The sequence below is a fragment of the Medicago truncatula genome, chromosome 4, assembly GCF_003473485.1.
Source record: "Medicago truncatula cultivar Jemalong A17 chromosome 4, MtrunA17r5.0-ANR, whole genome shotgun sequence".
NCBI classification, from domain to species: Eukaryota; Viridiplantae; Streptophyta; class Magnoliopsida; order Fabales; family Fabaceae; genus Medicago; species Medicago truncatula.
In genome coordinates, this window is record NC_053045.1 from 46,889,480 (window position 1) to 46,960,891 (window position 71,412).

Here is a 71,412-nt window from a genome sequence, read left to right on the forward strand (position 1 = left end):
CGCTTATATAAAAATCTGCGGAGTAGAAAGAAACCTTCAAACTTTGACTTAAAAAAAAAACTCTATTAATATCATTTTCACTATAGTTTAGTGATTAATGTCATCTTATGGAGATATAATCTTTGATTACGAAACTGAGCAAATCGTCTGTTTTCATCATCGAATCACTGATAAAGTTAAACAAAGGATTATTCCATTGCCGGCAACACTATAGTAATCTACGTTGTACTTTTGCATTTGCCTTCTATGATCATTTCGTCATCTGAATAATATAAAATATACTCACATTAAGCATGGTTTTGGGTTGTGGATGTAAGAATTAGAATTTTATTTAAGGTGGTCGTTTGGCTCTCCAACAGAAATTATGAGTTGAACTGTAGATATTCGTACTAATATCATATCATATGATTAATAAAAGAAAAACATAAACGAGTTAGAAATTTTATAATTAAAAAAATTACATTTTTATAATTAACATAATTTTAAACTATTCAAAACTTATAAATTTTAGTATTGTGATTTTCTTCAACAAAAACACCATGTTATGTCATAAAATTGCAAGTGTATGGCAATCTAGAGACCCCAAATTTACAAAAAATATCAAATTTCTTCCCCTAAATTACCTAACATCAGTCAAAGTACTCTCTTTAGATGATCGACACCACCTCCAATAAGAAGTTAGAATGAAACACATGAACCCTTGTTGACGATCACCTGACCTTTCCATCCATCCGTTATATGGAAATGGAACTCTTAATGGAGATGGTGTTGATCCTCTCAAGGAAGCATTTTAAGCAAGCAATTTGAAAGAGCAATTTGATATTTAGTAAATTTGAGACCTCAAATAGGGAGATATGTACAATTTCAGAACATAATGGTAGTGTTTGGCCCGACTTAATTTTAACTTCTCTTCTACTTTAAGGAAAAAGTTAGGCCAAACACATTTGATAAGAAGCTTTTCATAAAAAAAGTGACTTAATATTAAGACTATTATTTTTCCCATCTTATGTCTTTCCGAGGCACCCTATTTTTTTTCCAATTTTATCCCTAGTTCGGATTTCATTTTCTGGATTGCATTGTTAGAATTTTGCAGATGTTTCTGGATTTTCAAATCCGGAATAATGTTTTACCAGAACTTTTGCAATTTTAATCTTCAAAATTCGTAAAATAAAATGCAAATAAAATAAAAAGCAGAAATAAAAAGAGACAAACATAAAAACAGCTGATTTTATTAATATATGAACAATACATTACAATAATTTTCAAGTTTTTTAAGCTTATTACATAAGATCCTAAATCTATTTCTACTCTTAACTTATTACATAAACGATACCGATGGCTCTAGCCACCGGTGGAGAGGAAAGAGGGGGGAGGAAAGAAGATGGAGGGGAAGAAGAAACCAATGTTGTCTGATAGGACATATCAGTAGCTTTGGTGTTGGTGGGGAGACAGAGGGGGCACAGGGGCCTCTAGGGAACAAGAGACCATGATTGTCAACATGACACCCAGGCAAACCAACCTCACACCCAGACTGACCCCTTCCCTATTGACCGACCATATAACCCCTGATGGATTTCCAAAGAGACCTCTTTGTATGAAAGGCCAACGATGGAAACACATAGTTGTAGAGAAGAAGATGAGAAAGAAGAAGGTGTGCAAATGTTCGAGGAAATGAACCATATTTATAGGGGAGGGGGATTAAAAAAACGTGGGGAAGCCATCAATGCTGGTCAAAAAACGTGTAGAAACACGTTTTTCAACTTGACCACCGTCCAAAACGTTTGAAAAACGTTTTCATTGTGGTGCAAACCACCGGCCAAAAGTTTCTTGTGTAATCCAGAATATATAATCCGGAATACATATATTCTGGATTTCATATTCCAGAAACATACGATACTGGGGTGAGCAAAGGGAAACTTGAAACTTTGAGTATGGTGAGGGTTGGTTCGGATTTTAAAATTTGGACTTATTCAGCATTCGATTCATTTGTGTGTCCCACATTTCACCGACAATTTTTGTGGTCCACAACGCCCACATACCTCTATAAATAGGGGTCCCTATTTTCATTGCAAGTAAACTACATCAGACAAAAAAACATGGAATTCCCTGGCTTTGATCCGAACACCAAGCTAGCGGCAGTCTACTACAACGGTGGAACACCACCCCATCTATCTAGGATTAACGACGATGTAACCCTCTCCGGGCTGAAGGATGAGCTGGATCAAATCAACCGTCAACTCAACCACAAAGACACGAGGAGGGTGGTCGGAGTTGAATATCGATGTCCATTGTCTGACTCATCCGGATCTCTTCGCTTCAGCCGGATGAAACTCAAGAACGACGATGACGTGCGAACCATGTTCTCTGTCTTTGGTCAGCACAGTACAATAGGACCGATCGAGTTGGACGCTTCGTTGGTTAGATCTGCTGAACAAATTCTGAAAAGTTTGCACCGGACTAGGAACTACGAAGAGATCCGGGCTCTGCTGGAGGGACCAGAGGAGGAAGAAGTTAGTTTAGATGATCCATGATAATGTGCTATGTTTTACTTAATTGCGTGTTTTATGTTGTTTTAATTGCATGTTAGTTATGTGTTTTTGAATTAATTTGTTTCATTATGTTTTTATTTACGTCAAATATGTTCATTTATTCGATAAAATAACCAAAGATATGATTTTCGGATTACGAAATCCAGATTTTCCTAGGGCGTATGTGTGTTCCGGAAAACAAAATCCGGAATACCTCAGCATAGGATTCTTTTGTATGGACCACATTGCACCAGGAGTTTATGTGGTCCACAATATCCAAGGACCTCTATAAATACATCATCTCCGGTTTTCAGGTTCAACACCATCGAAACACACAAACACAACAAAGAATACCATGCAAATTTTTGTCATTAAGCTGAGCATCTTCCTCACGTTGTCGTAAATAAATGAGTTAGCTCTCTATTTGACGGCGTGATGAAGATCTTCTGCATGCTGTCAAAAATACAAACAAGCACACCAAAGAGACCATGCAAATTTTTGTCATTGTGTTAAGGATCTTGCTCATGCTGTTTTAAATATATAGATCTCTATATAACAGCATGATGAAGATCCTCAGCATGCTGTCAAAAATATATAGATACTCCTTGATGCCTCCTTGATACATAGATAACTCAAAAATATCAAGAGGTTGTTATGAGTTTGATCTTGCTGCCTGCCAGATGAATATGTCATTTGGCAAGGCAGTAGGATCTAACTCAAAGAAATCCTCTTGAAAACACCTTTTCAAAAGATTCATCATTTATGTTATTATGGTTTTTTTAACCGTTTATTTGTCTTATGTTGCTTCAATTTATGTTATGTACCTTTGTTCTATTTTTTTCTAAGGCATTAAAATCTGGAAACCCTCAGTAACGATCCGGAATAAAATCCAAACAAAAGGGTCTGATGCAGTTCGGACTTTAAAATCCGGAATAACTTCATGCATTCCGGATTATAAAATCTGGAAATCCTCAGTAACATTTTGGCCGGTGACATTTCACCAAAGGTTACGTTTTTTGGACGGTTTTGAATGAAAAACACGTTTTCCTTGACTTCTAAATTACCTATAACTTGTTTTAGGCTATAAAAAGGCTTGAATCTTCAATATTTTCCTTCACCCTCCTTTATTACATTTTCTTCAAAAAAAAATAGTTTTTTAGGTAGATTTTAGGAGTGTTAGTGGTGTCATGGTCATTGTTGACCGCTCATACGACCCTTGCAATTGCATTGCAGCTTATGCGGGGGTCGTATAACGGTCAACAGAGACCCTTGACATCAAAGAAAGACACAAAATATTCATATTGTATTTGTCCGAATTATATATTCCATAAATACTAACAATCTGGTCCGGATATCCGGACCAAGGAGTATTTATGAAATTTTGCAGGGCGCGCGAGAAGGCAACATGGTGGAAAAAGTAGAAGCCAATAAATTAAACTTTGCCAACCATTTTGCACGCTTATGTTTCGAATCCTGCCGGCCACATTTGTTTTTCTTTTTTATTTGTTAATTAAACAAGTAAAGCTTGCTAATTCTTTCGAACAAAAAGAAAGTAAAGCTTGCTAATTGTTACAACTTAGTTTTTTTACCTTTTAACACGTTGAAATTTTCTAACTTTAATTTGATAATGGAAGACAATATCATTGTAAAAAAAATTCTAACTGAAGACTTGTACTTCATGACAGACATCTCAAACGATAAATTTTTTCATTTAAAAATATAACTAGCAAGATGTTTTTTTTATAATAATAAAAAAAATTATACAATTTCAAAAGAAAAAAATAGTAAAAGTTTTTATTTTATTTATGATAATTTATAATAAAATTTCAATGCTCTTTTAAATATATTTTACCAATCAGATTTTAACTTAAAATACTAATTAAGTTGAAAAAAAAAACAACAAATACCAAACAACTTTAACTTCAACTTCAACTTCAACTTCAAAGTTTTAATTTTCATCTTTATTCTAAAAGTGACTTTTAGACCTAAAAAAAAGTAGGGCCAACTTGAAAGTAGGTGAAATTTTATACTTCCTCCGTTTTAAAATGAGTGTCGTTTTAGTCAATTGCACACAGATTAAGAAATGTAATAAAGTAGTTAAATGTCATAACAATTTTACCAAATTATCCTAATCAAATTGGTTTGTTTTTCATTCAAGAAAAAATAATACTTTGAAAGTAGTGTAACATAATATTAATTGAAGAATACAATTCAAAAGAAAAAGTTATTATTGCATTGGAAACCGATGAAATTGACATTCGTTTTAAAACAATTTTTTTGGCTATAACGACAATCATTTTGAAACGGATGGAGTATTTATTAAAAGATTTCTAACTTTTTTTTTGGACTAGGCTAGAGTGTATGTGAGCAGAGGGTTCAATTAAATCTCTCGTGGATGTGATCCAATAAAAATACCTTTAAATTTAGGGTTAAATATGTTTTTGGTCCCTATAAATATGTCAACTTTTCGTTTTAGTCCCTCTAAAATTTTCCTTCAACTTTTAGTCCCTATAAAGTTTTCAATCTTCACTTTTAGTCCCTCTTTTAAAGTAAACTCATATGTAGAATTCATATTATTTAATAAAATTTTCCAGAAAAATTCAAAATATTATAAGAATGACTCCAAAAAAAATTAAGAATTTTTTAACAAAACATGAATTTAATATGAATTTTTATATTTTTTATGGTTAAAAATTCATATTTAATTTGTGTTTTGTTAAAAAAATCTAATTTTTTTTAGGAATTGTTTTTAGAATATTTGACACATTTCTGCACAATTTCATTAAAAAATACAAAAATTAAATTAAAAATAGGGACCAAAAGTAGTGATTGAAAATTTTATAGGGACTAAAAGTTGAAGGAAAATTTTAGAGGGACTAAAACGAAAAGTTGACATATTTACAGGGACAAAAAACATATTTAACCCTTAAATTTAATATGTGATCTAGATTTGTTAAATATTTACACATTTCCACACGATCTTCTCCACCAACCAGTTGAAACCCAAAAACTTTTTCTATTCATCATCTTCAACCTTTAGAACTCATGACTGGTGCTGCAAAAACGCAGCAAGTGCAAACATTTTTTGTTGAGAAAAATCCAAACTTTTCAGAACCATAATCATTCTGTTTGTGCCCTTGCTTTTATGATGCCATCACCATTCACCGCAACAGTTGTGTCATAATTATGACTCACCGTGGTTAAATGGGTTATTGGTTCTACTGTGGCAGTTGTGGATCGACATCGCACACCACCATTCATGTTCCAAATGCCCACTGCACGAGGGACCACGGCTATGCCGGTTCCGGTGCTGCAATGATTCAGCACCGTCGCCTTGGGCCAACCTTTCCCTTCAGACCCCAATCACGTGCTCAACCCTCGTCATCTTTGCTCTTGCATGATCCTGCTTGCTTAGAATTTGCATCTATGTATGTTGGACGTTGAAGATGATGAACAAAATTAAGTTTCTGGTTTGAACCTTTTTTTTTTTTTTTTGGTTTGAACTATTGTGTAGGAATTTGTAAATACTATTTTTGTTTGCTAATAACTCTAAACCATAAATTAAATTTAACAGTATTTTTATTTTCTTGACTTCATTGGCACCATTGTTGATATATTTTTGGTGTAGAAATATGAAAGTTGGGAATACAACAACAAAAATGTTATACTTATCAAGCATCATGTGTAAAAATCAGACATCTGATAAGAACATGATCGTTTATACAGTCAGGTTCACCATGTATAGAAAATCAAAACTAATTCAGACCAAGGTAACAAATGATGCAAGTTAGAAAATCAAAACTAATTCAGGTTGTGTGAGGAACTGAGTATGTTGAAACCTTTAAAAGTTATATTTTATTGCAGGTCCCAATAAAATTATATTTTGATCTTCTCTATACTATATATTCAACAAAAATTAAACATACCTCTGGCAGATTCTTCAAGATTACATTGATAAAGGAACAAAACGCTGAGAAAGCTAAAACCATGCGAACTATAAACTAGTGATATCAAATTCCACATTCGAGAACATGGATTAGTACAGAAGTTATATATCCATGCTAACATTATGGAGTCCCTTAATATATCTAAAAACAGTAGTTAATAGAAATCCAAATACATAATGAAGATGGTTGAACGATCTTTGTGTTTTTAATCAAAAATTGAACAGTGGTCATGAATTGAACAGTCCCAGTACACAATGAAAATAGCACAAGAACTCTCAACTAGCCAAGACCCACCTACAATAGAAAGGTAACAAAGCAATAAGTCAAACAGTCAATACACAAATCACATAGATGCTGAGACAGAGATGTTGTGCAGTTTTAATGAGGTTCACGACAGAGCAGAAACACCCGTCATTAATAAACCAGAGTATGGTAAGAAGGATACTCTTTCAAAAAACGGAAATGTGAAAGATTTTACCATTTTCCCCTATATTCTCAATCCTCCAAAGCCCTAATTTCAAAAAAGTGATTTTCATTGTTGAGGTGTAACAACCGACAACCCAGTCAAATGTGCTGGCTGTATTTAGGAATTGGGAAAGACTGCTATTTCCAGAAAAATATATCCATTTAAGCTACAGATTACATGATACGCACTGTCAATGAGTACTAATGTTAAGTGAAAGGGATACTGAATGTTGTAAAGAACAATGTCTTAACATTCTTCTGCTAAGCAGTTCTAAAGTTTAATCGACAATAAAATGATGGAATAGATATTTAACTAGTTCAAGTAAAAGGCTTAGCACAGTATGTCAAGCTATATAGATTTTGGGAGCAATATGTCTTGGAAATTGCAACCGCCATTAACTTATTTATTCCACTACTTACAGTGCAATATTTTTCTTTCTTAAATCACATGGCCACATTAAAAATTTACAATATGAACAAGTAGAGATTCTCATATATAAAGGTGATGGTACATGAGTAAAGAAAACTAAGGCATGAAATATGCAATGGCAAGATAAAAAGTAAAAATGTGGCGGAAAATAGGAGATAATTAACATACCATTAGCACTCACTATTGGAATCATATGTGACGCTTTCTACTTGGCTTTGAATTACCATTGCGGCGGTTGCCTTTAGCCATCTTAAACTTCTTTTTCAATTTCTTCCCTATTCTACCAACAGGCTTCAAGGAAGTCTTAGTCTGATTTCCATCAGACATCTCCACATCTTGAAAATTCAAAAACAAATAAACACATGCTATTATATTTTCTTTCCAAGCAACCAAATGCCAATTTGTAATTAAAATAATATAAAATTGGGATTTTTCTTCAGCAAGACAGTTTTATCATAAAACACGCTGTCTTCATTGGTGTTGTCAATCATGGACAGAAAAAACTGATTTTCTGTCCGCACTGAATTTTTAACAGGAAAAACAAAGGTGTTTTCCCCAGAAAAAACAAAATCATTGCCAAAAAAACTCCAACTATGAAATTAAAGAAAAAAACTTGAAAACATAGAAAATAAAAGTACTCATAATAATTATAACAATAGCTTCAAAAGGCTTAGAAGAAAACAGAAATGGGTTTTTAGGGCTCATATCAAGTGTAAATTTTGAAAGATCTGTCACAGTGGGAAAAAACCCAATTCAATTTGAAGGGACTAAAAGAGAAAGAGAAAAAGAAGGAAGACGAAGATAGAATCTGAGATACCAAACCAAAGCCCTTTGATGAAAAGGTGTTGGCGGTACCTACAAGTTCCAAGCTTCTTGTTTGTGTTGTTTGTTTTGGAAGGGTGAAAAAAGTAATAATATATCTATCTATGGAATTGGGTATTCCCACTCGAGTCCCCTCTCTTTCTAATCACTGCCCTACTATTTCGGCTAGGCAAAACCACTAAAACACTAAAAGTGGAGAACAAAGGAAAAAACAAAAACTCGCTAATATTGCATCACTCATTTTCTATTTAAAATATTGGACCTGTTTGGATTGGCTTATTTTTGAGCTTTTTATTCATAAAATTGTCAAGGTAGTTTATGAACAAAAAGCTTACATATTTATTTGTATAAGCTATTTTTCATAAACTAAAAAAATAAGCCAATCGAAATGGGTCCATTGTAAATGTTGTTGATTTCTTGCAACTCTACTATGATATAATTGCAGAATGCAGAATCAATTTCAGTTTGTTAAAATTCCGGTAAACTAAAGAGATAATACCCATGGGGTTGTTGTTGATAGATGAAGTGGAAACTTCCATAGTAGTAGTTGATGGGACGGAAACCTGAAGTTTAGGAGCAGCAAGGGCAGCTTCTTGAGCAGCAAGCTTAGCAGCTTCTTTCTTGTCATAGTAAGGTTCAACAATCTCTCTTCTAATAGCCCTAAGCCTCTTCTCCCTCTTCGATCTCATTGACTTCGCCATTTTTTACTCTTTCAATTTCTACTTCCTGCTTCAATTTCAACAAACAAATCTTTAATATGAATTTGTATAAGATAAAGATGAATAAAATAGAAGAAAGGGGTTGTTAGATTTACCTGGTTAGGGTTTAGCGTCGAAGTGAATGCGAGAACGAAAGAGGCGGATAGCAGAAGGGTTTGTTTATATTGTATTAGTCGAAACCTAAGGGTGTAATTGTCTTTTGTGATCAAAGAATTTTCGTGGGCTTATTAATTTAGTAGATGTGTCAAATTGGGTCTGGATATGTTCACTACCAGTTTTTCTACTACACCCCTCTTTCTATTTACTCGTAAACAGTAATCTAAAGTGTACCCTAGGTGGAATAATGTTTGGTCATACTTTACTTTTCTTTCAATGAATCAGAAGATTAACTCCAAATTAAAAAATATAAAGTGTACTTTGAGGGTGAAAAAATCAACTATCCTAAAGTTTTGTAGAGTAAAGTATACAACATCAAGGGATGTTTTGTTTCAAGTTTAAGAATCATATTCATGTGAATAAATGGTTAGGGAATAATTAAATTCATGTTTGTTTACTACTACTAGATTGAGAAATATTTTTTATTTAAGTTTCAAATATATTTTACTTTTTAATGTTACTCCATTTTTAAGTATATGTTATATGTATCGATGTTATTTAGTTTGTAACATGTTATTTCACATAATATAAATATAAACATATAACTTTGAATCAATAAAAACCGCCTCGCAAAAAAATGAATTCATCCAATCCAAACTGCATTTTTTAAGCTCGTGGAAACAAAACTTTTTCCATGAAAAGTTGTAACGCTTGTGTGTATTTAGGGTAATGAAGAGGAAGAGAGAAGATGAATTATTTTAAATTTAGTTTTATACTTTAAAAATAAAATTAAAAACTACTTTTTTCTTTCAAAAAAGAAATAAAAATTGAAAAGTACATTAAAAAAATTGTTTGGATAATTTAGTTCCGCCAGAGGTAATGCTTGGGTCCCTTTGGGAAATGTGGCAACAAGATGTCATGGAACAATATGAACCACAATATTCATACTGATACTACTACTACCTTACTAAAAAAAAAAGGGACGCTTGGCCATATCCTGAATTCAGTGGAAATGAGCTCACTGGCACCATATTCTGTTGGGACTTGCCTCACCTCCTTGCAGCCCCAAAAACTTAACCATTTGAATTCACTAACAACAACATGTTCTGTCCAAGTCCAACAACAACCACCAGTTCTTGTACAAAAGGATAATCAATTGAAAAGAAGAGAAGCAATAGGCCTCTCCTTGAGTTTTGGTCTTCTACATTCTTTATTGCAACCAATAATACCCACTGCAACAGCTGCTGAAGCAGTTCCATGTCAATTAACTGTGGCTCCTTCAGGCCTTTCCTATTGTGATAAAGTTGTTGGCTATGGTCCTCAGGCTGTTAAGGGACAGCTCATTAAGGTAACCATGTCACAGTTTAATACTTTCTTTTTTTTTTTTTTTTTTATAGAAGGCACATATATATATTGTAAAAGTAGACTTTATATAACTAATTAAATGAACAACTAACTAACTTTGTAACTAACATTTATATCGAATATTGTTCCCTTTTTCCGGTGTTTAACTTGACCGTTATGTTAATGTTAGGCACACTATGTGGGGAGATTGGAGAATGGAAAAGTTTTCGACAGCAGCTACAATCGTGGCAAGCCACTTACATTTCGCGTTGGTGTTGGAGAGGTATCATGATTATATCCATAGTTTTAAATTGCTGTTAGCGAGAAAATGTGGCCTTGCACACAGCTCAAAATCCTTTATATTGCAGATGCATTAGGCATTAGCCATTTGTTACCGCAATTTAAAACCATGATTCTATCAATAATAAGCTCTGCAATTAAGAAAAAAAGTAAAGCTCTTATGAGATATTGATTGGTGAAATCAGAAAATTGTTGAATTTCTACCTTAAAGTATATTTTCTACCTTCTATAAGTTGTTACTTGTTACAAAGTTCACTGATATATATGCCATGCTCATTGTTAACAAATTATTCATGAATCATATAGGTTATCAAAGGATGGGATGTAGGCATTTTAGGAGATGATGGAATTCCTCCTATGCTTACAGGTACTTGTTTTTTCAGTCACTGTAAATTCTATTTTGTTTTATGGATCATGACATGTTGAAGTGACATTTTTTACCCTTTTCTTATGTTAGGAGGTAAACGTACATTGAAGCTTCCTCCAGAATTTGGATATGGCTCAAGAGGAGCTGGTTGTAAAGGAGGCAAGTACTCTTTTTCTTCTTCTAAACAATACCTTTTAATTTGCCATCATTATAAAATAATTGTCCATGTAAAGATCAAATTCCATAACTTTGGTTATTTTGCACTTTGTTGAAGTGGTTCTTATAAGGATCATGTTGGCCTTTTGTCTTCGGTTGGTGCTCATAGGCCACTCTAGGATGAAGTAACGGTTACTTGGTTTATGATTTGCTTATTCTTCAATATAAAAAACTTGATAGGGATGCTTGCAGAACTGATTAAATTTGTTGTTGCATAAGGATGAAGAGTAGGAAGTGGCAGAATAAGAAAGAAAATTGGAAGTTCATTATGAGGAAAATGAATAATTTTTAGGGAGAAAGACACTTGAACTATTGATTCTAATGATAACTTAGTCTAAACAGCTAGTAGCTACTTGACATGACATATCTCTTTAAACCTGGATGTACTTGTTAAGTATTACAGAAGATATTTCTTGATTATAATAGAGAAATTGGAATCCTTCAATTAAGTTCTTAAAGAAAGGATATATGTGCAAAAACTATGCCGTGGCATACATTGCACATCTTTTGATCATACAGAGCATGTGAGAGTGAGACTGTAAAACATGTTTATAACACAATAGCGAAACATGTGTAGAGCAAATTCTGTTGAAGAGCTTGTGAACCAAGGAAAGTGTGTTAATGGATCTCGATTAGTACTGTATTGACACCTACACATTTCAACATTAAAGTCGTGTCCCACATGACACCTACACATGATTATATTCAATTATGCGATTTTTTTTCAAATTATTGCCAGTTTTGACATATCCATATCAGTGTCCTGTGTTGTGTCAATAATTTATAGGATAGAAATAGTAGAGTAATCTGAAGAGTTATACATTGCCTTATTTCTGCATCAATTTTTCCTAGCCAAGGTGAATTTATACCTGGTTTTGATGCAGGTTCATGTGTCATTCCTCCTGATGCGGTACTCTTATTCGACGTAGAGTTTGTCAGCAAAGCATGATTTACAACTCCATGGCAGTCGAATTACCTTCCTTGAACTTCCTTGGAGATCAGAGCCGAGATTACTATTATTTTTCCCCTTTTAATTTACATGTTTGATGGCTGTGAAATTACAATCCAGCTGTGAATTTACATTTTTGCTCTAGATCACATTGATAAAGGAACAAAAAGCTGAGAAAATTATAACGTTGAGAAATAAAACTAGTATCATCAACTTCCACATTGGATGACATTGGTTATTTGTGCATAAATTAAAGAAATGTGCTAAATCATTGTTGTTAAATCAATTACAAGTTTAATAGATACACTGCCAGTTTAAAAAAGGATTAACATTTCCTATGTGTTTATAACTAATAAAATTATAACTAATAAAATCAATTACAAGTATAATATAGGCTCCTGATTCATATCCTCAGTTTTAGATTGTCCTAAGAAATACATACTTCAATGATCCAATAAGAACAAGCAAATTTCAAAACAAGCACACTATTTTTAATGCAGAATTATATTTTTCATCTTGAGTCAAAAAATAAACTAGATTTTTATCTCAGTGTCTCTCAAAAAAAAAAAAAAAAAAAAAACGTATGTCTCCATGAGAACTTAGTGACAATCGGTAATTTGTGTCACTGTTTAATTGATAATTAAGTTATTTTTTTATGGAAAAACAACCAATTTTTAAACATGCAAAGTTCATGATGTTTTGGTAAAAAAAGAAAGAAATGAATGTAACGAACTTTTGCTATTAAATTTTAGGTAGTTACAAAAAAATGGATTTTTTTTTACAAAAATTCATTTTTAAACAAATATTATCCATGTATTACCTCAAAATTCATGGATGTTTAACAGATACATGCACATATATGAGTTGGACATGAGTATCATCTATATTCAAAGAACCGAATACGAATATCTTGATACTTATTTACATCCCTACCTCCACTAAAGAAAATCTATGAAAAAAAAATCATAAAAACCATAATTTTGAAATAAATAAATAAATAGATATTCATATTCCATATTAATTAGATACCATAATTTTGTGCACCAAGAACGTTTGAACCACATGATTAGGATTTCTTTATACTTAACTAATGATTTCAAGTCTGATAATACAACGGCGGTAAAACTAAAGGAAAAAAAAAAATGGCATTCATGTGGTTATGTGTATATTTGGTTACGCGGTGATTAAAATTGATTTTGATTGAATTGATTTTGTAGAATTGAGTTTAGTTAAAAGTGAGCTTAATAAAAAATGATTTATGTTTGGATACCTTCACAACAAAATGATTTATATAAAATATTTAGTTTGGATAGTTTGAATCATAATTGCTTTTGGATGGACAAATTATTAAAATGGGTTTTCACATTTATTTATTCATTTGCCTAACATATAACAAATTGACATTTAAGAGTCTCTATTTTATGTTGCCCGCAATCACCTCCCTGTCACTCTACTTCAATGTACTCGTGCCTTACTCATATGCAGCCACCGTAACATTAATCACACACTCCTCCATCATCTCTTGATGTTTTATGCACACCACATACAATTACAACTCTGTTTCATCTATGCACAACACAATTGAATTGCAACCAATTTTAATAGCAAATAATCCAATTTTAATTCAAAGCTGGATCAGAAAAAAAGGTCCAGATAAATTTTAGTTGAGCACCAGCACCGATTTTCGATTATTCATCTTTCTTTCTTTCCATCGTATGTATCAATCATGCCACTGTTTCTGAATGAAGTTTAAACACCTTCAGAAGAAATTGAGATTAACAGTACACTATAATGTTCTCCCAGCAAATTGAAGTTTATCACCCACAATAAAGGAAACATGCATATATTCAAAAATAATTGATGTTGTGGAATCTATAATGACAATAATTTTTTTTTGACTATCAATATTACTTACATACTTACACATGAATAGGAGGCAAGCGGGCAACAAACTGCGCCGCTAGACCTTTTTGGATGACAAAACCAATCCTCGTAAACACAACATTCATGGACCTAGGAGACACAACATTGTTATGCATAATCCTTTGGACTCTATGTAGAAGGTCAACTGCCTCTGATCCTAGGAAGCCAAAAGTGTCAAAAGCCAATACCATGTTATGGTGAGGAGAATCGATTTTGTCCAAATTGAAAAGCTACAAATACTCGCTTCACTTGAAACGCGCTTTCAAAGACAAAAGCACTTCCACCAATTGCATCCCAAACATGCAAAACGTGCGGCATATATGGTGAAACGTGCGTTTTGGCTAGTTCACCGGAAAACCAAACAGGGATTATATGTGGTTTGATGAATTAACATCTACGATTGTACGTCAGAAAGGTTTATCTTACGATTGAACATGTAGATCCAATCATTCAATCATATTCTTTTTTTTATATTTAGTTATTTAAAATAAATGATAAATTTTAATTTAATTTTACCCAAGGATATGGTATCTAACAAAACTCACCAAAAGATTTTCCATTATTTTATTGTCTATCACTGAAGATCTTTTGAGTGTAGTAGACTGATATGATCAACCAAAGTATTCTTATTTGCTTCCTAAATGAAACCAAGCCATGCCAAACCCATCCACGTCCTTTTCTTGAAAAAAATGCTACGATGCATACTTGAAAATGACTTAATATATTTGATTTTCGCGAACTAAATTACCATATGACTTTGAAAGGATCAACCCGGATTCATCAAAGTGGTAAGAAAATTGAACTTTTTAAAATAAATGATTATAAGTTTGATTCTTGACTTTGACGTATAGCGAAAATTCGGTCCTATGTGTATTACATGTTATTTATTTCAACAGAAATTAGTCACTGATCAGGCATGGAAGCTTCGTACTTACGATGCTAACCAAAAAAATATGTTTTTAGAAGGGAGGAACCAACTACAAAATAAAAATTTAAAAAAGAAAAAAGGTTCAAATGCAATTTGCAGCTCGTTCAGAGAAGCTAGGCTTTGTTATACTATATACCTAAGTATTAGAAAATAAATATGAACAAAAAGCCATACATGCTACGAAACAAAAAATAAAAATATGAAAGCTCAAGGTGTATATGTTACCTCCTAAAAAGAAAAGATCATACTAATAATACCTGTAAAGGCTTAATCTCAAATATAGTTCAAATTTTAAACCCTTGCTCTAGAGCTTACACTTGTATAAGCAGATTATATATTCCAAAATAATTTTGACTTATCCATCCAAATAATATCTGCTTAGCTTTGGATTGGTTTGGAACTCTGGACATAAACAACCCCCAATAATAAGATAAGATTAATTAGCATTTTTAAACATTTATTAGGACAAAAGTACCATTATTGAGTAGTCAAAAAGACTCAAACCAGAAAAAGGTAAGGCTTATGGAGCAGGCAAAAGGGTGTCTTGCAACCATATAGTAAATATTATACGCAGCAAAAGGACATAAGGTTTGGTTACTCAAACCAAAAATAACGTCAAAAAGGATACTATTCAATTTTTTTTTTTTTTTTTGTCCTAGTAACACTCAAACAAATTTCCATATTAGCAGAAACAGGACGAGGATTAGTTGGAATTTAATTTAATTAACAGGCTTGCGTGGGAATATATATGATGATGCTACATTGACTTTGTACCATACAACACCAAATGAACTTGTTTTAAAAATGGTTATTGAACTGCTCTCTTTCTCATTCAGCTTCAGCTACGACACTGAATAAACCAAACCACTGCTACAACTATTCCTCAAACATTATACTATAATAATCTTTGTCATTCATAACATAACATATTTTCAATTCCATTTCATTTTTACTTTTTCTTTTTCAGTCTCAAACTTTGACTGCTGTTTCATTAACACACCCTTCTCTATTGTTTTCCTTATATTTCTCATGCTATTCTCCTTCCCTTGTTGACCTTCTCATGCATCAGATAACAACTTATCTCCAATGTATGTCACTCCTCGTGCATCCATCCATCTGCTCTGCCTACACATTCCAACTCCCACCTAAGAATCCATCCACTTTCATCGTTAAAAACAATTTTCTCGTCAACTTGAAGCAAATGAATCCTTTACTTGGTCAAGTTTGTGAACTGTGAGTGTTTGAAACTTGTAAATTTGAGTCTTAGGTTATAATGAAGATTTCAACACTTCATGTAGTAGTTTTGCTCCTTCTGTGTTTTATTTCAATGCCACTACTAGTCATTGGCCAAGAAAACTTGGACAAAGATACAACTTTGAGAGTGCTTTTGGAAGTGAAGACATTTTTTCTCCAAGACCCGCAAAATGTTTTGAGTGATTGGTCACAAGACAACACAGATTATTGTAGTTGGAAAGGTGTTTCATGTGGTTTGAACCCTTTGGTGGATGACTCTGAGCATGTGGTTGGACTCAACCTTTCCGACTCGTCACTCACCGGGTCAATTTCACCTTCACTCGGTCGTTTGAAAAACTTGCTCCACCTTGATCTCTCCTCCAATTGTCTCACAGGTCCCATTCCAACAAATCTCTCTAACCTTGTCTCATTGGAAACTTTGCTACTGTTTTCTAACCAACTCAGTGGTTCTGTTCCTGTTGAGTTTGGCTCGCTCACGAGTCTCCGAGTTATGCGGCTTGGAGACAATGCATTAACTGGTATGATTCCTGCATCTCTTGGGAAACTGGTTAACTTGGTCAGTCTTGGTTTAGCTTCATGTGAACTCACCGGGTCGATTCCACCAGAACTCAGTCAACTCGGTCTCTTGGAGAATCTTGTTCTGCAAGACAACGGGTTGATGGGTCCAATTCCATCCGAGTTAGGGAACTGCTCAAGCCTCACTGTCTTCACCGCTTCTAACAACAAGCTCAATGGCTCAATTCCAAGTGAACTAGGTCAGCTCCAGAATCTACAGCTTCTCAACCTTGGCAACAATAGTCTAGCAGGAGAGATTCCGAGTCAACTTGGTGATATGAGTGAACTCGTATACCTCAATTTCATGGGAAACCAGCTTGAAGGTGCAATTCCACCATCTCTAGCTCAACTAGGTAATCTTCAAAATCTTGACTTGTCTATGAACAAGCTAAGTGGAGGAATTCCAGAGGAGTTTGGTAACATGGGTCAGCTTGGTTTCATGGTTCTGTCTGGTAACAACCTTAATAGTGTCATACCAAGAACAATATGTTCCAATGCAACAAATTTGGAACATTTAATGCTATCAGAAAGTGGTCTTTTTGGTGAGATTCCAGCTGAATTGAGCCAGTGTCAGTCGTTGAAACAAATCGATTTGTCTAACAATTCACTCAATGGGTCTATACCTCTTGAGCTCTATGGATTGGTGGAGTTAACTGATCTATTGTTAAACAACAATAGTTTGGTTGGTTCCATCTCTCCTTTTATAGGGAACTTCAGCAGCTTGCAGACACTTTCTTTGTATCACAACAAATTGCAGGGTGATCTTCCAAGAGAGATTGGAATGCTTGAAAAGTTGGAAATTTTGTATCTTTATGATAATCAATTATCTGGGGATATACCTATGGAGATTGGTAACTGTTCAAGCTTGCAAATGATTGATTTCTTTGGAAACAGTTTCAAGGGGGAAATTCCCATCACTATTGGAAGGCTAAAAGAGTTGAATTTCCTTCACCTCAGGCAGAATGAGCTTGTGGGTGAGATTCCTGCAACCTTGGGGAACTGTCATAAACTGAATATCTTGGATTTGGCTGATAATCAGCTCTCTGGCGCAATTCCTGCAACCTTGGGATTCCTTGAGTCATTGCAGCAGCTCATGCTCTACAACAACTCTCTTGAAGGTAACCTTCCTCACCAATTGATAAATGTAGCAAACTTGACCAGGGTGAATCTTTCAAAGAATAGATTGAATGGCAGTATAGCTGCTTTGTGTAGCTCTAAATCGTTTCTTACTTTCGATGTTACCGATAATGAGTTTGATGGTGAAATTCCGCCTCAACTAGGAAACTCGCCCACTCTTTATAGGATAAAATTAGGCAACAACAAATTTTCTGGTGAAATTCCGAGGACATTGGGAAAAATCCATGACCTGTCGGTGTTAGTTCTATCAGGAAATTCACTCACCGGACCAATACCAGCCGAGCTGTCTTTGTGCAATAAACTTGCTTACATTGATTTAAACAGTAATCTTCTTTATGGACAAATACCATCATGGCTGGGAAAATTACCTCAGTTAGGAGAGCTTAAGCTCTCCTCCAACAATTTTTCCGGACCTCTTCCATTAGGCCTATTCAAATGTTCCAATTTACTAGTTCTCTCTCTGAATGAAAACTCACTCAATGGAAGCCTCCCAGCTGATATTGGTGATCTTACATATCTTAATGTCCTTCGACTTGACCGTAATAAGTTCTCTGAACCAATCCCTCCTGAGATAGGTAGGTTGAGCAAGCTTTATGAGCTGCAGCTCTCCAGGAATAGCTTTAATGGTGAGATCCCAAGTGAGATTGGAAAACTTCAAAATCTACAAATCATTGTAGACCTCAGTTACAATAATCTCTCAGGTGGCATACCATATTCTCTAGGGACTATGTCAAAATTGGAAACACTTGATCTTTCCCACAATCAACTTACTGGAAAAATCCCTCCACAAGTGGGTGATATGAGCAGCTTGGAAAAGCTTGATCTCTCTTACAACAATCTTCAAGGGAAATTGGACAAGAAGTTTTCCCGGTGGCCAGATGACGCATTTGAAGGAAACCTAAATCTTTGTGGAAGCCCTCTTGACCGCTGCGACAGTGATGATACTTCTGGCGGTAAGCAGTCACGCCTAAGTGAGTCAACAGTGGTGATAATATCTGTCATTTCAACTTCAGCTGCAATTGCACTATTGATACTTTCAGTAAGAATGTTCTGCAAAAACAAGCAAGAATTCTCAAGGGAAGACAGCAAAGTGACTTCTTATGTCTACTCTTCCTCTTCATCACAAGCACAGAGACGACCGTTGTTCCAGCTAAGAGCTGCTGGAAAAAGGGATTTCAATTGGGAAGATATCATGGATGCAACGAACAATCTAAATGATGACTTCATGATTGGTTCGGGAGGTTCAGGGAAAGTCTACAAAGCTGAATTGGCCAGTGGAGAGACAGTTGCTGTCAAGAAGATTTCATCAAAAGATGACTTTCTGTTAAACAAAAGTTTCTTAAGAGAAGTTAATACACTGGGGAGAATAAAGCATAGACATTTGGTGAAGCTAATAGGATTCTGTAGCAGTAGAAACAAAGGAGCAAGTTCGAATTTATTGATCTATGAGTACATGGAGAATGGAAGTTTATGGGACTGGCTTCACAGGAAACCAAACATCGCGAGCAAAGTAAAGAAGAACCTTGATTGGGAGACAAGATTCAAAATTGCTGTGGGTTTAGCTCAAGGAGTGGAGTACCTACATCACGATTGTGCACCAAAGATCATTCACAGAGACATCAAATCCAGCAACATATTGCTAGATTCCAAAATGGAGGCACACTTGGGAGATTTTGGACTGGCAAAAGCACTCATTGAAAGTTATGACTCAAATACTGAGTCAAATTCTTGTTTTGCAGGGTCTTATGGCTACATGGCTCCAGGTATTGATCAAAATGCTGAATTGAATTGATTTGAAATTACTTTTAGTTTAACTTTATCTAATGAAAAAACTTGTTTAACATTGGTTTTTTCTTGCAGAGCATGCATTCTCCCTGCGGTCAACAGAAAAAAGTGATGTTTTCAGCATGGGAATAGTTCTTATGGAACTTGTTAGTGGTAAAATGCCAACAAGTGACTTTTTTGGAGCTGACATGGATATGGTGAGATGGATGGAGATGCATATTAATATGCATGGCTCTACCCGTGAGAAACTGATAGATCCTGAACTGAAACCTCTTCTACCCAGTGAAGAGTTTGCTGCATTCCAAGTGCTTGAGATAGCCTTGCAATGCACCAAAGCGACACCACAGGAGAGGCCGTCTTCAAGGAAAATATGTGATCTTCTCCTCCATGTATTCAATAACAGAAGGATGGACTTAGAGAAGATGAAGTTGGATTATCACAAGTAAATTAATATACGAAGGGTTTAAACAAATCCTAATACTATCAGACTCGACGTGATACTTTTTTTTGCTCATTTATTGTTCTTTTTTCACATGTAGATCTGGTGTAAAGAAACAGTGACTTAATTGCTGTTGTTACGTAAATGTTACAATAGCCGAAATTGACAGCAGTTCACGTTACTTCCATTTTGGATTCTATACTACTTGCTCCATGTCTTTCAAACATAAGATAATGTGTCATGTTAGTATGTGCCCCTCCCTAGGAGCACATGTCAAGTCAAAGATTCCACAAATATTTATTGAGAAAAATTAATGTTTTAACTTTACGATAAATAAATTGACAAAATTTTCACATTAATTTTTAACATTTTGATAAATAAACATGTGCCCTTAATGCACAAGTTATCATTTCCCTAGGAATATGAAAAGAAGTTTCGTCCTACAACTATAGGTATTAACTGTTTTAGAGGATGGCAACTTAAATGTAAGATTTATTTTCTTCTAGAAAGCAATGCAGTTATATTTCAAAATGCACAAAAAACTCATTTTAAAGGGAAGGAAAAACCGTTCATTTTAGGGTAGTGGAAACAAACAGTATTCAACTTGAAAATTTTCAATCAATTCTATCACAATTTACCAAGACACATGAGTAAATTTAAGATAGATCATGGTGATAAGATTGATTTTTCTATTTAACAGTTATGAACTCATTTATACAAAAATTTAGCTAAAATATTTACATATCAAGAAACACCCCACATATCACATTGCATCCTTATGAAACTAATTTTAGGTTCTAATTAATATTTTACAAATGTTTGGTCAGCTGTTTCATTCACCAAAATTACCAAACTCATGGCATGCATTGCACACATTGGATACAGAGGTATTGATGTCACAATTATCGTGATTATAAACCAAAGAATTTATCAGATTCATTCATAATTTTAATGAAGCCGTAAGTTCATAACAACATCTAACAGTTACACTCTTGCTGAAGCTTGTTGATAAAATAGCTTGATTAGCAGGATAAAGCACAACAGCTTTACAAACATAACAACAAGAAACCATAAAACAAAGGTAACACGTACAACGCATTACGTTATTATTTTCACCAACTGCTGCAATGCAATCCTTGAAGACATGCACTAATCGTCATCTCCATCTGCAATAAAACAATATAATAAATAAGCACGGTGATGAAAATAAATTAATAATCCAAAAAACACGACATCCAAAGCATTCAGCTACAGGAGCAGCTGAAAATCCAAAAATATTTCGTGCAAAGACACATAGCATAGCATGCTGACAGTGAACATGCTTCAGAAATTACTATAAAATACAAAAATGACGGGAAAAAAATTGACTTGGAAAGCTAGAAGAGAATTATTAACAAATAAGACAATATGACCACCAAAGACATTATTAATTATTACAACTAAAAATAGATTCAATAACACATTAAGAACGAATGAAGGTAATAGAATTTCATGTTACAGTAGTCAGTTCTATGAGCTTCAGATAAATCACATTAATAAGTGGAACTAATCACCTAAGTTTCCCCGTGAATTACAACAAATCCAAAGTCATGTCAATGCATTAAAATCAAAATCACAGTATCTGGGCAAAATTGTATCCGTATCCCTTTAAGATGTTTGATTGTACCAGATAGGTCCAATAAGTTTCTTTGTCCCACATAGGTCCTTCTAAGTTTTAAAATGTTTGCACCTTTGACCTTCCTTTGAGTTTCCATTAAAACTAAAAACCTACATGGCTGTTGATGTTTATCATCCTCAGTATAGTAACAAAAAATTTCATTAAGCAATCAGAAAACTCAAAAATGATATTCAACCCTTCTCCATTAACACTCCTCTTCATCTTCCACTCACAACACAACATTTATGATTAACCATCACTCACACCGAAAAACTGAATAAATCGTGGATTTATGTGTGTTCTAAAGACTACGCACTGTATTTATAATGTACTATTTACATTTACAATAAACAAAAATTAATGTACTCCCTCCGATTCAAAATGATTGTCGTTTTAGCCAAAAAAAAAGTTTCAAAATGAATGTCACTTGCACTTTTCAATGTAGAATTATTATTTTATCTCCAATTGTACCCTTTAATTAATTGAGCATACACTACTTCCAAAGCTTTCCACCAAAAATAGATAAGGTTAGTTTAGTAAAATTGTGATGTCCTTTGACATCATTATTACATTTCTTAATTTGTGTGTGTTTTTTTTTTTGGTGAATTAAAATGAAACAAAAAACAAAATTTCTTAATTTGTGTGTAAAAACCTTAAACAACGCTCATTTTGAATCGGAGGAGTAATTGCCAACTCCAATGACCAGTTCCGTTAGCAACTAGTTACAAAGGGCGTATTTAACAGGTGACTAATTACACCAAGGATGTGACTACTTCTAACAAATCCAAAAAAAAAAACATCTACCATGAAAGCTGATGTTTCTCAGCAAATTCAAGACTAAGCAAAAACTCCAATCAAAAACCTATTATGATGCAGATAAACAAAACCATCCAACAGAAAACTAAACTAAAACAATAATTAAAACAAACAAGATCTAGGTTTTGGGAACAAACTAAACTAAGGAAGGCAAAATGGAGGAATAGTTCCAACGATGCCACAAATATGAAAGAGCAATGATATCATCTATTTAATGAAAACTTTGGTGACAACCTTGTTTTTCTCCTTCTTATTGGCCAAAAACAATGGAGACAGAAAAAGGAAGAGAGATGATAAGAACATCATTTGAGTATGAGAGAGAAAGCTGTCAAAAAGTTGTCACAAAATGGTTGTACAAATATCATTTCTCAATATGAAAATCGGGGTACAATGTTGCATTTTTGACCCAATTCTTCTAATAGTCTTTCTTATCTTGGTAGTAAAAAGGAAAAATTGGTTAATAAGAAGCCTGTTTTGTTTTGGCTGGAGAAAATAATTTTGGTTCATGAATGGAAGTGGGAAAAAATTAGGGTTTATAGCAAAAGAATAAAGACGAATTTTTTGTAGTTTAATTAAAACAAATAAATAAAATAGTGTCTACTCTTTGATCACATAAGCATATTATCAGGCCACGCCAGAGTCGTTTAATCCACATTAGACCCATAACGGCCACGTGCGTGTTTTCTTAACGGGAATTCTGAAAAATGGTAACTCCTAGTAACGGGACTTAAAGAAATCATTAGATACAGACAAATAATTTAAAGGACCGCAAATGCAATTTTGCCTAGTATCTAACTCAAGCTCAAAAGTGTATAGTGCACTAGCTTCACTAAAGTGCTGAGTTTTAATCGATAATCCATCAGAAACAAACAAAATCTTCATTACCACGTTACCCACAACACTAACTTAAAACACCATACTCTTCTGCTTCTGCATAGCAAGTTAACAGATACACAATTCTCTTCAATATGTGGCACTAATGCTTAGTACACTACCCCTCCTAAGTATTGGGTACATGAAGAGTATAAAATATACATAGTCAATACGCTACTTGGGTTTGCATAACGTTCTAATATTCTAATTATTAAACCTACTCAATTCATTTTTTCATCTTCTTTCAACACCTTCTAAATTTCTAATGCCAGATAGCAACACAATCGCTTGATTCCACAAATAGATTCTCTTCCATAAGCTTATCTTCTGAAATAAGTGTGGATTGACTTATTTGAGCTTATCTTCGGGCATAAGTATCGTGAGACAGTTTGGGAGAACATATGAAAACAGCTTATGACAGGTTTCATAAAAAAAATTCAACTTATTTTCATAAGTTCTCCAATACAGCTTATGCAAGCTTATACATAAACGCTTATCATGCCATAAGCTACAAATAAGTCGTTTATCCAAACAGGCCCTAATGCACAATCAACCAAACCCAATTCCAGTTTCCTCAGAACAAATCATCCTAACCCCTCATCCTAATTACACCGAAATTACTCAAAATCAAAACTTTAACATCAAATAACATAACAATTGAACAAATTAAGAATCTAAAAGGAGAACAAAAAGCGAAACGAACCAATGTAACGTCTTTCATTAGCGGCCTTAGCTTTCTCAAGCATCTTATCAAGATCTTGTTCAACTTGAGCCTCCCATTTAAGAAGCTGATTGACGGCCACAACGCCCAATCCCATTCCCAACACATGCTCCCACGGATCTAACACAATCGTAATTCGTAACAATCAAAGAAATGAAAGAGAAATTGAAAACGAAATTAACGAGAAATGAAGAGAAGATGATGATGAATTACGGCGCATGTAGGGGAGTTTCCGGAGTGCGTTGGAGTACATCTGAGTCCCCAAACCTAATAAGGCTCCGATCGCCGTCGCGCTTAGCACCATTTTTCTTCCTCTCTCTCTTTCTCAGACTTACACTGTTCTAAACTTTGTTGTTCTCAATCTCTCAACAAAAACTATTTTTTCTATAATAATAAATAAATCAGGGTAGCGTTAAAATAGATTACCAAAAAATTTGATTTTAAAATAGGAGGACTATTTTTGTGAGTTTGATAAAATAGAAGGACAAAAAAATGTAATTATATCAAATATTTTTTATTTACTTATTTTAAAATCAAATTTGTGTAAAAATAACATTTACAATAATCTTATTTGAAGTGGCGTAGGAAACGATCTAATTTTATACCTTAATTGCCATGTTGTATGGTTATAACATTTTTCAACTGAGTTAGAATTTGGGGACATCATTTGCTCTTATTCCATATCATATAATTAGGATATACAGTCTAATTATGAAAATGAATAAAAACAAGTGGACAAAATTCTCATATATTTCTCCTTAAGAAAAACAACACCAATTACATATGTTACATTTTTTTTTTGTTGAATTATTTACATATGATTACATGTTATAGGAGGAGTCACAATTTTACAATTCTAGTAATATTCCACACAACACAACTTTCTCCAAATCCGTTAAGAGCCTAAACGAGTATTGGTTAGGGAATACAAAAGATGTTTGAAACTAAAAAAAAATACTGATGAGTAGGAGATATGGTAGAACAAGAAATTAACATACTCTCACAAACTATAGTTTTAAATGTTCAATAGAAAGTGGTAAATCGCCTTCTTTTCAATTTAATGAGTTTGAGGACTTATGGTCTGTTTGGATCTGTGGTGAAATTGTTATTCTCGCGTCCCAAAACACATTTGACCGTGATTTGCTAAAGCTAAACATTAGAACTTCTCACTAAGCCTGCGGCCACGTCCAATCCACCACATAAACAAATAGGTATTTAATCCTCTATAGCTAGTCTTTGTTCATCATGCAAAGATTATATGTTGGTATGTACTTTGACAACATCTATTATTGCAACTTGGCATATTGGACATTTTCCACTTTTCCATTGCAACTCATTGGCACAGTTGAGACATGCACACATGTGCCCACATCTGTAAAAAATGTAGAGACATTATGAGTACTGTTGTGCTTACATGAAATAAATATATTGAACAAAATTATTAGTAGAAAAATAAAATAAAATTAAGTACCTGTATAAAACTGAGTTTACTTTATTTTCATTGCAAATGCAGCACATGCCTTTCTTTGATGTCTTGTTACTGGATTTCTTGTCTTTAACTGCAATCATGTTTCATATACAAAATGAGAGGTGCATAATGTTTTTGTTGAAAAGAGCAAAGGAAAAAAGCGAGACGAAATTTATCGGATACACCAAACACTACTGTTAAGCAGAAATAATCACATACATTTGTGAACCTCTTGGTTTTGGGATTGTTGTAATTGCATCTGCATTTGTGTGTCTGCACAGTTTTTTATTGTTTTCCTTAGCTCAGAAATCTCTTGAAAAAGTTGTTCCATTTGCCCTCGCAAACCGTATATAATTTCCATTTCCTATAAGCCATTGAAGTATAGTGTCATTCTATATAGAGAGATATAAACATGTACATAGTTAAATCTAGGTGTAAGAGTATAATGAAACTCACAATTGAACGTTGATTTGCGGATGGAGAGTTTTCTCTACTATCTTCATAGCAAGATTGAGATTGAGAAGGCAATGGTGAGGATACAAATGCAACTCTATCAGAATCATCTCCAATATCAGTGTCTCTATAACTCCATGTTGCTGAGGATGGTGTGTCTGCTGATGATGAGGATTGACAATCACCAAGTTCATGATCTGAGCCACTACTGATGCTTTCATGTTCATGCTCCTCTACCTTCTCTTCATCCATTTCTTCCTCATTACTCCTCGTCTCTTTTTCCCTTGTGTCACGAAGGCGATCGTGATAAAATGCCATCAATTGTTTTGTATTTCCTTCTTCATCTTCCTCGTCGCATTGATTATTGACCAAGTGTGTTTGTGTTCCCACATGAGACTCCATCAATTTATCCATCTTTTCTCGAAAGTCACTAGAAAGGACAGTTGAAACTGTTTTTCTGCAAACATAGTTTAGTTTATGCTCACAATTAATTCAGTGAAATTGCAAACAAAACTTCATTGCATTATGCTCAATTCACTATGCACCAATGTCATAATGTCTCTTATTCAATTCTTGATTTACTATTTATACAATTGAGTTGTCTTGGACTAAACAATTGTTAGAGTATACAAGGAAAATGTGAAATATATTTAAACATCATATAAATACCTTTCAAGGAGTTTACGTCTCTCATCGTTGTCAGAAGCAAAGTCAAGCATTTCCTTATACCATTCTTGTCTGAGCTCTTCCCAGTAGCTTCTAGGCCGGGAAATAGGACTCGCCCAGTCATAACTTGCGCTAATTTCATCATAATTATAGTCACTGCACTCTTTCTCTTCTAACATTTCATTGTAATAATTGGTTTCAATAGTATCATATAATTGTTGGTCTCTTGCCTCGACTTTATCAGTTATATCATTTGCGTTTGAGTCAACCTTGGATGATAATTCCACAGGAATTTCTTTTGGACCGTGATTTTGAGGGTCAAAACCATAAATTATACGGGCTTCTTCTTTGATATCTGCCCTAGTTTGAGAAACTACATTCAGTTTATTTTTCTTAGTGTGGATGTTAGTGACTATCTTGCTGCAAACAATTTCTTTGTTAAGTTGATTAGTAGTGTGAAATTTATTCAATTGTGCGGTATTGTTTATGGTCTCCCTGTCTATACTTCTCGGCTCGGACACTTCTATTAGGGATGAAGTTTTCTGTTCATCTTTTGTGTTAAATCTTTCCCTGCATTCAATTAAAAAAATTATGTCAAACATTTCAAAGTTCAAACACAAGTGGCAAGTGTTAAGTTATGAATCTAGCAATGCTTTTTCTTTTTGTTAAGCTCGTCGAAATATTATTGCATCATTACATTCAAGTTTGTACAAAAACAACAAGATGCTAGTGTTTTTCTATGAGAAATTATCACACCTTAGTTGCATAATTACTGATCCTTGTTGTTTTTTGTTCCCCTCCGGTGTTGTTGATTGTTTTTTGTTCCCTTCGGGTGTTGTTGATTGTTTTTTGTTCCCTTCCAGTGTTGTTAATTTCAAGCTGGATGGATCAAAAGCTGCTACTCCACGTTGTAATAATCGAAGTCGAAGCAATGACTACATACACAATTTAATTCAAAGAAAATAAATCGCAATGCAAAAGTATAAACACACTCTACAACCATGCTAGCAACACACCCTTCTTAACAGACTATTTTATTGGTCAAAATTCATACGAGCCCCACTAAATTTATGTGACGCCCACACGATTCATTTGAATTTCAACTAATAGAATAATGTGTGTTGGGAAGAATGCGTTAGAGAACATGTTACTAGCAACTCTGTCATATTAATTCACATGGCCACATAACAAATTTTGATGGAAAGCGATAAGCAAAATTTACCTGAATGCGACCTCTTTGTGTGAACTTAGAAACCGCGCCTCGCTCTGCAAGATTGTTGAGCTCGCCATGTCGATCACACTCAAACTGCATAATCAAATCATTAAATGCTTGGCGCCCTCTAATACGTGGGTGGCTTGTGACCTGACCAAAACCTCTATGTTCTGCTAATTGTTTTGGTGTGGAAATACATGGAGAACCCGTCGCACTATTACTTTGTTCATGATCATTCTCATCATTTGTAACAGAAAGTTTCTTTATAATATCAGCAACCTTGATTTTCTCGCTTTTAAAAGCATCTAAATTATAATGCACTTTTGGTGAACAAGTTTCATCAATACTTAGTCTTGGTTTATCATATTCTCCATATGAATATGCTTCATCAGAGGATTCACCTTTTTCTGGTTCTTCCACAGAACTAGCATTAATCTCATTGCTACTTGCATCAGAATTAGTTCTTACATATGATGGTGCATTTTGTTTTGTGCAATTGGATTGGTTGTTAAGCCTTTTTTCCCACATTTGAACAAGAGAAGAAGCACCAATGTTGAATGTTTTTTCGCTTTCAGATGATCCGTCAGAACGAGGAGGTGAAACAGAACCTCTCCTAGAATTGAAACTTGATGACCTTGAAGGAAAATTATCAAACCTCTTAACAACAACATTCTCATTATTTTTTTCAAGATTTTTTGCCACTTCTTGAGCTTGTCTTGCGGCCCATCGATCAATGATCTTTGAGTGCCTTGGACTCACCAATGCAGACAAAGAAGAATCATTTTTGTCTCCAAATACATTAGGAAATTTTTTGTTGAAATTTAGGCTTCCAGGTTTGTTTTTTTTAGCAACACTTGAAACCCATGTTGGTGTTGAATCAAAGGAAGCTATTTCAACCTGTGATGATGCCATTTCAATTTTTATCTTTAGATTCTTTATTATTCCATATACATATAATACTCAAAACCAAGTATTAATGGCTATGATGATGATTATATGATTTTTATGAACAAAGAAATGGATACAAAAAAGGAAGAGTAATAACCCATTTCAAAATAAAAGGTGGCTAGAATAAAAATTCCAACGACGTTGAAATTTCTTTCCCTAGAGGTTAAACTTGTTTTGTTCTCAAAAGTTTGTAGACCACAAAGAATGACTCAGAAAAAAACGCAATGAAAACAGAAGAGCAAAAGGTGGCATAGAATGAGTGGTTAGTTATATTACAGACAAACAAAGGAGTTCTTTAAGGCTAATTAATTGTTAACATAATCTAATTAAGTCATAATTCTTGTTTTCATTGCCTAAAGTTAGAGCTCTTAAGAGAGAGAAAGAATAAGGAAGAGTGCTTTATGTTATTTTTATTTTTTTGAAAGAATGAGTGCTTTATGTTATGCATCGTCATTTGATCTTTATATATTTTGGTTGAAGAGAAATGCTAGCAACATTCTCTTTTAAACACTCTCTATAACACTTACTATTTTATTGGATGAAATCAATGTATGTCCCACCATTTTACGTGGGTTCCATTTCCAAAGTGTAGTATCTACATTGATTTTACCTAATAAAAGAGTAAGTGCTAGAGAGAGTGTTCAAAAGAGAGTGTTGCTAACATTTCTCTTTGTTTGAAATTGAAACATTTTCAATGCACAATTAAAATAATTGTGCACCATGTATTTTTCATTATTAGATCGATAAATTTCACCATATCCCGTGTTCATTTTTATAATAAGATTTATTTATTTAGCGATAAAAATTAACTATGATAGAAAATTTATCTCATTTATGCACTAAAAAATTGTAGGATATTGGAATTGCAAAATAATGTGAATGGTCAAATTTGGAGGAAAAATTATATTGTTTTAGCCAAAGAAATAAACTAAGAATAGATGTTAAGGCTAGAATTTATTTTTGTAGTAGAGTTTAATTTGCATGTATTAACAGTGTAAAAAGAGTAAACAAAATTCACTTTTTTTTTGGAAATAACCAAATTCACTTTTTAATTTTTTTTTCTGTGTGTAATTTTTTAGGAATATTATACTATAGTTGTAAATGAAAGATATGTATATCGTATTTTAAAAATACATACATTAATATTTAATTTTTTCCAATAACATGTATTAATATTTTTTAGGGTTAAATATATTTTTCATCCTACAAAATTTTAAGTTGTGTTTATTGTCTAAATAAAAAATTGTAATTTTTGTTCTTAAAAAATCACCCTAGAAGAAATTTTAGTTATTACTTATACTTTCCTTAAAAAAAAAATTATTACTTAATCCCTCTGTTGAAAATTATAAGCAAATTTAACTTTTTATATTCATTTCATTAATGATGTATGTGACATTATTAATTGAATGAACATAAAAAGTCAAATTTTCTTATAATTAGTAACGGATGAAGTATACTTAAATAATATTTTTTTTTTTAGGGAACTTAAATATTAACATACTGTTGTTACATCAACATATATTTTGGAATGATTTTTTTACACATTTTTAACAAATTATAAAGAAATTAATAATTTTTTAAAAAAAATTAATTTTGCCTAAAATATGATTATGATCCATACAAATACGATTGATTTTGATTTTTATCCTTGAAATAATTTTATTTATACCCCTGTAAATTCTAAAAAAATATATAAAAGTCGTTCATATGATTTGTTAAATCATGTGACCAGTATTTTATTTTACTTAAATCAAACCGCTATAGTTTAGTGTTAACTTTATACTTTTTTGGGGTGGAAATTTTAGTTATGGTGGGAAAAGGGGGGGATGTGGGTAGAATATTAGGGGCTATTGATAGGAACTGCATAAAAAGCGGCTTGTGTAATTTTAGTGGGCCTGAACACCGGTCCGGTTGCGTAAACCCGAAGCGAAAAGCAGTCGCACCGCCTTAACTATGGAAGAAACCCTAATACAAATAGATAGCTATGGCAACCAAAAATCTAACACTCTTTCATTTGTTAAGGTGAGTTGTTGAAAACCTATTCGTTATTGAGTTCATATATTGATATTTTCGGTTTTTTTTTTTTCTTATCGTATTTTTTCTCCCTTGATCACCTTGCTTTTGTTAATGTGAAGCTTGGAGAGGAGCATCTGCCAAAAGAAAGTAATAACTCTTGAAGGAGCATTGTTGATTAATTCTCTGAGGTTATTAATCATGAATAGTATTTTCTTCGACATGGATTTAACCCTAGAAGTTGACATTTCAATGAAAAGTATGCAAAACAAAAGCATAACAAAAAGTTTTTTTGTTTCAATGTTTTTGCTTGTATAAGTTTGGTTGGCTTTGAATGTTCTTGCCCCCCCCCCCCCCCCCCCCCCGTAGTGCATCGACTTGCATGATGTGTTTTTACGAGATAGCCTACGGAGTTCTTATCCTCTATTGAAATTTACTTACACGGTAACACTAAAATAAAACTGCATCACATGGTAATGATTATACAAAAATCATGAAATTTCTTATACATCTTTTACTTGCATTCTTTAATTAATGTTTAGAAAATGTCTCTTAATTGTTACATTGTGAAATTTTCCATATTCACATTGGATTTCACATTTTCTCCAATATTAAAATTTCACCTATTCTATAATGCTTTGTGTAATCATTATAATTGTATCTAATTTTTGAAGTCCGCATAGTAACCAAACTAAAATTGTTGCAATTTGATCTAGAGTTATCTTGTAAGGAAATTTCAATGGATGATAAGGACTCTACGATTTGTTACGTAAAAATGATTGATGTCAATTGTGCAAACCATGAATGTACAACCCCAACTATAAAGCGAGGGGAAAGAACCTTCAAAGCCAACCAAGCTCATCCAAACAATACAATGAAACAACAAAAGTCTGTTATTCTACATTTGGCATGTGATTTTTGAAATGTCCAGTTTCTAGGGTTAAATTCATGCCGAGGAACAAATTCTAGCTCTTAGCCAAGTGCTAATTAACACGTTGTGAGAGACATGGCCATTATATCAACTTCATCAGATTATTGCATGTCTTGAAGAATGCATCCAATTTGAGCGTTGACGATAATCTTCTATCAACAATTGTCGTTGAAGAAGAAGAGGTGGAGTAATTTGGTAACTTCTTGCCTTCTGTTCGTTTCTCCTATTACTATTGCATTTCCAGTATAATTCTTTTAATGGTCTTGACGTTAAAGCAAATCTTACAATGAATGAATCTAACAATGAGGGGTAATCAAGTTATATAACCTTTGAGTTTGTGAATCACATGTCCAACAAGAATAACAAAATCAACTATGGTTTAATAGAGCTAAAGCAAAATTTTCCCTTTGATATCTTCGTTGAAGACATTTTTTCGCATCGCGGGTCAAGTTTGATCTACGAATTATATTCACACAATTTGATGTGTTTTGACATAGGTATCTGCCTTGTACTCCTTTAATTGTAGCTGGTATATTTGCCAGATGACAGTGATTTTTTTTCATTTTCAATATTCTTGTGTTAAAATTCTCAGGTTACTGTCCTTGACTTGTGTTGTATCATGAAAAAATAAGTGTAAGACAAATGTTGTTTGGGAGATGATCTTGAGATTGATTATCCTGGGATTCCAACTATTGCTAAAAAGAAAAGAGTAGCTATTGATTTTGTTGCTATTAGCTCTAAAAATCCATTTAATATGGTGTGTCTGAATACTATACCTGATATATAGACTATAAAGGTTCGAGTTTGCACTTGAAATTGTAGAGTGCAAAATGCTTTGATTAGTGCTCTTAATGAACAAATAGGATTCTGGATGGAAACATGCCTTTGGAACTAAGGGGGATGGTGGAGTTAAAATGTACATTAAGTACTAGACAGAAATAAGTAATTCTTTTGTAGTTGAGTTTATTGTCAAGTCCATCTACTTGTTCCTTTCGTTCTTAGTCTTTCCTTGGCAAGATTGGAACAATCACGTGAATCTTAAAAGGTTTGATACTAGATGGTTCATCTTGCCAGTGAATCTTAAAATCGGTGTTGGCTATATTTCTGACTGTATTTCTGTCATTGCAACCCTTCTTATTATAATAATTAAAAGAAAGTAAGGTTTTTTGTTTTGATTATTTCTTCAAAACTTGTTTCTAGGATTGGAAATATTAAAATGGTCTCCATCATCCTTCTATGAGGCATAACACTTGGGTTTTCAATTGGTAGTTAACTCTTTATTGGTAGTAATCTTTTAAATGTTATGAATAGGTTTTGTATTAGCAGTTCATCTGCTATCAACTACAGTAGAACTTAGTTTGCAATGTAATGATGCCTAAATCTATTCATTTTTTAATTATATACCGACGTGTAATCTAACAGGAATCCTTCCACCTTTACACCGCTGTGGAATCATGTCACCAATATTAGTTAGTAGCATTTATTCCTTCTCAGTGTTCCGTCGATCATTCATAGTTTCAAGTCATAGTTCGAAGCTTTCAACTTGTAAACAATGCATTCAGATCATTGCATACAGAATGGAATTCACGCAGTCAAGCCTGACTACTACTGAAGTCCTTTGAAATTGCTTTCAGCTACCAAGGGAAAAAAGGCTGGATTGCTGTTTATGGATTAGGTCTGCAACATTGTGAGTTTTAATTTGGATATACCCTACGAGAGACACTATTGTGTTTGTTTGGAGAATCTAGTACATGCCAGCTTTCTAGAATCCCTATTCAAGTTGTCATTCTAGGACAACTCTCTTTTAGTGGAAGCTCTAACACATGGTTCTTACATGGTGCCTGAAGTCCCTAGATGTTATCTGGTACCTTACTGTTGTGATCATTCTTCATATAGAAACGAGACATTAGCATATATGTATAAATGCAAGACAATTTAGACAAAATATTTTTCCACTCCACATTGACCAACTATCTATCTTTCTCCAAGCCTTGGTGAAACTCAATAAATTTTGATTATTGACATTCTTCTTCATGATCAATTAATTGTGTTTTCCTATTTTCTTCTTGTTACATGCGATTGTCTTTTACCTCAATTTTTTAATGATATATTCTACAGCGGACTAGAATTTCTGTGAGACTTATCTTAATTAGTATGCATTTTGTACAAAGAATATAATCGCATTAACAGACATGAAGGCAGCTTCTGTAATAATTATGCAAAGTCAGCCATTGAGGCTCAGTTGCATAAACATGTATCCGTGCCTCTTAAGAGCCATATATTGTTGTCACAGTTGATAGTTTTGTTGATCTGCCTTTGTCATCATTTTTTGGATGTGAGTCGGTCAGAGATTTGGTTGCTAAGTTTTGGCTGTGGGATCATTTGGTCATTGTTTTTCTGTAAAATGCACAAGTTGTTCATACTTAATTATTTTGTGGTTTAAGATCCTACTTAGTATCTCATTATTAATAATATTCTGTGTTACTTGGACTCACAGCTGTCCGTTAATCTCATCACAGGTGCTGTCTCCAAGTTCCATGCCTATGCGGTAACTGTCCAGGATATCAAGGATACAATAGCTTCTCGCAGCTTCACTATCCAGCACACTCTCAGAGAAGGTAATCATTGTGCCGATTACATGGCTAAGCTAGGAGCCTCATCTAATTCTGATTTCTCTGTCCATTTGACACCTCCTCATGACCTCCTCGGCTTGCTTAGGAATGATGCAATAGGGACTTTCTTCCAAAGGGCTTGAGTTTCTGTTTTTTATCTTTTCTGTCTTGTTTGTTTGTTAGCTTTGTAACCAAAAAAAATGATATTCTGTATGGAAGTTTTACTATTAAAGCTGTTATGAATGCTTAATTCTAGTAAGTAATAACCAATCATTGGTTAGGGGAAGAGAAATATTCACATGGTACGTTTTGTTCATCTGGTATTTTGTGCAGACCTGTAGGATCATCTGGTATTTTGAAGTTGCCAACAGGCTAGAGAAATAAGGCCGGTTAGGGATGAGTTATACTTGTTCCTAACAAAATCCTAATTTCTTAATGTGTCATATTAGGAGAGTTAACACTTGTGTTGGATAAGATTTGCAAACTCGTCGAGTCAACTAGTTAATGTTAGAGGTAGTATCATTCTGAAAAACTCAGAGGAAACTACATTAACAAAATCTCACTGACATCACTCTATTGTCGTCGTCATCATCATTAAAATGTCCTTCAACAAAACAAGTTTTTATACAAAATTAAATAAAATTAAATGGTAGTTTAAGGAATGCGATGCTTTTCTTTTTTGATGGTGGCCGGGATTCGAACCCCGGACCTTGCATATTTTATGCATTGTTCATACCAACTTAGCTAAGCTCACGAGAACGGGATTGGTTATGGTGCATAAGGATTTCCTTATGCACCGTGCATAATTGCTTCATACAACTCAACCCATTTTGTCATACACCCCCCAAACGCATCTCTATTTTCATTTTTGTCCAAAACCAAACGAAACCAAATGATGTGTTCATCATCATCATTGTGTGCATCACACAACCACCGTCAGTTGCTCACGTCAGTTCAAAACCACCGTCGCTGAGGAAGAATCATATTGTTGTGGAAATAGTTTTTGTCAGTTGTACTCCAAAACCATTAGATTTACTTAATGGTTTTCAGCAGGTGAAAACACTAAGGATCGAGAGTCATTGCCATCATTCAGTTTTGGACCGACACAATTGGATGAGGAGGAAATAAATGGTTTCTGTGAGTTGTACTCCAAAATCATTTTGCTGTGAGAATGGTTTCCAGCAAGAACAACATGAACAATATTTTTCAGCAATTCATTTTTTGAGCTTTCACTACAAATCCATCAAACACTTTTCCGGCAAACAATCATCATAATCACAACGCACTACAAATTTCGAATTCTTCTTGCCGGAACATTCCTTGAGCATAGAATCGAATGCTCGAGTAACAAAACCTCCTACAGCACCACCAACCATTTCTTAAAATCGATTACTCTCTGCAACGCTTACGAATCAATGACGGTGATGAATTCGGCAACAAAATTGGAATAAATGTAGATGAATCGAGATCAATCGGAATTGGAACAAGATCAGTCGAAGTTTTCCGGCGACGGGGAAGGGAGTGGAAGCCGCGGAGGAAGAGAGAAAATTCGGAAATCGGAATCTTGTATAAATTGGTGCCTTTCATTTATTATGTACACATTCTCAAAGTTTCCTATCAAAATAAGTCAAGATTAAAATTAGGTCATCGATTAGGTTTTGCTTAAAAATTATAAATGGGCACTACTATTTGTTTTTGGTGTAAAGGAAATTACTAACGTAACTCAAACCCTTTTTTTTTAAAAAAAAAAAAAATCCAAAAAGATATATATAAATAAAGGGAAATGTTAACTTGTGCCCTTAAAGCACATGTTAAGAATTCCACTAATAGAAATTATGTATTGGAAATTGTGTTAATTTATTTCTCAAAATATTTAATATTAACTTTTTTTCATTAAATTCTTACCATTATTGGAATGAAAATAATGCTTAACATGAGCAACTTTTTCAGTATATATATATATATATATATATATATATATATATATATATATATATATATATATATATATATATATATTCTATTATGGAAAATTTCATTGTCCAGTGTAATTTTTGTTGAAACAAAATGTATTTTACAATAAACCTTAATGAGTTTTGATGATAACAAGGTATTAAAAATTGTCAATTGGTTATTGCTAATATTTTTTCAAGTGTACAGGACCATAGGCAAAGTTAATCAATTTCAATAGGTCTTGGAAGAACAATAGAGAGCAAAGGAATCTAAAGCATCTGAAGAAAACTGCGTCTGAAGCTATGAAGTGCTTCTGAAGTTTCAAGTGCCTCTGAAGTGATGATGTCATCAGAAGCAGAAGTTCATCAGAAGCAGAAGTCCATCAGAAGCAAGATTTCATCAGAAGCTATATCATCACCAGAAGCTACAGTTGATCAGTATATTCAAACTGAAATTTCAAAGGAGCTGTTTTTCATTATATCCTCGTCTAAGAGAACGAAGGATTAAAAGGGAGGTACCAACGTTCATTTGAAAAGCACTGGGTGCTTGTCCTTCTTTGAAGAGTTGACAAAGTACAAGTGTACAACCACTACCTCCACTACTCTGTTTTTGTCTACGCTACAAGACAAGACAACAGCTCTGCCTGCAGAAATGTTCCTTCAAGATAGGAATGAATTTGAAGTTAATCCTTCACAGGACTACACCCAAATCAGGCAAAAGATTAATGGTGGATGATCAAAGGAACTCAACGACTCTTTAGACGTGCTAAAAATCTCAACGTCTCTTTAGTCACCTCTATATAAAGGAGTGAAGACTTGAAGATTGGTAGAGACATCAACACAAGTTAAAAGCGCTAAAACTCTGCCAAATTTGATTCTAAAAAGCACTTTGAATTTCTGCACTGATTTGATATATCTTAGAAATTCTTAAGTCTAGAGTCTTTATTGCATTGTATTGTGAACACCACTGATTGTATATCAAGTGTTCAAGTCAAACAATTTTCTGTGTAATTCTGTTTGATTAGAAGTCTCTCGCCTGCGTGCTTGAGCATTAGAAGACTCTTGCTTTAGTGCTTGAGCATTGGAAGTCTCTCGCCTGCGTGCTTGAGCATTTGAGAAGTCTCATACTAGAGAGTATTGAACATTTGTAATCTGTGTGATTATTTTTAGTAGAAATCTCCTTGGAAGTGCAAGGGGGACTGGACTACTTCTGGTTTGTGGAAGGAACCAGGATAATTGCTTGTGTCTCTCTTTCTTTTCTCTGCTCTGTTTTATTCCGCTGCATATCTGATTCTGAACATTACATCAAAAGCACTCCCAACTAGCTTCTGAAGTAATACCAGAAGAAGATTTCTTTAAAAGAAAAAGAAAACACAATTCAACCCCCTTTCTTATGTTTTCTCTCACCTTCAATTTTATCTTGCTTAAGAAATTGAGCTCTGCACAAATCACTAGTTCATAAAAACTATACACTCAATAATAAAATGTAAATTTTACTTATGGAAAAAAAATCATAAAACTTACAAACTTATTTTATGTGGAGTATACAACTTGTTTATGAAAGAATGAATAAAATAATGCACACAACTTGGTGGGTGGAATAAAATGTGCATTGGGATTGCAGAAATTGGATGAAACATAAATGCGTACAATCCAATCCAATATAGGGTTGATTGATAGCACATGATTGAGGTTTGATACATGGTATCAGGATCTGCTTATTACAACATAGAACTATACTTTCTTCCATTGTCATAATATGTCAACCACATACATGAAATTAAATCATAAAAATGCCCAAAAGAAATTAAAAGGCATATCCAACCGACCAACAATGCATGTACGTTTTGGATAGGGGAGGTTGGAATTCCAAGCTTGTGTGAAGTTGAAAGTTGAGATTGCGGTGCCAACAAAAATTAATTATTCTAACAAAAAAACAAAATAAGAAAAATAAGAAAACTTATTAAAAAAATACGTAGTTGATATTTATAAATATATTTGTATTATGTATTTTTTTTTTATCAAAAAACTTCTATCTCTTGCACAAATGCAAAGATTGATCATTTGAGCTGGATATGACTGCAACAGACGACAAAACTTATCCTCAATACATTTAACATTATTTGTACTTACAAAAAGCACAATAGAGGATACTAGGGTTCAGTATCGTATTTTAAGGTTTAGACTGATTATTGGATGCCTTAAGATGGCTCCCAAAGGTGATATTTATAGCATTCTATAAGCCTGTTTTGTGGTTACTTAGGCAGCAAGTAACATGGATGTTTTAGGTATTTAGACACATTCAAGAGGTTTCTAGAGGCGAATAGAGGCGGTGTCCTAGGGGATACGCGCCTTTGAGCCTTAAGGCCCTTATGGAGGGCGCTAAGACTTCTGGAAGGATCTAAAAGCCTTTTTGGAGGTCCTTTTGATCCTTAGGAAAATATTGACGGTTCATCATTGTATGTATTATCTCAATGGATTCGAACGAAATCCACTTTTTTTTCCTTCTTTTTTATTTTTGAAATCCACTTATTAATATGAAAAAGATCTCTTGGTATAATGTTCTTGGATTATGTACTCTTTTTACGGATATTTGTTTACATTATCAAATATTATAAGAAAAATTCCGGAGTGTGGGTTGAGCATGTTATGTTATGTGGTGCTTGGTTTGCAAGCAAGTTTGGCATATGAATGAATAACTGTAACTTGCCATCCAATGACTTTTATCAACAGAGACCACTTGACTATACTCTCTGTTTCATGCAACTAGCTAGCGCCGCAAATCCAATCTATTTCCAAGGAACCATTAATTTATAATACTAATAGAATTCCTTTAATTTTGTGCAGTTAAATTATTCTTGATTTGGCCAATGAAGTAAACCAAGCTGTCCAAGCATGACAATGTTCCTTTTTGACAGGAAAAAAATAATAAATGAAGAGGGATATAACAATGTCAAAGAAAGCATGAAATGCCAACGCATTGTATGGTTAATTAAAATTTCTGTGGAATTAAAGCCAATGTTTTGATATATCATAGTAGACGGAGAAAAGAAATTGTCCCACTTTACACTTAAAATAATAAAAAATTTTTTTTTAATTATTTGGTTACCAAAGGTGCTAGTAATATGTAGTTTAAGTAAAGTCCGTCAAAAAATTGTTTCACATAGAAATTAAATGTGAATTCTTCCAAACAATTTGTTCTTAGACGGAACTTTTTAACCATCTTAATCAAACAATTTAGTTTATTAATGATTAATGTGGAACTAATGGATAAACTCATATTCTATTCTTTTTCATTTATCCTTTTTTTCTTTGTAAAATGATGAAATGTGATAAATACGATATGGTATGGATGAGTGCAAGAGAGTCTAACCAACCGTAATCTATATTAGTATATAAAGAAAATAAATATTTTTGGCTCTTTTGGGTTGATTTTTACTCTTTCTAAAATTACCATCAACTTTCAATACAAATAACACATATAATAAATAGATAAGAGTAAATTCAAATATTAAAATAAAAATGTAGCAAACATGATATAAGCACATATATGTCAAGTTTTTTTCCTTTATCATTTATTCACCTTATTAATGAGAATTTTTAGTCATTAGGATTAAAAAAAGTAGATAGATTGAGCATTCATTTGAATATGCGCTTCTACTCCAGATATCACGTCTCAAGACATTTTTATCGTGAATTTCTTGAAGCTACAAGCTGGACTATCAACTGGACGTGCGTTGTATAATTTGATGGGCCTAGGGTCAATCGATGTTTCTAGGGCTTCTGTTGTTGGTAGTGAAATGTAACATAGATTGTGATCATTCTTTATATGTTGTTGATGTTGAAGAAGATTTTGTTGTTCTCGCTTCCTCAACCTTTGGATAATGATCTCACTTTCCCTCCACCATTGAATGAGGATGACGATGAAGTGATATGTGTCACCAGTGGCGGAGCCAGGAAATTTATGGAGCCCGGGTAAAAATTTATCGCAAATTCACTTATGACATAATATATAAACAATCATAAATCGAAATAAAAAAGGTTTATCATTTTGTCAACAAAAATACAATTTAAAATAGGGTTATTAATTGAAATTGACCATGTAATATACGTGAAGCCTGAAAATTTACCCTATAATTAAATAACATGTATTCTGACCATGTAATTCGAGATTTTTATTATTTATAACCTTGTAATATACGCGAAGTCCAAAAAAGCAACCGAGAGATTGAATTTTTTCATGTTTTCTTAGAGGCAAGTTAAGAACGTTAAAATATGGCTTTGCACAAAAAATTATAAATTTTCCAAAAACAACAAATTAATTATGAATTTTTAAAGTGTCAAAAGCTCAAAAAACAAAACAACAGAAATCTCAACTTATAAATCGAATTTTGAGCTCATTATTTGCAAAGACATTTATAAAAATACATAAAAATGATATGTAAATTTTATAACATGTATAAAGCTATATTTTAACATGCTAAACATGTATGAAAAAAATTAGTGAAAAAATTCAACCTGTAGGTCACATTTTTAGACTACCCGTATATTATAAGGTGGTCAAAAATAAGAAGAAATTCAAGTTACAATGTTAGAATATATGTTTTGTATTTTACAGTGTCGTTTTTCAGACATAATCAATATTACAAGGTCAATTTGAACAATTAACCCGTTAAAATAAGAGAGATGAACCTGTCAATAGTGTGCAAAATAAAATTACTAGACCTATTTGCGAGTGAGAATTTTCAGATTGTCCAAATTTTTCTTTTTGTAAGTGTGTTAATGGGCTTTTGGGTTGGGTCTAGTGTGCAAAAATTATCGATCGAGCCCGGGCGACCGTCTGGGGTCGCCGGGCGATGAAACCGCCCCTGTGTGTCACCACCTTGCAGCTCTGACTCGCCGATGCCGACCAATCCATTTCATTTGTTGTTGAGAAATAATTATCTTTTTTCTATCCATTTCATTTGTTGTTGAGAAATAATTATCTTTTTTCTAATTTGTCATTGGGATTGTGATGTAGGCAAACTAACTGCACGTATCGAAGATGAAGTGGTGTAACGCCCTAGTTGTTATTTTATTTTATTTTGATTTATTTGGAGCCTCATATGTGATTTTATATGACTTTTGGTGATTTATGTGGTGTGTGCATTTTATTATATGGTTTATTATAATAATAACTAAAATAAGTGGAAATTAATATTATTTTAGGAATTAGGGAGTTAATTAGGATTTAATAAAAATTAAGGGAGTTTAATGAAATAGGGGGAGTTATAGTTTGGGAGTTAGAAAAAGAAAGAAAAACAGTCAGAACGTTTTTACGTAAGAAAACTAAGCTTTTGGGAGAAAAGGGAGAAGAAGAGCAAGAACAAGAGAGGAGAGCCTAGGAATCGATTTTGCTGTGTAATCCTTCTGCAAAACTAAGGTAAGGGTGAGACTATCTCTCAATAATCATAATCTATAATTTCTGAAAATTGACCTAATTGCATAGTTTTGGAAGGTAAAATTGAGGATTAGGGTTTGATGATGATTTTGAGGGGAATGGTGTAACGATCATGTTAAATATGTTGTAAAGTGATGTGCAGAATGAATTCCTAATCTATAATGTTGATGTGATCACAATTTGAAATTGTAATTAGAATTGGTTGGATGAATTGGTGGGGTTTTGTAATGGTTGTGGAATGATCTGAATTGTTGTTGTTGATGCCTGTTTGTGTTTCCTTTAGATGCCTAGTTGCATATAGAACCTGTAAACATCTGTTGGGAAACATTTTGGGTGATCAGGGGATTAAAATTGGGTTTTTGGAGTGAGAAGAGGTCTGGACCCGTAGGTTTTTGCCCTGCCCAGATGAGTGGTCGCTTAAGCGAGAATTCAAGTTGGTTGCCCATTCTAGAGGCCGGTTCGCTTAAGCGAACCGTAAGCGAAGGAACCTTTTACTTACGACGTTGTGTTCACTCAAGCGAACCGTGAGCGAGCGAAACCTAAACTTTCTGTAAGCCGGTCGCTTAAGCGAGCCAACCTTCGCTTAAGCGAAGTGAGCCTTAGTCAGCCACTTTCTGAATTTTGCTTCGTGCACTAGGGGACCCTTTTGAGCATTCTAAAATGTTTCTTTCAACTTGTATAACCCTTGTATAGGTATTTAATCCTACTAAAACACAATGATAATTGATTTGGTTGAATTTAATGAATTGTTGGTCAAGTTTGAATATTGAAACCAAGTGGGAATGTACTATGTTGGATGAACTTAATGTATTAGTATGATTGATAGTAATTATACATTTTCTGATGTAGATTAATTTGTGATGTATGCTACATTTACTAGTCATACCTGTGAGTGAGTCAAGGAGTTGTGAGTCATATACATATATATGCATTGGTTGAGTTGTATGTAGATATACACAAGTGGGTAGTTGTCTAAGCATAAAAGTGGGAGAGCTTTGGCTCTGGAACGCCTTGTCGTTCAAAGCGGTGGAACACTGGTTGTTCAAAGCGGTGTTGAGCGGTGAGGACTTATGTCCTGATGAGAATGCTTTAACCATTCGACAACGGTGTGGGTTACGGCCCTGATTATGGTACCACATGCATAGTTGCATTTATTGAGGAGTCTTAGAGGGGTGTCATGTCATTACATGAGTTGTTATTGTAGATTGAATTGCTATATTTGGATGATTGTTGTTGATTATGAAATACTTATGCCTATTGAATAATCATTGATATTGTAGGGTGTTAGATTCAATTGATGTTATTATATATTATTTTTATTGACTGAGAATCTCACCCCTTCTGCTTGAAAACGTTGCCCTTCCTATGGGTAACTTGCAGGTGATCCTGAGTAGTAGGTGGTGGCTCAAAGTGTCTAGGGCTCTGATACGTGGGATGGGATTTTTAATGTTTCTTCATTCCTATGTATCAAATTTTGAATAATACTGTTGTAGCCCTATTGATTGTTGAATTATGTCGTTGAGGCTTTAATGCCAAACTTTTATTGGAGAATTAACATGTTGGAGGTGGTGATTTATTAATGTTAAGAAAATATTTCCGCTGCATAATTATGATGATTTGGAGGATGATTAATTAAATAGTTTTATATTCTATTTAAGAAATTTTGAATTAGTAGTGTGACATGCCCGTTGGGTTAATACTCTGATGCACGTTTATTATTAATTAATTGATTATTGGGAACGGGGTGTTACAAGTGGCGCGCAAGAAAGGCTCAATAGGGAAAGTGCAGATTTGACATCCGGTGTTGGATTAACTCGAATTATACCTTTTCGAAGTCATCTGATGGCCCAAAACCGCATTTTTAATATTTAAGCAAGTTTATTATTTTTCTGTTTTATTTCAGTTTATTTTTTTTTCCAGCGAATTAGGGTTTGTTATTTCCCTAGTATTTAAACATAACTTTGGTAGCTTAAGAGTAGTTTTTCATTGAATAAAATTATTGGTAAGCTTAGCTCAGTTGATAGGGACATTACATACTTTATGCAGGGGCCGGGGTTCGAACCCCGGACACCCCACTTCTCCACATTTAATTGTGTGAGCTCCAGCCATTAGGTTACTAGACCAAAAAAAAATTATCGAGAACTTTTCTCAATTCTGGTAGATTCCGGAAACCCTTATTTGACAAGTTTATTCAGGCATCTAATACACAGTAAGAGGCCTCTATCATATACCATGTGTTGTGGAGTAGGTTCATCGTTTTGACATCACTAATATTGTTTGGAATAAATATGTTCCCTTAAAGGTTTCTTTATTTGTTTGATAGTTGCTTCACAATCGCATGCTAATGAAGGATAATTTAATTCAACGTGGAATTCTACCGTCTAACTTTAATATGTGTTTGAGTGACAGTGGGATGGAGGAAATTGTCAATCACTTACTTTTGTGATGTGATTATTAAGGTATCATTTGGTATCTCAGGCGACAATAGATAGATATTCAATCAACACCTGTGTTGTACCTTTATGATCATCTCATTCAATTTAGAAGTTTCGAAAATGAAACGAAAAAATGTTAATGTTCTTTACAATTGAAGCTTCTATCTTTTTGGTAGGTGAAAGCTAAAACCAAAAACTTAACTTATGATATTGGATGACATTTCACATGAGAAGGTATAAAGCTTTCCCGCCATGGGAAAGTTTTTTTTTTCACCATTAGATCAAAGAGGAGCACATATTTTATAATGGTCTGCCCACACTATTCATCCATCAACATTCTCTCTCCTCCATTCCTCACTCATGCACCCACCGGCCACCACCACTACACTGCTCATTCATCTTCTTGTCTTGGTTTTCAGTTTTTAATCTAGAATAACACAAAAATTCCTATGAATTCAACAAAAAATTATGTTAATCAAAACAATAGCATATTGTTGTGCTGAATTGGATAAAGCTACAAACAAAAATGGGTCTTGATTTTTTCATTTGGGTTTCAAAAATGTTATTGATTGAGTGTGATTCAAAATATGACTCAACACCCATTAATAATGATGGTGAATGAAAAGAAAAGAAAACCGTAAATGAAAAGAAAACAGCAAGAACACGAAATTAGTTTTAATGAAAATTAGAAAGGGGAAAACGAAATTGTTGTGAGGAAGATGAAATTTGTGATTATGTGTTTATGAAAGTGAGAAAATTCCAGCAAAGAGGAACAAATCTAAACCTCCCACATCCATGTTGAAATGCTAGAAATGGTGAATAAGATATTCATATATTCATGTTTTGCAAAATGTTGATTCAAGCTGTTGGAATTGAATTTTGAGAGGTTGCTGGTGGTGGTACTAGTGTTGATGCATGAAGGAAGATACAAAGGAGAGAGAAATTGGTGAAAGAGTGTTAAAAGAATATAGTGTTGAGAGAGTATGATAATGTTGTGATTTTCATTTGATCTAATGGTCCAAAAACTTTTCCATGGTGGAAAAACTTTATACCTTCCCATGTAAAATGCCACCATGATTTTGATATCTAGAGGATATATCTCCTTCGGTGTCTGAATTTCGTTACCTAGCTTGTGATCTTGTAAGGCTCCTAGCTAACTTTTGGGTGTTCTTTTTACGTTGGTGTTCGGTTTGTAATTCTTTGTAAACTACTTTTGAATCCTCATCTTGCACTCTTTGTGTAGGTTATGATTTCAATTTGCTTTTAATATATTTCATTTTACCTTCTTAAAAATAAACACTTTATTTTATAAGAGCATTCACAATAGAGACCCTTAAATAAAAGGTCTTAAGCGGGTCCCACTTGTACAGATCACTTTTTTATTATTTTATAATAACGGTACCTAATAGGTACTCGGTCACTCCAATAGAGATCTTCTAATAAAAAGTCTAAATGAGTCCCACCAGTAACTCTTAATTATTTAAATTCCACCATTAACATATTATTTGAATAAAAAAATGTATGGGGACCACTTAAAGATGAGGGTCTTAAGTTAGACTCCATGTCTTAGAAGACTCCCAAAAAAAATTTCCACAATAGGAGTACCTATTAAATATTAGATCTTAAATGATGAAGACCTCACCATTGTAGATGCTCTTAGATTATTATGATCATGATTAATAGATTATTACGACAATTTATGATGAAGCCGTAGAGTATTGAAAAATAGGGCTTGGCCATCTTAGTTATGTTATGTGGTAAATGGAGGTTTATGATCAACTTGATGGTTTATGTCAAAAAGAAAAAACTTTTTTTTAGTGATTTTCCAATTAAATGGCTAACTATGTACAATTTATTGATATCACGTTTTATGCCTATAGTTGTCATTTATTTTTGGCACAATTGCACTTTTGGACCTCTATCTTTCCAAAAGTTGCGGTTATGGCTCCCTAACTAATTTAAATACAAAACAATCCCCTATATTTTAATTGTTTGGCAGTTTTGGACCCCCCCAGTCCATTAGTGAGGTGCCACGTGGCCCCCTAAATAATACACGTGGCACCTCACTAATGGACTGGGGGTCCAAAACTGTCAAAGAATCAAAACATAGGGGGCTGTTTTGGTATTTAAATTAGTTAGGGGGCCATAACCGCAACTTTTGAAAAGATAGGAGTTCAAAAGTGCAATTAAGCGATTATTTTTTGTGTGATGAGGTATTTGTTCTAAAAAGTTGCATTTGATATTCGAAAGTAGTTTTAGATATCTTATTTTTATTTTACCGCAAACATCTTATTTTTTATATCGAACCTTAATTTGTTAAAATACTCAGTAAAAAAAGTAAGTATAAGAATATGCCAACATATACCAATTTGTTAATTGTTGGCAACAAGCTATCAAATCGTTGAATTGATGAGATTGAGTCGGAAACAATGAATGTTGTGAAGATCATGCTCAAAATTCATCCCCAAATTATACCATACCATTCCCAAATACACTTTAATATTTGACGCTCATTCATATATATAGAAGTCACTCTCCAAGCTGTGTAATCTTTCACAAAGATCTTTTGAGAAGCGTTATTCTGATCATTGATCAACCACGTAAATAAGTGTGGTACGCGAGGGGAGTTCATATTAAAATCCTTGACTATCACGTGCTTCTGTTTTTTATTGAATATCACGTGCTTTAATTTATAATCTACGCTAATATTATTATTATTTTTTATTTTAACACTTGAGTGGTTAAAAATCCATTGTTGAGGTGAAAAAGTGGAGAATATAAAGTTCTAATGTCGATGTTGATGTACACAATGCAATATCCTTGTAATTGAGTTAAACTCTCGATCATGTTTTCTCTGTTTTTTTTTTTTTTTTTTTTGATAAAAACAAAACGATATTTATTCATTCAAATTAATATAGTGCATCAGATACAAACATCGCTAAAAACTTAAGGGGTAAATCTGTGAACAAACTCACAACATTCAAGTTAACAGACAAATTTTCTACAAATAATATGATCAAATCTAAGTCACAGAAATACTCATGTTTTTGGATCTACAATGTTGACGCTCAAATCATTGATTTAATTTGTAATTAACTGATGTCAATATTTCAACATGAACTAAACGGACACCGCGACAAGATGCGAAAGCACAAACCGCACATAAAAAACAAATGGAAAAACTTGATATATATGAAACCACTTATTTAGATTGAAAGAAGAAGAGGGAAAAAAAAGATATAGATGAGTGATTTTAAGTCAAAAAGTGACTTAAAACCACCCCTCCGATGAATGAAAGAGAAAGAAAGTTTAGAGAAAAGTTGAAGTTTCTCTAAAAAAAAATAGAAAAAGGTAATGTTTACCGATGCCCCCAGGACATTAGTTAAAGAGTCAAATATAATAAGTATTAAGAACTATGCTCTCAATTCTACAAAAGCATTTTAAAACTTAATTTTTATTAGTTCCTTAACCAAACATGAAACAAAAAAACTAGGTCCGGCTGTTGAATGCATTCCCCCTTGTTCTTTAATCAAATCAATTCTTTTTGGAGTGGAAATAATTTTTTTTATTTTCCCAAGATACCTTATTGCTTACGTCATTAAATATCAACTAGTAGATTTGTTTCCCCCATATATAAAGGAAAGGGCTTCATGATTCTTGGAAGCCAGCCACACTTAGTTGTTCTCTCTTCTTTGCGTTTTCTTTCTTCTTCGCAAAGCAAACAACAAAATCTACATAGAAACCAAAACAACAATTCTCAGATGGATTGGGTACGAGGAAAAACAGTTGGAAGAGGAAGCTTTGCAACTGTTAATTTAGCTATACCTAAAGCCAATTCATATTCAACCCCGACAGCCGTCAAAACATCCGAGGTTTCAACCTCGTCTTCACTCAAAAACGAGAAACATGTTCTTCATCAACTTGGTTCTTGTCAAAGAATCATTCCTTGTTTCGGAGATGATTATACTTTTGAGAATGGCAAAGAGTATTACAATTTATTTCTCGAATACGCCTCGGCCGGAACACTCTCCGATCAGGTGAAACTCAATGGTGGCCGGATACCGGAGCAACACATTCGTCGTTACACGAGGTCAATCGTTGAGGGACTTGATCACATTCATCGCAATGGATTCGTTCATTGTGATATAAAGCTTCAAAATATTTTGGTATTCAATGATGGTGAAATCAAAATTGCTGATTTTGGTCTTGCCAAGAAAACAGGGGAAAAACAGAGTTTTGAATGCAGAGGAACCCCGCTTTTTATGTCGCCGGAATCAGTAAACAATGGCGAGCATGAATCTCCGGCGGATATTTGGGCACTTGGGTGTGCAGTGGTGGAGATGGTAACTGGAAAACCAGCTTGGAATTTGGAGAAAGATTCAAATATGTGGTCGTTGTTGCTTCAGATTGGTGCCGGAGAAGAATCGCCGTTGATACCCGAAGAATTATCGAAAGAAGGAAAAGATTTTGTTGAGAAGTGTTTTGTTAAAGATCGAAGAAAGAGATGGACGGCTGAGATGCTTTTGAATCATCCTTTTGTTGAAGAAGTGAAGAATGTTGATGAGTCGTCACCAAGAAATCACTTTGATTTCAATGATTGGGTTTCTAGTGTGAATGATTCTGCTCCGAATTCACCGGAATTGGAAGAGTTAAGTCCATGGGATGTTGATTCTAGTATTGATTCTGCGGTGGACCGGCTCGGGAAGCTTCTGACGGTTGAAAAGCCGGTGAGTTGGTCGGAATCAGATAGTTGGATTAGTGTTAGGTGAAATTGGAGTTTTGTTTTGACATTAATTAGAAGTAGAAGATGGATTAACGTGATTAATTTAGTTCTAGTTCGATTTTGATTATTCAAATTCGTTTATTCTAATCTTCAGAATGTAAATTGGGATAGGAAATTAGCGGATCCTTGATTTGGGATCTTATTAGTTGATGGAAGAGTTTTAACTGGCCATGCTTGTGGCCCTTTTGTACAGAGGCTGATTTTACAATACAATACTATACTTGACATTCTCTCTATTCTTATTGATTTGGCCAGATTTTTTAACTTTTATTTCTTGATGTTGAACTATGTTCTATGGTTAATTTCCTTGGAACCTAGAAGTGTTAGACTCACATCATTTATTAAAAAAAATCTTAGATCATATGACACTGTTAAAAATTGTCGGTCAAATTTTTCAACTGAGATTAGTTATTGGCAAAATCGATTTATAATTCTACCAATAATATATTTAAAGTACAATGTTTTATGGTTTGTACTTTATACTAAGAGATGAGAAGTTTTACGAGTCTAATGTGTGAACATGATCATTCAACACATGATTGCTTGATGGCACAAAAAAGAAAAAGTGAGGTTTATTAACTTTTCTGTAGGTTAATTTGGTGTCAAATATCCAAAGTGCTTTTTGCATTAACTCTTTGTTGACAAATATTTTGTCAATGGGTAAAAAGCTAGTAAAAATGAATCACTTGGTTTAGGTTGACATTCCTTCCTTTTTCCTTTTAATTATGGACATTCCATTGACAGCGTTGGTAACTATTTTCAAATTTCAAGTGTGAATGTGTAAAGTCATTGGGAGCATTTGGGCATTCACGGTGTTAGGTGCCAGCTAGAAAAAACTCTTTCAACAATTTTGGAACAAGGAATTTTTTGTTTTTATATGAAAAATAAAATAATAGAAAACCTAGTGAGGAATTGTACTTGAAATTTCGTGTGAAAAGAATCATGAACAATTCGTAATGGAGCACCATTTAAATATGTTCTAGGATCTTATGAAGATGGAAAGAAAAGAATCGACTATTACCAAACTCACTCACACAATCATTGTGGAATTTTGGCAACGTAAGAGTGAGATCAAAGTATTCTAGAGTTTATTCACTTGGGAAAGGCATAGGTATAAGATTACTATAACAAGATTTAAATTAAGAGGGGAAACCGCGTTTGGTATGAATTATACAAAGCATGAGAAAAGAAAAGATGGTGTAGGTGCAGAAATATCTTCATTCCAGTCTATTAGAAAAATATTTATACTGTCTTGTGAATTTAATTTAGTTGGTATGAGTATTGCATATTATATGTAGAGGTTGGATTTAGAATCCTTATCTTGATATAATGCTTTATTTTATTTGACATATATTTTGAAACAATCACTGGTCACATGACAACGGCATTTATACTTACAAACAATCACTTTAGTTTTTTTGTTTTTTATTTTATTTTTAATTATTACCAATGTCTGTATATATACCAATGTTACTGTTATGTTTGTGGTGTGTGTCGGTACATGCTTGATAGATTAAGACCCATAAAGTTTTAATAACCGGAATAAAAATCCCACGTTAGTAATGCACTAAAGCCAAAAGCAAACAAATCAGAAACGTTGATACTCACATTAGAGAGGGTCATACTCACATTTCACGAATCCATATCAAATTTTCATGAATTCAAATATATAACTGGGTCCTTTTTTCTCCTAAAACTTTGATATTTATATATGCATAAATGTGGTAACCCAGATTGTAGCATGTCCTTGTCCATGATCTACATGGCCCACTAATAATAGAGGAATGAATACGATGTAATGTAACAAAGTTGAAAGAAGCTTGAAAATGTACAAAATTGATTAGGAATCAGCCCCCTAAACTTGATGGTTGCATTGCACCAAAGGGAGCTTAACTTAAACCTTCACATCAATCTAGAGCCATCAAACGGTTGCCACCGTTGGCTAAGAAGCTTATATAGCGATTATTTCTTTGAATCTAACAACAATCCCTCCAAATTTTTATGTGGTACTATTTAAGGGAAAGTCATACTGACCCCAAAAGCGTCAAGGTCGGCCAGTGAGACGATGGGGGATAAGATTCATCGTCGAGAGGGAAATTGTCCAGATCACCAACTAACTTAAATGATCGCTTAGTGATAAAGTAAGTAGGTAGGAGTGCAGAGACATCCAAGAGGTTTACAGAAGATGCCTTTGGTTTACAAAAAAAATTAAAATATTGCAAACTATAATGTGTATATTTATTATTTCTTTTTTTGAAAGGGTATATAGTTATTTTTTTTAGAAGCTAAAATGGAATATATTTCTCCAAATATAGCCCCCTCTAACACAAGGTGTACCAGATGCGGACCAAAGTTCAACAATTTACATCAATAACAAACAAACGACAGAGAGCAAAAAGCAAAACAAGAAATATAAGAATTATCCAATGCCCATACACAAGAATGAGACTTAATCTTCTCCAAGAGTTGAGCAGTTGGACATTCCTTATTATTAAAAATCTTGTTATTTCATACTTTCTTTCTCACTCGCAAGAAAGCCAAATCAATTGCATAATGGAGCGGTGCGCTTTAAAACCACCTTGTATATTGGCAAATTGAACAAAGTGATCTGAGATATCGGCAGAATCAACCCCTGAAATTCCTAACCAATTGGGAACAAGATACCAAAGATACCCAAAACAGTGCGAATCTAAAAACAAATGGGAAGCTATTTCCGGAGCACCGCAACTACTCACCCAAAGCCGAGAATCATTATGTGTAATACCGCGTCGAATTAAATTATCTTTAATTGTAATCTATTATGGAAGAGTTGCCTCGCAAACACCAACACCTTCAAAGAAACATGTTTATGGAAAAAGAGATTCAGAACCGATGAAACTGGACCGAGACGTTGTTTAGTCAATTATTCAATAAATTTTTAAATTAAACTTTTTTTTTATCAAGAAATTAAACCTTTTTATCTATACCAATATATAAAGAAGAGTAGAAGTATAATTTTCTATTGGTTAAATTCCAGAGCATGGGCTGAGCATGTTATGTGGTGCTTGATTTGCAAGCAAGTTTGGTATCTGAATAACCATAACTTGTCATCCAATGACTTTTATCAACATGAAATTTGACTATACTCTTCTGTTTCGTGCAACTAGCTAGCGCCGCAAATCTAAATCTACTTCCAACTTCCAAGGCACCCATTAATTTATAATATTCCTTTAATTTTGTGCAGTTAAATTATTCTTGATTTGGCCAATGTAGTAAACCAAGCTGTACAAGCATGACAATGTTCCCTTTTAACAGCCAACAAAATAAACACACAGTCACCATATATTTTAACATGTTTTTTCTAATAGATTTATTTCATATATTCAAGATATTTTAATGGAGTGTTTTAACATTAGATAATAATTTCAAACTAACAATAAAAATCAACTTGATTGACTCTTATTTAGGAGAACATTATTGTAATCTTCTTTATTTTTATGGTCTCCCATGCCTTTCTTTTGAATGGAATGAGTGGGAAGATATTAGGTGCTAGCCTTACTAATATATCGTTCCTTCGATGCTTACAAGTTGCAATACTTGAATTTTCCTATGACTTCATTGCAGGGAAGTTGGATATGCTAAAGATATGTTAAGAGATTCTTCTTATCTTCATGTGGTTGCCTTGTAGAAATTAATGTGATCAAGTTTCCTTCTTCTCCCAAAACATAGTAATACCTTTATCTCTAAATAACGGATCTCATTAAATAAATTATACATTGATCACATTTCTTAGTGGGTTTTTAATCGATATCATTGATCGCATTTCTTTTTATCAACAATAGGAGATCGAATAACGTTTAAACACTAATATATACACAGGATATCGAAATGTATGTATTATTTTATAAACAAATATTTATGTGTATATCAATGGAGAAATGATATTTGTACAACTATTTTGTGACAACTTTTAGAACAATAACTATACTACTTTGTTTTTTTTTTTTTTTTTTGTCAACAACTATATATATATTTGGTTATCAGATAAGTTGGCACAAAAATAACAAACCTTTATTAATAAAGTATTTTCAAATAACATACTTTTATTTATAAAGGATTTTGTTGAGCTATTTATTGATGGTTGTGATCATACCTTGCACGCTTATGTTACTAACATCTTTCATATAGAGATGTTGTTAGAACAACAACTAGTAACAAACGATTATAGAAACGAAAATATTTTTGTTCACACAGCTCGGTCATTGGGGCATACCTCTATTCCTATAACAAGCTATAATTTCGTTTATTTCTGTGATGAATTAGGGTTTCACTGTTACAAACAATATATATAGTACTACCATTCAAATTACAATACCCATCAACGTATCATGTCTCTCTTTAGTGTCTGTATATTAGTGATAGGAGTTGTAACACCCCGTTACCCAAAAACAATTATATAACAAATATTCATCAGAGTAGTTCCACAACGGGCATGTTACACGTCATTTCAAAATTTCTTAAATAGAAAATAATACTATTTAATTAAAACAACTTGATAAAATATGAAAACATTGCAGCGGAATAGTTTTCAAATCCAACAACAGCCTACGGCATTAAAGGCCTTAGCTTAATTCAACAACATTATTCAAAAGACAATACGACTCCACATCAACAAGTTCCGAAATTCGATACATGGAAAAGAAACAACAATAATATAAATAACAGTTCCCATCCCACGTATCAGAGCCCTAGACACGACATTGAGCCACCACCAACTACTCAGGATCACCTGCAAGTTACCCATAGGAAGGGCAACATTTTCAAGCAGAAGGGGTGAGATTCACAACAAGAAATATAGATATTAAGATCTTCAATTGAATCTAACACCCTAATCAACAAACTTATCATCTTGTAAACATATATATATATATATAAATAAGTTACAAGCAACAACAACAACCACAATACACCATGATTCACAATGAACATATATAAATGTATATTCAACACCAACATCATCCATCAATTAATAACTGAAAATCAACAACCAAGACTCATGCAATTGACATGACCACTGCTAAGACACCATCTTAGACTTCTTAATGAAATGCAATATGCATGTGGTACCAAACAGGACCGAAGCCCTCACCGCTTTTGAATGGTTAAAGCATTCATCAGGACCGAAGCCCTCACCGCTGTTGAGCAACTAGTACTCCAGGACCGAAGCCCTCACCGCTGTTTTATGCATATGCAATGGACCTACTTGTGTATATCTACATACAACTGACCATGCCATGCAACTCCATGTGACTCCACTTAAACAACATGTATGATTCAATAATTAACATACATTTAAATCATCATCAGTATTCATCAATCCAGCAATCCAATCAACCAAAACAATGCATAATTAAATATAACTATGCCCAAAACAACAACATCAATCATCACCATTCATACAACAACAATCAACACTCAGGAAACTGTGCAGCTCGCCTCGCGAGCACATCTGCTCGCCATGGCGAGTTCACAAAAACACTAGCTCGCCATGGCGAGTTCAAGGCGAACTCGAGGCGAGTGAAAATCAGGTGCTCTCGGGAAAAATGCCATTTTCTCACTCAAATTCCAATTCTAAGTTCCCTATTCATCTTTTTAACCTAAAACTTCCACCATTCATCTTTATTATCATCTAGGTACCTTAAACCATCCCCAAAACATCTTATAACAACTTTTCAAAAATCAAGTTTTAATCTGGGCTACTCGCCATGGCGAGTGGGACTGCTCGCGAGGCGAGCTATGAAGTTGCTCACTCGTCATGGCGAGCACAGCTACTCGTGAGGCGAGCGATGAACTTCTGTACGGGCAGAAAACTGGTTTTTCCTAAAAATCCCATTTTCCTTCCAATCACTCCCCAAATCAGTTTACAGATGAGAATTGAATGTTTCTATGCAACCAAAACCGAATTCTAACATCAAAACAGCAGTATCTACCCCAAAAACCATAAATTCAATTAATACCCAATTCTTCAATTTCACTCGAAAACCTGTTAAAACCAAAATCAGACTTTAAAATCTACACTAATGAAGTAAACCTCACCCTTACCTTAATTCAGAAGAAAAATGCACAACGATCGGATTCCCTTGGCTCTACTTCCTCTTCTCTCCCTTGTCCTTGGTTTTTCTCTCCCAAAACTTGTTTCACGTAAAACTTCTTCTAACCTTTTCTTTTCCTAACTCCCAAAATATAACTCCTCCTTTATTTCATTAAACTCCCCTTAATTCTATTAATTCCTAATTAACTCCCCAACCTCCAAAATAATATTAATTCTCACATTATTCTAATTAATATTAAAATAAACTATATAATAAAATAATACACACCACATAATCAACCAATATTATTTAAAATCACATAAATTATATAAATATATCGTAACTCATTAAAAATAATTAAATAATCAAATAATTCAAGGAGGGCGTTACAGGAGTACTCAAGAGATGTTTGTGCATGTTCTTAGGACACAAAATATATGTCCCTATTTTATGGCTAAGAAGGAATCAAATTCGAGATGCTCTACTTAATGGGACCACCCCCGTCTGTCATTGAGTGTCTCGTAATAAAAGCTAGAGTATAACTAACATTAGATGAGAGTAGAGTCATACAAGTAGACAGTAAACTTCCAAGTTCATTCACATATAAATTGTTGTTTAGGACAACATTCGCAACTACCTGACAATCGATTTCAAAAGCAACTCAATTAAGGCCTTTGTCAAGAGCAATTTGAATGGCTTGTTGTAGAGCGGTAGCTACACATTCGGCTGTTTTTGCAACATATGGAAAAGTCATGGAGTGAGCTTGGAGAAGGCATCCAAGGTTATCATGGAAACAAATACCGACACCAAATTGAACTTCATCTTCAAAAAGAGCACAATCCACTTTGCATTTGATCCATTCCGTCAGCGATTTAGCCCAAGTTCGATCAACTATTTGCGCATCAACAAATTTTTGTTCCCATAAGCATGCATTACAAGCGCGCCAAATACTCCACAGAATAGCCACAAATCGTGAAAGGTCTTCCACATCAAGAGTTGCAAGAATGGTAAACATAATAGATGCAAAACTACCGCTTGATGTCATGTGTCGCTCTAGCTTTCCGCAAAGATTTACTACTTGAATATAAATAATATTTTTCAAAATATGTTTTGGATATTTGTTAAAAAAAATGGATATCTTATTTTTATTTTATTTTCAACAAAAAAAATCTAGTTTTTTTATTACAGTGAAAATCTAATATCTTTTTTTATTTTTTATTTTTATATTGAACCTTAAATTTGCTAAAATACCTCAGTTTTAGTATAACTGAATAGAAAGTATATTCCTTCACGTAAAAATAAAAGTATATTCCAGACAATGGTATAAAAGAATATTAAAAAAGATACCAATTTGTTAATTGTTGGCAACAACCTAGCAAATCGTTGTATTGATTAGATTGAGTTGGAAGCAGTGAATAGTGTGAAGATCATGCTCAAAATTTATCCCCAAAATAAACTGATGATAAATGCTTAACACATTTCACATATGTAAATACTTACTCGGTTTTATCTATAAAAAATATTTTTCTGAAAGAATTTATAGAAAAAATATTTAAATAAACAAAAGTTGATGTATCGTAATTTTTTTTGTTGATAAAAGACATATATTTTTTTAATTAAAAATATATTAACTTTTATTGACTCAAATATATTTAATAACTAGAATCCGAATAAATACATTCATTAGTTAGCGAGAACATTATACACATAAGTGCACGTGAAAGTTCAACAACTATCAAAACTATTTTTATTGCTAAGATACGCAACCCAAATCCAAGGGATGCATAAAATGACAAATCTCTTTTGAAAAGGTGCATCATAAAAACGATTTTATTACTCAAATAAGGACTCATACGAACCACCACCAATTTACACACACAATTTAAATTTACCATATTCATGTTTAAATATCACACGTTCATAATTCATATATAGAAGTCACTACTGTCCAAGCAGTGTAATCTTTTTCACAAAGATCTTTCAGATGATCAACCACCTTCAGTTCAGCCAAAATAGGAAAGTAAATCACTCCTTCCCTCTAAAATACCCTTGCCTATCACGTGTTTTAATTATTCATCCACGCCAATTTTATTTTTTGTATTTTTTATTTTAATAATTTCACTTTTTTTTTACGGAAACAATTCAACCTTATTTCTTACGTCACAAAATATCAACTAGTATTTTTTTTTTTTTTTTTCCATATATAAAGGAAGGAAAGGGTTTCTTGATTATTGGAAGCCATCCACAATTAGTTGAGTTTTCTTTCTTCTCCACAAAGCAAAAAAAACAAAAAACCAAAACCATAGAACAAAACAACAATTGCAAGATGGATTGGGTACGAGGAGAAACTGTTGGAAGAGGAAGCTTTGCAACTGTTAATTTAGTTATACCCAAAAGCAATTCAAATTCCACTCCGACAGCCGTCAAAACATCCGAGGTTTCAACCTCGTCTTCACTCAAAAACGAGAAATATGTTCTTCATCAACTTGGTTCTTGTCAAAGAATCATTCCTTGTTTTGGAGATGATTACACTTTTGAGAATGGCAAAGAGTATTACAATTTATTCCTCGAATACGCTTCTGCGGGTACTCTCTCCGATCAGGTGAAACTCAATGGTGGCCGGATACCGGAGCAACACATTCGTCGTTACACGAGGTCAATCGTTGAGGGACTTGATCACATTCATCGCAATGGATTTGTTCATTGTGATATAAAGCTTCAAAATATTTTGGTATTCAATGATGGTGAAATCAAAATTGCTGATTTTGGTCTTGCCAAGAAAACAGGGGAAAAACAGAGTTTTGAATGCAGAGGAACCCCGCTTTTTATGTCGCCGGAATCAGTAAACAATGGCGAGCATGAATCTCCCGCGGATATTTGGGCACTTGGGTGTGCAGTGGTGGAGATGGTAACTGGAAAACCAGCTTGGAATTTGGAGAAAGATTCAAATATGTGGTCGTTGTTGCTTCAGATTGGTGCCGGAGAAGAATCGCCGTTGATACCCGAAGAATTATCGAAAGAAGGAAAAGATTTTGTTGAGAAGTGTTTTGTGAAAGATCCAAGAAAAAGATGGACGGCTGAGATGCTTTTGAATCATCCTTTTGTTGAAGAAGTGATTAATGTTAATGAATCGTCGCCAAGAAATCACTTTGATTTCAATGATTGGGTTTCCGATGCTAGTGATTCAGTTCCAAGTTCACCGGAATCGGAAGACTCAAATCAATGGGATTTTGATTCTAAATTTTGTTCCGCGGTGGATCGGCTCCGGCAGCTTGTGACTGATCAAGGGCCGATGAGTTGGTCGAGATCAGATAGTTGGATTAGTGTTAGGTGAAATTGGAGTTTTGTTTTGACAGAGTAATTAGAAGTAGAAGATGGATCATTGTGATGATGGTTCGATTTTGATAATTCAAATTCGTTTATTCTAATCCTTAGAATGTAAATTTGGTAGGAAATTAGCATATCCTTGACTTGGGATCTTATTAGTTGATGGAAGAGTTTTAACTGGCCATGCTTGTGGCCCTTTTGTATAGAGGCTGATTTAACAAATACAATACTATGTTTTTTGCCTTCTCTTAATTGTTATTGATTTGGTCAGAATTTTTATTTTTTATTTCTTGAAGGGTAACATGTTTTATGCTTGATTTACTTTGAATTTTGATTAGAATTAGACTCAGTCTCAGATCATCATGTAAATAAAGTTGAGTTTATGCTTTGTTGCTGAAAAACACGTAGATCATGGGACCCTATTAAAGATAGTATCAGTGGATAATTATGTTTTCATTAATAATATGATTTTTAGTGGATATCTTCTATGCCCGACTGGAGACACTAACCTATCGTGTGTCTTGTGGGGTTCAAATAGACAGCAAATTCTCTTTAAGAGTTTTAGGACGATTGCATCAAATTCAGATTCGAAGTTGAGACATTGGTTTAACTAGAAAAGATGTGTATCATATTATCTAAGCACTTGTGGTACACTAATAATATGCTTAAAATAACAATGTTTTATGTCTATACTTTATACTAAGAGAGAAGTTTTACGAGTCTAATGTATGCTATGAAGTACGGACACTCCTCGGATTAGGTGTATCCCGATGTCGTATACGTGTCGTGTCCGACACCGACACGACCCCGACACATGTAATTTTCGACGTTCAGTGTTCATGTGATGTCTGGTGTCGGTGTCTGTATCCGTGCTTCATAGAATGTATGAATGGGGTAAATTAAAAGTGTGAACATGAATATGGTTTGCCCAAAAGAAAACATAATCATTCAACACATGATTGATTGGTGGCACAAAGAAATAAATAATGAGGTTTATGAACTTTTCTGTTGGTTAATTGACTGTCAAATATGCAAAGCTTATTCTTTTTGCATCAACTCTTTGTTGTCAAATATTTGTCGATGGGGTAAAAAGTTAGTAAAAATGAACCACGTTTAGGGTTGACATAACTTTTTTTCCTTTTAATTATGGATTCCTTTGACAGCATTGGTTACAATTTTCAAATTTCAAAAGTGTGAAAGTGTAAAGTTATTGGCAGCACCTGAGCCTTGACGGTGTTATGTGCCAGCTAGGAAACAGCTCTTTCAACAGTTTGGGAACAAGAAAATTTTGGTGTCTATTAAAAAATAGAAAACTGGGTGCAAAATTGTACTAGAAAATTCGTGTGAAAAGAATCATGAACAATACCTAATGGAACACCATCTTAATTTGTTTTAGTTCTTATGAATATAATTAGTGATCACATATAAGAATAGAAAGATGGAAAGAAAAGAATCGACCATTACCAAACTCACTCAAACAAAGCATTGTGGAATTTTGGCAACGTAGGAGTGAGATCAAAGTATTCTAGAATGATATGTGTGCGTGAGTGTGAGAATAGAGAGAGTGATATGAATTCAGACTCAAATTATATCAATAAACTTAGATGTATGAAATAAGAATCGGTGGCGATCAAATATAAAGTTAATCTCAAGTAACAATAACAATAACTGACCTAACAACTAAGCAAAGCAAATCCACAAGCAAAGTAAGAACAAAGATAAAGAGATTAAAGAAACAAACATCTGATATTTAGTTATCTAGTTCGACAAAACAATGACTTACTTCTAGAGAAGAGAAATCACTAATACAATGAATTTCTTATAAAGAGATACATTAAGTTACAAGAACCACTATTATCAACAAGATTGAATCTCTATCTTTCAAAAAAAAAAAAAAGATTGAGTCTCTAATACACATTATGTGATAAAAAAACTGGAATTCAAGGTTCTCAAAACCTTATCTTTGTTCATCACTTCACTATTCTTTTCTCCATAAAATCTCATATGATTGATGCAACATCTCATACTAACGATGTAAGCTTGTAACTTTACTTTCTTTAATTTGTCATCATCACCATAAGTTTTCTTGAGAGTATCTGGGCGCACCAAAGATTCTAATTGTCACCTTCGAATATTAAAAGAATTGTAGCGAATTGTCAATTTAAAGTTGAGTTTGAATATGTCATTGTTAAACAAGTAGCTCAAACGATACTTGTTGTAGTATGATTCAAAATTTGATGGATGGAGAATATTGTTGCTAAAAATATAAAAAATTTGTTTCAAATATATTTTGTGCTGAAAATATATTTATGGACAATAAATATATTTTTGTACCGTATGAAGAACGATTTGATGCAAATATATTTTGAAAGGGAATATTATATTTTTGATGCAAATATTCTTTCACTGAAGGAGAAAAAAAAACGTATCTTCAGTGTGGTATTCGTTCCAAATTTATGAGTTATACTTTTACTATAAATATAGACCTTGAATCAGAGTAAACCTGGAGATAGAGGGGGCTGAAACAGGGATTTAGAATGACAACAACAAAACTAGGGTTTGTATAGAGTTTGTCTCTTTCGAACAAACACTAGGGTTTGAGGGTTGATTCTCCTTGGGAAACACTATTAGGATTGAGTCTCTTGGTTACGGGAAGAGATTGGGACTTTGGGTAGAATTAGGCGGGAAACTTATTCTTGTAACCCATTGATTTCTCTTTTGTAACGTTACTCATCATATAGTGGATTGGAGAGCTGCTCTCTCCCCCAGACTAGGTCAATTTGGACCGAACCGGGTCAACAAATTCTTTTGTGTTCTCTCTTCTTTTTCTCTCGCTGTTGTTTTCTACTTTTGGCTTGTGATTATAATTGTTCCATACACTTTATTTTTTCGTTGCTTAATTATTCCTTACTCCACACATCAAGTTGTTATTGGTGTGATATTTTCATCGAATTCGCAACGATACTAATTACTTCTCAACAAACACAACATACAATATTTGTGGAGATTTTTAAATGTTAATCTAAGTGAGTGACACTATAATGCGATTTGAATGGATAAATATGTAAAACCGTGAGTGCATAAAAATCAATCTCTTTAAAAAAATAGTATTTTAAGAATGGTTTAAAGTAAAAAGTCAACTAGGACAACCCAATAAAGAGAAACTCTTGGTTAGACACGGCACTAAATATTACATGTTAGGCACACATCCATGAAATTAAGAAAAATTAAAAAAAAGGATTAAAGTGATATTAATTGATGTGACTATTTTATTTATCTTTAAATTTTTTTAATTTATGTGTGTGTGTGTCTAAATTTTGTGTCTAAATGCTTGTGTCTATGTAAGACTATCTCCCCCAATAAATTCACTCCCTCATACCAAATAGCCATGGGATTAATTAGGAACCAATATTCAATAATCACAACCACATAGCCATAGTCATGAAGATTGTCCCCGTGAGTTTAGCTCAGTTGGTAAGGACAATGCATAAAATATGCAAGGTTTGGTGTTGGAATCCCGGACTCCACAAAAAAAAAAAAAAAAAAGTCATGAAGATTGAACGGTGAAGTAGGCTTAATTAGAGCAATGAAGCAAGATTTTTCACATTCTTGTTTTTCTCGTGAAATTACTTTCGCTATATTGAGCATTATCCATAAAAAAAAAAAAAAAAAAAAAAGACAGATCAACTCATTGAAAGCAGTCACGCACGATCTCCAAACCTGTTGCTGAGAACGACTCTGCAAATACAAAAATCTGTTTAATAACAACGCCACAATACCGACAATTCGTTCAAAATTGTACGACTTCAGAAGCAAGAGGCTGAGGGCGGGGATTTCTTTTTCTCTCAAATCGAAGAAAAAAGAGCAATTTGTGTAGGTGAAGATAGGGTCAACGTTCACAAAGCTGTTCATAGGTTATTCGTGAACAAGGAGATGATAATTTATAGATGTTGTGTTGCTTGTTTTTGCCAACAAACAAAGATCTTTCAAATGGAATGAATACTGCATAACTTGTTCTTGAAGAACGATGGTGGTCCTTTAAAGTGAATATTGTAATAGAGGAATGATTGTTGGAACTTGTTCAGAACCATATATAACACAACTCATACCTATATTGATCATTGTTATTGTAAAATTGGGTCAATGGTTGTACTTGTAAAAAGGGTTTATGAGTTTAGTTGAACCATTGTTATGTAATATATCAAATTGAATCAATGAAAGAATATTTCATTGTTGCTGCAAACTGTTTACTATATCACCTTTGTTAGGGGTTGGGTATTTTTTTGTTAAATTTCTGCAATGGTGGTAGGGAAGTGTGTAGATAGGTTTTTTTAGATTCAGATTATATAATTTTAGAGAAATGATATTTGTACAATCATTTTTTCACAATTTTTTGACAATTTTCTCTCTCATACTCGTATTATTCTCTTATTCTCCCTCTTCTTTTTTCTCTCTCTATTGTTTTTGACCAATGAAAAGAGAAAAAAAATAAGTTGTCACAAAAGTTGCCTCATATGATTGTTCAAATAACACTACTCATAATTTTAATAGGATTAAACGATAAAACTGAAGGACTTGCAAGAAGTATTTTATGTGTTTCTCTATTTACAATAATGTAGTTGTGGGCCATCTTCTTGGGTCGATATATGATATATAGCATATGCCAATTTTTATCATCTCTGTTTGTGAAGTTTTTACATAATTAATTAATGAGTTAATAATGCTTTACATCCTTGTAATATAGGTCATTTTCAGTTTTCCCCCTTGTAAAATATTTTTTGAATTTCATCCTTGTAATTTGAAGATTTTTTGGTTTTTGACCTTCATTGAAAATTTCACCCCTTGTAATTTGAGCAAATTTAGGTTTACCCTCTTGTAATTTGAGCAAATTTCGATTTACCCTCCTCCCATATCTTCGATTTTATACAGTCAAAATTCATGAAGGTCCAAAACCAAAAAATTTCAAATTACAAGGACGAAATTCAAAAAAAAATATTTTACAAGGAGTAAAATAAAAAATGACATATATTACAGGGGTAAAACATTATTATCCCTTAATTAATTCATTGTGTTTCATTTTTTTTCTTTTGGTACAAAATTCATTGTGTTTCTACAAACCTATTTTGAAGACATATGTATATTATTTAAAAATTCATTAGGTACGTATTACAATAAATCATATTTTTTAAAAATAATATTTATAATCATTTTAAAGAATAATATGTCCCAATAAATCATCTTGTCAAAAAAATGTTCCAATAAATCCTGTTTTTTTTTTTTTTTTACCAAAACACTCCACTAATCACTTTAATTTTTATTATTTTTACTATATTTTTTATAAAAGTAAGATTGATTTTGAAAAAAGAATAATGTTTAAATCAAACACTGTAGTATTTTAAAGTGCACTTTCAAATAAAGGGAAAAAACACTTTCATAAAAATATAATAATAGAAAGAGTATCCTTACAAAAACAAAAAAAAAAGATCCTTACAAAGAGACTGTATTTATAACACCTATTAAAAATAAATAGCGGTTGTATCTTTTTGAACATAAAAATTTCACTAATTACTTTATTTTTTTATTATTTTGAACAAAAATATTTAAAAGAATGAAAAAAGATTATCAATATAAAGTTGGTCTAAAGCAAATAGTTAAATAAACTTTCTTGTGGTATTTTAAATGATGTTTTCAAAATAATGGGAAAGGCTTATTTCAAAAAATATATATTAACAAAAATTATCTATAAAGAGAGAGTGTATTTCTTTTTCATTTAGGTATTAAACGAAGTGGTAAGCATAGCTTGGAACTCACATACACAATTGTGGGATCCTATATTTAAACCGGAATGAAGGTATCCAATATAGCAATATCAACATTGCTAGTTGAGTTAAATCTTACCGAAAGAGAGAGAGAGAGATTATACTTTAAGCATGTGATAGAATGGACATTATTTTCACTTTAATTAGTAGTAATTTTCCCCTCTCTCATCTTTTTAAAAAATTAAATGAATATAATAACATTAATAATATAAATGTAAAGAACTAATATTTTATGTATTATACAACGATTTTGACCTAATATTTTATTAATTGAAAATAATAATTTTGAGATTGTATTAACATGATTTTTTAAGTAAACATTATTTTCATTTGATGATAATTATATCAAAAATTTATGTTGTATTAAAAAGGTTATGATGGTATTTTCCCTAAAAAAAAAGGTTATGATGGTATTTATGTTTAGAAAATATAAAGACATTTAGTCAAACAGAAATAAAATACATGAAGACAATAAACTTGAATGACCCTTCAGAAAAAAAAAAAAAAAAAAAAAAAAACAGACTTGAATGGAAACAAGATAGTGTGACTTTTTTACTTTTTTTTTAGAAGTCAAAGGATGCACTAAAAGCTAGGAAATATGTAAAAAAAAATATTAAAAAGTAAAGCATTTTTTCAATACATATGTTACATTTGCCTTAAATTTTTAATATTTAAGAGTTTTTGAGTTACATAATTTACTCTTATTTTACTCACATTGAGTCATGTATAGATTCTTCAATAGTTAAAAAATATACTAGAGATATAGAAAGAGAGAAAGATAGAGTCAGCAAAGCAGAAGTCAACTACTTTTGTCGTCCAACGTCTGCCAAGTCTTTTTTTTTTTAATTATGTTTTTGGTCTCTATAAATATCTGCAGTTTTGTTTTTAATAAATCACATTTTTTAGTCCCATAAAATTTTTCGTTAGTGTTTTTAGATCCAACGGTCCAAATTAATTCCTCACACCCTTTCATTATAACTACTCCTCACACACACATATATTTCCTACTTACAATAAAATTATGTAAGTTTGAAAAAGAAAATAAACAAATGGGTTAAACATGAAATACGCAAATGTTAAGAAATTATTTGATAAATATTAATTTTTTTTTCCCAACTATTATGGTGTAATCTAATTAGAAGGTAAAGTACAGGTTGGAATGGAATTTATTTTGTTTGATTGAGAAAACATCAATTTTAAATCAAAAAACCTAGTTGTTTGTGAAGTCAGGCTCCCTGAAATAAGATATGAGAAAAGTGAGTCAAAGTCTTTCATAAAACGGGGAGTGAAGTTTGACTAAGGTTCGTATGCATAACTTTAGTCTTAATTATACTTACGTATCGGCTCCCACTTTAGCCTCAATTTCTTATTTTATTTCATCTTCTTCTCTCCATATTTTTTACACTCGAACTGTTGTCCCTCTCCATTTTTAAGGTTATTTATTTGGGTCCTTTACATCAGTTAATGTCAATATATACAAATAATGTTTAAAATTATAATCTCAAAAAATCAGTTTGGTATTATAACTATTTTTTTTTAGTTTATGTGAGAATTTCAATAATCAATTATTATATGTCATTTTCTTTAGATTAGTAGAGTAACTTGTACTCCCTCCGTTCCAAATTGTATGACGTTTTAGCTTTTTCACACATATTAAAAAATGCAATTAATATTGTGTGGAAAAGAGATATTATGAGTTGTTTTATAAAATTGTCCTTAATAAATAATATGGGAAAGATAAATGAAAGAATTGAAATAAGAGAGAGTAATAAATAGCTAAGGTTATAATAGGAAAAGTAGCATTAATGTTGCATTGGTATTATAAAGCGACATATAATTTGGAATAAAAAAATTCTCTAAAACGACATACAATTTGGGACGGAGGGAGTACCTTTTTATGAGCATGTGGTGTGATACTTCTTAGAATTTAATGTTGAAATAGTCATAGTATTTTTAAATATTATAATGATATCGAATATCATTTTCTCTTTTGATTTCAGACAGGATCAACAATTCTATTGAAAACTTACGACACAATGAACAACCAAGGTGTGATTACATACATGTGATTGAACAAAAAAAAAAATAGCGAATAGTATTTATGTTTTTGGATACTGGATATAATATTTCTTTGAGTAAACTATCAAATTGGTCCCTGTTTTTGTAAGTTATTCTCAAATTAGTCTTTGACTCTATTAATATTTCAAAATAGTTTTTGCCTTTGTTAAAAGTTTCTCAATTAAGTCTTCATCATATGAAAAAAAAACATAGAAACATGAGTCTAATTGAGAAACTTTTGACAAAGACAGAGACTATTTTGAATTATTGTCAAAAGTTTCTCAATTAGACTCATGTTTCTATGTTTTTTTCACATGACGAGGGACTTAATTGAATTTTTTTTACAAAAACACTGACTGTTTTGAAATATTAATAAAATCAGGGACTAATTTGAGAACTACTTGCAAAGATAGGGATCAAATTGTCAGTTTACTCATATTTCTTTCCATTAACATTTGGGTTATTTAGCTCATCTCTCTCACACACACCTGCGCCTATTATGTTCCCACTACTTAATTTTATATACATTAACATTAGTTAGGAAGAAATGGGCAAACTTACAACACCAATCAAATTGAAGTTATCTCATCAATTTTAAATGGAGAGGAGCAAACTAATCACTCTCCTTCAACCTCAAGTTTGGTGAGTACTAAAAGCTTCGAAGAATTTTCAGTATGACAAATAGTCATTATGAAATGAATGATGATGTTTCTCTCTAAGTGATATGAAATGAGGAGAAATTATGTTCCATATATACTTGATGCTTACCTCAGAGGCATCTTAACGGTCTAACAAAAAGTTTATACTTGAGAAATGCAGAACAATTAGGGAACAATAACGCACCCACAAAGTTGAATTTATCTTTAGGTTTTTCCTCAAGTACTCTAGCTAAAGTACAAAGTCATGGTGGAACTACTTATTCCACTAAACCAAACACAATACATAGTAGAAAATTTTCGGGATCAATTGCACACAAGGGGTTGGTATAGATTTAATATTAAAAAGAACATCCACCCGAAGAGAACTCGAAGAAATTTCATGTAGAAATGGTCAAGATGAAACCCCTAGAGAGATGCCTTTATTTACCCAAATGGTATGACTAGATGTTGCTTTTAGATTTTAATCTAAATACATAGTCACTGAAACTTTTTTAACGATAATACAAATTGGAATGAGGAGAGTACAAGAGGTATTTCAATTTGGCATTTATATTATAGCAAAAACCAACTTGTTTCACTTAACTAAGAAGAAATAGTTACTTTATGAATATGATTTATGACTTTTAAACTATTTGATTGATAGCATATATATTATCGGTTGTATTATGAGTTGAATGAAGGATATAATATTCTAATTAAAGTATTGAAATAGTAAATGCAACAATATTAGAAAATGAAATTTTACTTTGTTAATAGAAAAAAGATGAGATATAATGTCAAATAAAAAATAAATGGGTAATATATATGTTGGATTTAATAGTTTACTCTTCATCATTCAAATTATTTTTTCTTCAAAAAAAAAAAATCATTTAAATTATTTTGTTTGTAGTGGAGAGACATAAAATTTTACAATCTTATTAATATATGAATCTAGGGTTACATATTTCCTATTTTATATTTGGATTCATTAATTGTTAAATTTATGCCATACTTTGCAATAGAGTCATGCAATTGTAGTTTTGTAGAACGATCACAAATCATAAAAAAAATATATATATAATTACTTTAACCTTTATCTAGGTAGACATTTTTTTAATATTGATTTCCATGTATAACAGACTGAAACTATCATGGATCGAGTACGTATTGGTCTACTTTTGAGGCTCCAGGTATACTTTTTTTTTTCCATAAACATATGCACATGTTACTATAATCAAATTATATATCTTATATTAATTTTATGAATAGTGATATATGTACAACCATTGGTGACAACTTTGATGACAACTATTATTTTCTCTCTTTTCATTGGTCAAAACAATAGAGAGAGAAAAAGGAAGAGAGAGAATAAGAATATAATGTGAGTATGAGATAGAAAGTTGTCAAAAAGTTATCATAAAATGGTTGTACAAATATCATTTCTCTAATTTTATGTTATCATTTTGTACATGGAGATTAAGGGATACACTAACTATATACTCCCTCCGTCCCAAATTGTATGTCGCTTTAGGAAAAAAAAATTGTTTCAAATTGTATGTCACTTTACAATATCAATGAAACATTAATGTTACTTTTTCTATTATATTCTTAACTATTTATTACTCTTTCTTCTTTCAATTCTTTCATTTATCTTTGTCATATCATTTATTAAGGACAATTTTGTAAAACAACTCATAATATCTATTTTCCACACAATATTAATTATATTTCTTAATATATGTGAAATGCCCAAAACGTCGTACAATTTAGGCCGGAACGAAGGGAGTATAATTTATAAATGTGATTTACAAGGTGTTATAACTATACATAACTTTTGTTACATATCGCCGAGGAAAACAGCTATTGTAAAAAAAAATTATGAAAATGAAAATCTATTTATATTAGATTTTAAAGAAAATATTTTTAACACAAAAGAGAATAATACAAAATCTCAATTTAAAATTTTTAAACAAACACAAAATAGTTTTATTTTTCTTATAAATCTCTAAAAAAGCATGATGACTATTCGAGTGATTGTTGCTAGTACTACTCAAAAATAATATCTTAATTATTTATATTAAAATTAATTTTAATTTATCTATAACAAACAAGTTCGTTTATTTAATATAGTTAAGAAATGACTGTTTCAAATTTTTTTGAATATATTTTTTATCTTTCTCTTACAATAATATATCATACTTCTCAAATTTTCTTTTTATTTTCATCTTTTATTATATCAATAGTCCATTCATGAAGATAATATTTTAAACTTTGAAAAAAAAAGTTCTAAAAAGGAACATTTTGCTTATAATTATAATTATTTTTTGTATTAAAACAAAAACTTCATGGAATAGTTACTATAAAAAGAGAAATTGTAAGCTAAGCTCTTATCACTGAGCTAACACATCAAGTTATAATTGTTTAAATCTAAGCACATAATCAATCACAAAAGCTCAAGATCGGTGTTATAATTGTTTAAATCTAAGCACATAATCAATCCCAAAAGCTCAAGATCGGTCTAAAAAATATGATGATGTTTGTGTTGAAGTCGTTTTCATATCTTAAACTTTTTACTTGTCATTAAAAACAAAAATTGATCTTAGAACAAATTACTTAATTTGAGTTGAATTTTGCGCTATAAATATTGATTTGCAGCTTTTAGTTGTGAAAATTTTAAAGACACAATTGAAGGCACTTCGGAAGATAAAGAATTGTGTTGCATTTGTCAGGTGAGCTCGGGCTATTTTTAATAATCATTTGGGATAACACGACAATGAGTTTTAGTAGATTAGTTAAACACATGAAACATTTTATAGTGATAGTTGTAGAAAATAGTTTATTTCTTTATATTATTGCCATTGTTATGTCAATCATAAGCTATTCCAAAAATAGATTATGGTATCTCGCTTTAATGGAGATTGATGGACACATTTGTAGATGAGTATTATATGTTCTTGTTTTGTCTAACAAATTTGATCCATGTTTAGGAGGCTTATGTAAATGGAGAAGAAATCGGAAAGTTAGATTGCACCCACTTTTTTCAATGTCAATTGCATCAAACAATGGCTAGTAGTAAATAACATATGCCCCTTTTGCAAAAGGAAGGGGATTATTTGTTGTTGATGATGTAAGTGATGGTTGATGAAGTTAGTATTTCGTGCTTACAGAAATGATAAACGAACACAAAACTTTAGACATAAATACCGTATAAAAATACTATGGTGTCTGTACTGTGTTTAATTTTTTATGTTCAGTTATCATAACGGTTTAACTTATTGCACTCGGTGTTGGTTTCATGAGATATATAAAAAGTTGGGATGTGCTACGCTTTTGGCGCTAGATTCAATTGTCAATCCATTGAAAAATAATTCTGATAAACAAAGTACAGATCGAATGTTATTATTAGGATTACATAGTTATATAAAGATTTCATTCTTTGAAGAATTATATTATCACCAATAGTTATTAAAAAAGGGTCAAATATCTGTAACTAATAGATAAAAAAAAAAAACTGGATAAAATGTTTGTCGCTAGTTAATATATATAAAAAACGAGATTAATATTTGTCACTAACACATAAAAAAACATGAGAAAAATATTTCTCATTGATAAATAAATAAATAAAAGAACATGGACGCATATTTCTGGGACAAAATATTTGTCACTGTTAAATATAAAAAAAATACAGGATAAATATTTGTCATTAATATATAAAAACTATGAGATAAATATTTGTCTTTGATAAATATATAAATAATAAAATAACACGGGACAAATATTTGAGCCAAAATAATTAAATCATGATGATCATAACAATTCCATTCAATTACGCTGAAACTGTCTAAAAAATAGGTTTAAAACATATCTTTTCCTACTTGTATTGTTTAATCAATGAAATATGTTATTCATTCCATTTCACTAACATTTAACAAATATGTGCGATTAAAAACGATGGATTGGATCGCTGTGAGCTTAACTCAGCTAGTAGGGATATTACATATTATATGTAAGGGTTGGGGTTCGAACCCCGGACACTCCACTTCTCCACAATTAAATTTAATTGTGTGATCTCTAGCCACTAGGCTACTAGACAAAAAAAAAAAAAAAACGATGGATCGGTTTAAGTGGTAAAGACTTAAGTTCCTTATGCATGTGGATTGGTTTAAGTAGTAAAGACTTGAGTTCCTGTAAGAAAAAGATCCGGTTGAAAAAGGAGAACACACCTTGTGTGCCTTATATGTTCCTCAACGGAGATTAATCACTAAAATGCGGCGGTCGAAATTTTGTACCAACATTAGATTAAAAATAAAAATA

The 71,412-nt window shown here is 32.7% G+C and overlaps 8 protein-coding genes across 12 annotated transcripts; 5 read left to right on the forward strand and 3 right to left on the reverse strand.

Moving 5' to 3' along the window:
- Positions 1-6,431: 6,431 nt before the first annotated feature.
- On the reverse strand, positions 6,432-9,136 carry LOC25493450 (uncharacterized). Of its 2 annotated transcripts, none has more exons than XM_013601949.3 (4): positions 9,007-9,136; positions 8,692-8,918; positions 7,539-7,705; positions 6,432-6,769 (listed from the first exon to the last, which is right to left on the reverse strand). In XM_013601949.3, the coding sequence occupies exons 2-3, from the start codon at positions 8,891-8,893 to the stop codon at positions 7,560-7,562; spliced, it is 348 nt and encodes a 115-aa protein (XP_013457403.1). In that variant the 5' UTR covers positions 8,894-8,918; positions 9,007-9,136; the 3' UTR covers positions 6,432-6,769; positions 7,539-7,559. The 2 variants fall into 2 exon arrangements, with proteins under 2 accessions (XP_013457403.1, XP_039689595.1); XM_039833661.1 differs by having other exon boundaries at positions 8,692-8,921; positions 9,008-9,117.
- An 819-nt stretch (positions 9,137-9,955) lies between these two features.
- LOC25493451 (peptidyl-prolyl cis-trans isomerase FKBP13, chloroplastic) lies at positions 9,956-12,433 on the forward strand. The gene is made up of 5 exons (XM_013601951.3): positions 9,956-10,355; positions 10,542-10,634; positions 10,958-11,018; positions 11,109-11,177; positions 12,119-12,433. The coding sequence occupies exons 1-5, from the start codon at positions 10,020-10,022 to the stop codon at positions 12,181-12,183; spliced, it is 624 nt and encodes a 207-aa protein (XP_013457405.2). The 5' UTR covers positions 9,956-10,019; the 3' UTR covers positions 12,184-12,433.
- A 3,433-nt stretch (positions 12,434-15,866) lies between these two features.
- LOC25493452 (LRR receptor-like serine/threonine-protein kinase GSO1) lies at positions 15,867-20,391 on the forward strand. The gene is made up of 2 exons (XM_013601952.3): positions 15,867-19,743; positions 19,841-20,391. Exons 1-2 carry the CDS (start codon positions 16,308-16,310, stop codon positions 20,209-20,211), a joined length of 3,807 nt encoding a protein of 1,268 aa, XP_013457406.1. The 5' UTR covers positions 15,867-16,307; the 3' UTR covers positions 20,212-20,391.
- Positions 20,392-21,092: 701 nt separating this feature from the next.
- LOC25493453 (uncharacterized) lies at positions 21,093-24,653 on the reverse strand. Its single transcript, XM_013601953.3, has 3 exons — positions 24,485-24,653; positions 24,254-24,391; positions 21,093-21,370 (listed from the first exon to the last, which is right to left on the reverse strand). The coding sequence occupies exons 1-3, from the start codon at positions 24,573-24,575 to the stop codon at positions 21,354-21,356; spliced, it is 246 nt and encodes an 81-aa protein (XP_013457407.2). The 5' UTR covers positions 24,576-24,653; the 3' UTR covers positions 21,093-21,353.
- Positions 24,654-25,525: 872 nt separating this feature from the next.
- On the reverse strand, positions 25,526-28,983 carry LOC25493454 (uncharacterized). The gene is made up of 7 exons (XM_013601954.1): positions 28,081-28,983; positions 27,615-27,793; positions 26,862-27,428; positions 26,196-26,649; positions 25,959-26,103; positions 25,743-25,830; positions 25,526-25,643 (listed from the first exon to the last, which is right to left on the reverse strand). The coding sequence occupies exons 1-7, from the start codon at positions 28,981-28,983 to the stop codon at positions 25,526-25,528; spliced, it is 2,454 nt and encodes an 817-aa protein (XP_013457408.1).
- Positions 28,984-30,885: 1,902 nt separating this feature from the next.
- LOC120580194 (uncharacterized) lies at positions 30,886-34,891 on the forward strand. Of its 4 annotated transcripts, XM_039833643.1 has the most exons (3): positions 30,886-31,041; positions 31,155-31,291; positions 34,483-34,891. In XM_039833643.1, exons 1-3 carry the CDS (start codon positions 31,004-31,006, stop codon positions 34,716-34,718), a joined length of 411 nt encoding a protein of 136 aa, XP_039689577.1. In that variant the 5' UTR covers positions 30,886-31,003; the 3' UTR covers positions 34,719-34,891. The 4 variants fall into 4 exon arrangements, 1 of the variants encoding a protein (XP_039689577.1); XR_005645882.1 differs by lacking the exons at positions 30,886-31,041; positions 31,155-31,291 and adding an exon at positions 31,299-32,158; XR_005645883.1 differs by lacking the exons at positions 30,886-31,041; positions 31,155-31,291 and adding an exon at positions 32,469-33,650.
- A 13,176-nt stretch (positions 34,892-48,067) lies between these two features.
- LOC25480497 (mitogen-activated protein kinase kinase kinase 20) lies at positions 48,068-49,419 on the forward strand. Its single transcript, XM_013587048.3, has one exon. The coding sequence runs from the start codon at positions 48,164-48,166 to the stop codon at positions 49,169-49,171; it is 1,008 nt and encodes a 335-aa protein (XP_013442502.1). The 5' UTR covers positions 48,068-48,163; the 3' UTR covers positions 49,172-49,419.
- Positions 49,420-57,467: 8,048 nt separating this feature from the next.
- LOC25480496 (mitogen-activated protein kinase kinase kinase 20) lies at positions 57,468-58,835 on the forward strand. Its single transcript, XM_013587047.3, has one exon. It carries the CDS (start codon positions 57,583-57,585, stop codon positions 58,588-58,590), a length of 1,008 nt encoding a protein of 335 aa, XP_013442501.2. The 5' UTR covers positions 57,468-57,582; the 3' UTR covers positions 58,591-58,835.
- The last annotated feature ends 12,577 nt before the right edge of the window (positions 58,836-71,412 follow it).

Bases quoted from the DNA above. Each gene is read 5' to 3' on its own strand.
- LOC25493452 (XM_013601952.3), top strand. From the start codon at position 16,308: ATGAAGATTTCAACACTTCATGTAGTAGTTTTGCTCCTTCTGTGTTTT. The intron at 19,744-19,840 runs GTATTGATCAAA...TTTTTCTTGCAG, and splicing joins TTATGGCTACATGGCTCCAG to AGCATGCATTCTCCCTGCGG.
- LOC25493454 (XM_013601954.1), bottom strand. From the start codon at position 28,983: ATGGCATCATCACAGGTTGAAATAGCTTCCTTTGATTCAACACCAACA. The intron at 27,429-27,614 runs GTGTGATAATTT...AATTGAATGCAG, and splicing joins TCAGTAATTATGCAACTAAG to GGAAAGATTTAACACAAAAG. The intron at 25,831-25,958 runs GTATGTGATTAT...ACATGATTGCAG, and splicing joins AAACCAAGAGGTTCACAAAT to TTAAAGACAAGAAATCCAGT.
- LOC25480496 (XM_013587047.3), top strand. From the start codon at position 57,583: ATGGATTGGGTACGAGGAGAAACTGTTGGAAGAGGAAGCTTTGCAACT.
- LOC120580194 (XM_039833643.1), top strand. From the start codon at position 31,004: ATGGCAACCAAAAATCTAACACTCTTTCATTTGTTAAG. The intron at 31,042-31,154 runs GTGAGTTGTTGA...GTTAATGTGAAG, and splicing joins ACACTCTTTCATTTGTTAAG to CTTGGAGAGGAGCATCTGCC. The intron at 31,292-34,482 runs GTATGCAAAACA...ATCTCATCACAG, and splicing joins AGTTGACATTTCAATGAAAA to GTGCTGTCTCCAAGTTCCAT.
- LOC25493451 (XM_013601951.3), top strand. From the start codon at position 10,020: ATGAGCTCACTGGCACCATATTCTGTTGGGACTTGCCTCACCTCCTTG. The intron at 10,356-10,541 runs GTAACCATGTCA...TGTTAATGTTAG, and splicing joins TTAAGGGACAGCTCATTAAG to GCACACTATGTGGGGAGATT. The intron at 11,178-12,118 runs GCAAGTACTCTT...GTTTTGATGCAG, and splicing joins AGGAGCTGGTTGTAAAGGAG to GTTCATGTGTCATTCCTCCT.
- LOC25493453 (XM_013601953.3), bottom strand. From the start codon at position 24,575: ATGGTGCTAAGCGCGACGGCGATCGGAGCCTTATTAGGTTTGGGGACT. The intron at 24,392-24,484 runs GTAATTCATCAT...CGATTGTGTTAG, and splicing joins GAAACTCCCCTACATGCGCC to ATCCGTGGGAGCATGTGTTG.
- LOC25480497 (XM_013587048.3), top strand. From the start codon at position 48,164: ATGGATTGGGTACGAGGAAAAACAGTTGGAAGAGGAAGCTTTGCAACT.
- LOC25493450 (XM_013601949.3), bottom strand. From the start codon at position 8,893: ATGGCGAAGTCAATGAGATCGAAGAGGGAGAAGAGGCTTAGGGCTATT. The intron at 7,706-8,691 runs GTATTATCTCTT...TGAATTTTCAAG, and splicing joins TATCAACAACAACCCCATGG to ATGTGGAGATGTCTGATGGA.